Below are 71,173 nucleotides of genomic sequence, written 5' to 3' on the forward strand. Positions count from 1 at the left end.
TAAACCCTCAAATGAGGATGTAATGTATAAGACCTGTTACTTGACCCGAAGACCTCCAGATACTGAGCCAAGCTTAGGTATGCCCACCATACCTTTAAAATGCCTCAGAGACAGAACAGGAAAGACCATGACTATCCATTTCAAGCCATTCTCCGACATACCGCTCTTCCTCCTTTTTGATTTATTAACTTCCTCTCTCTTCATCCATTTCCTCCTCACTTTTGTCTTTTGCCTGTGATGATGCTAGCAGAAGGGTGATTGGAATGTGTGCACGTCTTTCACGCGAGTGTGGGGTGATGGGGGTGGGGGTGGATGTCGGGGCTCTGCTCCGCGGATGTCATAATTAGGAACTGGAATTCTGGGAATTCCTGGTAACGTTGGACGGTCCGAGAACTTTTCATTTCCTGCTGCAGCCCAGCCCCCTCCCAGCCGCTGCTGGCCTTACGGAAAAATACAACATGTTCCAACACATCATCACAGCAATCAATAACTTAACTGTAACCCTGACTAACCCTAACAGTAGAGCGCACATGTTAAACAACAAATTACCAAAAAACATCAAATTGTAACCTCATGGCACTGAGGTTCACAAGCATCTGTGACATGCTGGTTTGATCTTGAACCAACCACTAATTCATGGGCTGGCTAATTAACCTCAACTATTCTAAATATATCATGTGCTTTATTTAAACCCCTATCAAAAATGTATTTCCAAACAAGATTTTGTTTTTAATGCATTCCTGTAACTGTACAATAACAACCTTTATTCTTTTCAAACAGGTAGTCTTATTTGTGGTTGTTATATTTTCACCATAACAGTGCAATGGTGTTTTGTGCAGACACAGGCGCCAGTATGGAAACCACGCTCTCCAATTAAGACATGTCAAAAAACACTCTTCTAATGAGCTACCTAAAAGGTTTTATTGCTCACTAATGCATAGTCTTAGAGGGTCCAACATGTGTCTGAGGGGTACTGGATAATCACAGACACAAATACAAGTTTAGATATTTCTTCTTCAGAATCTGACTGCTTAGAGCAGCCACACAAAAAAAAAACTGAAGACTTGGTGAACTATGGTGTTTAATGTTGTTATTTTGAGATTTTGGTGCTAAACACCTCAGTAGGTTAGCCTTTTTTTTTGCCATTTTTAGCAGCTGGTTCACAATTTTAAAGTGCATGATGAAACCAAAAACAAGTGTTACGTTTGGCTGCGATCACCCACACATTTCAAACAGCCTCATTCACCATCCCACTACACACTTGTGGTATTTCATCACATTCAGTCTTTCTCATGTTTCAAGCTTCATCAAGTTGTTTACTTCTTGTTTTGAGGAACTAAAGAGTGCTTTCTGCTGACAGTGTAACCCACGAATCCTATACCTTCTTGTGTGAACACCTTTAAACAAACAGACCTGGATTCACATCGCAGAGAAGAGACCTCACACTGTCTTGCGCGACAGACATTTGAGAGTGCCGCTGAATTCAATTTAGTTTGGCAGCCTTAGTGATGTGGGGGCATGTCACCTATTAGTTGTTCACAGGTTGGCTTAGTAGTTGCTTTAATTGGTTGTGTTTATGGCAGTCTTGCTTTGTGGAGATGATCACATAATAAACACATTGAATAGCCAAAGCAGAAAGCAGATTTATAAAACCACAAAACCAGAGAGAGAGAGAGAGAGGGAGAGAGATAATTTATATTATGTGGGCAGATGTTTTATGTGTGTGTGTGTGTGTGTGTGTGTGTGTGTGTGTGTGTGTATGTCCGCGTGTGTGTTTAAGGGAGGCATTCAGTCACTTGTTTCTGTCATGGCTGGAGCGCTGCCAGGAGACGTTGTGTACTCACTTGGACAGGTGAAATGAGTGAAACTGTGGTCCAAAAATGCCTCAGGGGCTATATTGGGTCAAATGAGTTCACCTCAGAAGACATATACATTACACAGTCAGTTGATTCATGTTTTCCATATTACCAGCGAGTGAATACATGTATGTATAAATGAGGCTGCCATATGCCCTCTCAAACACATTTACACACCAGAGCCCACCATTTGGTCTTAGAGTGGAAAAGGGTATTGTTCCACTGCAAGAATACTGTGAGCCAGCTTGTCTTCTAACACAGTCTAATGAGGCAGGAACAAATGACTATCCACTCTAACACTCTTTCTCTACGTGCACTTCTCTGAATATTGTCAATTATCCCCCATGTCTTGGCTGACCTGACTGAATGTGGGTCACGGGCTATACAATCACCTGGTAATTACCACAGAGTAAACAAGCCAAGCCAGGGGAGAAGTTTTAATGATTGTCAGGCTGCCACAAAGGACCCTTCATCTCTAATGAGGGGTAAGTGTGTCATATTATGTTGCACAATTGCTGGACCTGATCATCATGATAAATATAGCATCTCTGGATCCAATATTATGGGATCACGGAGATTTTGAGGCATCAGTGTGATCAATTAGAAGTGTAACCCAGAAAGTATCCCTTTGCCTCAAGGATGCTGTCCAAAATGACCTTACATAATAAGCCCTTTGCCCAGTTCTTGAATCAGATGATTAATTGCTCACAGGTCTTTTCAGCGGCTATGACACTATGTGCCACCCACGGAGTCCGCTCTGGCCTCATGTCTCACTCTCATTAAATGGGGCCTTTGTGTCCCAGCTGCTCTCTTTTGTTCCAGCATGCCCACCTATCAGAGGGGTCGACCCCTGTGTCTCTAGCCATGATGACATCACCTCTGCCCTCATCGAGGCTAGAGCAGCCAAGGTGAGGGCTCTCATGGGCAGCTACGGGCCATCTCTTTCCCCTTATCACTCAATCACTCCTTTGTGCTTGCGAGGCCTGTGGGCTTATACGGACAGTAATGAGACGGAGCACTTTGTAATCTGCCAGTGCTCTAGCAATATAACTCATACAAAGCAAATTCTATAATAACACATTGTTTTGAGGCAAGTTAAGTGAGGGTCTGAGATGTGGCGCTTTCATCCCGGTTGGAATCAGAGCCCAGAGATTGCCTGCTGAGCTGGGCCAGTAAAACCTCTCTTTTCACGAGTCAGGTGAGTTAACGCACCAAAGAGTGCATTAATAGGAGGAGAGGGGGGGATTTTGCAGCTCTGTGTTACGAAATTGCGTGTTTTTCTGTTGTGCCACGCACACTCGCAGTGCACAACATCAAGTTTACATGCGCTTTAATGAGTAGAGACAGTTTTTCAGCTCCTTGGACTCATGAAATTCTGTTGGGGAGGACAAACAGGCACTGTCATCCTGCTAGAACACGCATGTTTTTCTGAAATGTGGCTCCCAAAATTTAAACACTTAGAAGACACAAGGCTTCACCTGACACCATAGACACACACACACACACACACACACACACACACACACACACACACACACACACACACATATACACACCCACACTAAGATAAAAAAAATAAGATATCATTTTCAGGATCCTTATAAACTTTGTTTATTTTTTATATTTTATGGCTTCTTCTTCTTCTTCTTCTTCTTCTTCTTCTTCTTCTTCTTCTTCTTCTTCTTCTTCTTCTTCTTCTTCTTCTTCTTCTTCTTCTTCTTCTTCTTCTTCTCACAGCTGAACACTGCTCCCTTCTCATGCTCTTTCTCCCCGAGAGATTTTACAAGTTATGTGAGTCCTTAATCAGCTTTGATTTACTACTCTGCTTTTTTTTTTTTGAGACTATTCTGTTTTTGTGGTCATGTCAGTCTGAACTTACTCTCTAATGCCAAATATTGATGTTGCTATTAAGAATAAACACGTTGCATTCTTGAGAGTCATTTTATTACATAAAATACAGTCAAGCTCAGTATAAGATTGGCACATATATTAAGGTTGCATACGTTCTAGTTTTAAAGGGATAAGTCCACATATTGGGGAAACATGTATTCACTTTCTGACTGCTACAGTTCTGCTCATCTAATGCATATTTCACAGAATACAAAACCGTCCTTCTTTACCTTGCATTGCTTAGTCATCACTTTGTACACCATGTTACACCACTTGGAGCTGTTTGTGTGTGTTTGTTTGTTTTGTTTTTCTTCTTGGCATGGAGGCAAAACGCCGAATTCCATTCCAAAAATAACGATCAGACACCTCCATTACAGCTGTACAATGTTTTGCCAGTGCAGAAACATGAATCATCAAACATCAAAGTCACAATTTTTAACATATAAGATGTATAGCCCATCAAGCATCACGCAGAGAAAACATATGGAGAAAATACAAGATAGCGAGCATTTTAGCCAGCAGTGCGATTATAGTCCTATTCACACTGATTTGATAACAAAAGACCAGATTGTCCATGTCATTGAAGAGGATGCTATACGTTGTTAAGTTGTTAAGTCTCTGTGGTGTCACTCAGGAGTTATTGTCCAGCCGTTTTCCACAACTCAGCCTGAACTTTTAGCCGAACTACACCCACATGCTTTCCTGCAAAGTACTATAAGGAGACTGTAAACTAGTAACATTAATTGCTGTTACAGAAGCCTCCCTCCAAGTGAAGTGACCCCCCATTTACACACACACACACACACACACACACACACACACACACGCACAAACCCCAGCCTGGCCTCTCTGTTGTGGTTTCATTGGTTGATCACTTGCCAGGGCCCCAGGGGTCCCAACTCAGAACACATGTCTGCTTTCTGTATGTTTACAGTACAGCAGTCAAAGAGAATGAACGTTACTCCTGTCAAAGCATACTTGTCTATTCTGGATAGTGTCACCAAAAGGAGACAATGCCTTCACGCAACATAAACATGAAGCACATTGTAATATCTCTGAAACAAGACAGATTAAATATAAAAAAAACACAAATAGAAACTTATCAATCTAGCTGTCACGCGACCATCTGGGGAAACCAGACTGTGACAGTCATCACACTTTATACAATGTGGTTGTCATTACAGGCAGTGACAGCTTTGCGTTTTTGGTCAAATATTCGGGTGACTGAAACAGATGCAGCCACGTGATGAATGACAAGTGCGAAGAAGGTCTTCATATCAACTGATTTACAATACATGTTGAGTTCAACTTTTAATCCAAAACAGAAGACATTTCTTCACTCCATATGCTACTACAATTAGATGCAATATGATTAAAAGCTTTAGAATAGCTATTAATTGGACGGTAAGTTGGGAATTTTTTTCAAATTTAAACATATTTCAAATATGTGTTTCTAGATATTATTCAACATATACAGTTGGCCACTCTTTGCAAGCTGATCTGGTGAATGTGATTGTTTTAAACCTTGTGAATGAAGTTTAAAATCATGACGCTCATTCATTTGATCAGTCCAACCTCTGAACGTTCTTGTTCCCAGTGCCAGTGTTTGGCATTGTGTGTTGCATTCAAGTAAATTGGCAAATAAGAATGCGAGAGGACAACTTTTCTTAACTCTCCGTCAATCCACCTGGTATTTAAACCTTCTAGACAGTTGTTACATACCATCCTTAGAGGTGCCCCGTGGAGGGCAAAGGTTATGTTAACACAGTGTTCCCTGACTAAAATGCATTGTGTGTATCGCTGAGCTCTAAAAAAAACATGTGTTAAATGTGTTTCCTTCCTAATAAAACATTTGCAAAGCCATATTTTCTCTTAAGTTTGGATCCAACATTACAGCCATGTTTACTAGAAAGGCAGTCATCTTAATTTGCCCCTTTTATTGGCACATTGCTGCATTTCTTGACGCGTGGTCCACGGGACAAACACATGGACGATTAAACGTATAGAACAAGTGTTTAATGGCATTACTGGTGGTGAAAAACACCACAGATTACCTTTAACTGAATTATAAATCTTGTAAACGGTGAAAAAAAGCGTTCTTTAACGTGTCTGGTCCTTCTTGAAACTTGACCAAAAAAACAAACAAAAAAACTTAAGGCCCACTTATCAGCTGTTCCTCAACGGATTGCTCCGTTGTCATGGAGATATGTTGAGAGATGCCCAAGATAACTCACAGAGCTTCCTCCATTCACTGAGGAAGACTACGAAATGTGTCTCTGAAAAAAAAGAAGAAAAAAAAAGAAAGAAAAAAAAGTTGACCTTCACCTTTTTTTTCATCCAGAATGCTAACTGAAGTTTAACAAAGAGAAAATGTGGAATTTCTGCATTGGCATTTGACCTGATGTTACTTTACTGATGTCTTCTACGTATCTCAACATGCGAGAAATTAATTAACTTCGAATATCTCCAAGTTGTTACTCTTGGTTTGAAGAGCTCACGCAGTTTTTCCCATGTGACTTGAATGCAGCACCAGTAGGCCACGGTGACGCACTCTTACGAGCCCGTGGTCCGCTGCGGCGCACTGATTGGTCCAAATCGAGGGTGTGTTCGCAGCGTGGGCAGCTTTTAACAGACGTGAATTGAGCAGGAGATTCCAGTTTGTGGTATAGGCACAGCTGGAAGCGATCCAAGCACATCTCCAGACGCGCGCACGGCGCGCCGCATGTACACCCTCCTGTGTACGCTTGCTCAAAATCCAGTGGACTTTGAAAATACTGCTGCATTGCAATTTCCGCTGTGTGCTCGTCAGGATTAATCCATTTTGTGGCCTACAGACGGGAACAACTTGTTTTTATTGAGGAGAACAAATTATATAATGTTACATAAGATTAGACCATAGTAATAGTACAAGTAATCTCTGTATTGGAGTACCATCATAAGGATAGAAGACAAAAGATAGTAAGACAAATGCATGGCAGACAAAGTTTCTCACATATAAGGAGAATTTGAAAATGTTGAGGTTTTCTATGCTTCACCATCTCCTGGCTGAAATACCTCCCATCTGTGGTGACTTCTCCAAAATTCATTCCACTGACTGAAACCTCAATTAAACCGATAGATACTGAAGTCTGATCATAATAATTATCTATATTTAGAGCTATAAGTGATCGTCATTTTGGTTAGTTTAGAGCGGGAGTCCAATTCCTGCTCTAGGCGAACTTCATTGATGGTCTAAATATAGCCTGGGTTTTAAAGTTTTTCCAGCAGACAGAACCAGAACCTCCTCTGAAAAAGGAGTTTATAAAATGAATGACATGATACACACATTTCAAATTCACTGATATCAGACATTTGTCCAGGCACAATCAGATGCCTGGTTGTCTGTCTCTTCATCTGTCTGTGCCTCACATCACGGCCAATCGTTTACCTGTGTCCGTGGGGTGCCTGAGCAGTGGTGTAACGTTTTTTGTCTGGTCCCCAAGTCCACCCAATCACACACAGACACTAAACCAAATCACCGTTCTTCGTTATTACTGCCACACTATGAGGGAAGTCGAAGTTTGTGTCGAACCTGAGCATTTCCACGGCATTTTAACAGAGATAAGACAGCCACCGGCTGTGGTTTGCATGTCATCTCTCTCCCTGGGCTTCCTCCAGGTGCTCCAATTTCCTCCCACAAACCGAAGGCATGCCAGTTAGGGGAAAAGACAAATCAGAATTTGTATGTGTTTGGCCTGGGATTTGCCTGGAATTCCCTTCTGGTGAAGTTCCTCTAGTGCAATTAAGAAAAAGGAAGGAACGATTTGTATCACTGATATAAATTGTTCTTTCCTTCTTCTTCCTTGTTCCTTCCCTGGCGGCTTGGAACCCAAGTGGAGTTGCTCATCCTGCACCCCGACGTCCTGCCGTCCTCACCACACAGCGACATGCACGCTGGCCTGCACCGTACCACTGTCTCTCATGGAGGCCTTGACCTGGAATTATTAACACCATTAGGTCACTGGAAACATTTGGAAGACAGAGACGTTATGTTCTTTCTGCTCGCTCCGTCTTCTTGCAGTTCTTCCACATGGCATCCTCAAGTGTTGCTCTTGAAAGAGATTCCTCTGAGGTCTCCAAATGCTCAACCATGCCAACGTTGGTCCTCTATTCTTAGTTCTGTCCCTGTAGTGCTAAGAAGACCTCATTGTCACAGACTAAGCTGGGGATTGTGTAACAGACCCCTATTCACTTCCCCATAAAAACAGTTATTAAAGACATTCTATTTTTAGGAGCTTTCACTTGTAAGTATCCATTAATTACAGCATGATCTCAAAATCAATATAGACTATTGCCATAGTTCTCACATTCTGTTGTCAGCGTAATCATTGTTATAAGAATATTGATGGCAAGGTTAGGATATAATTAATTTTCATTGAGTGTTTCTGCAGACTTTTCACCTTCTCTCTGTGCAGGCAACTCCCACAGACAGCTTTGAAGCTGTACTGCATGTAATTACTACCTTGCATTAATGACTTAGTAGGTTGCAAACCCACAAGTTAAGTCCATTTTATGTGGAGTGCTTGAACATCATATGCTTCCATTTTCTCGATTTTGTTGGCATGCTTGGTATTTCTTGATCCTCCCACCCGCTCTCATACTTAGCCTAAATAAGTGCTGCAGTTTTATGGCGAAAAAACAGACTTTCTGTTGACTTTTCACTGCAGTAACAACAAGCAGGAACTGTATAGATTATCTTGCAATGAATGCAAATCGGGAGGATTACATACTACATTGGACATTTTATAATTGACCTCCGCAGATATTGCTCTGTGAAACACTGCTGGATCACCCCAAAGCTGTCACGGTCAATTCACTCATGCAGATTGCATTATAGCGCCTGTTTTATTGCAAAAAGGGGACTTTCACTGGACACTCCCCTAAAACCTTGGACGTGGATATCTGCGTCTCTGATTGGTTGTGAAGCCCCAACCGACAACACCTGCTTAACTCCTTCATCCAAATTGACACCCGGGGCTCTGAGAAATATAGGCAGCATCCCTTCCAGCTCGTGCATTCAGTCCCACAGCTGCCCCACTAGACACCAAGCCGCAGCTGCGCTGATCACTGATCCAAGGTGAACCTTCACTCACTCACTCACTCACTCACTCACACACATACACACATACACACGTACACACACGCTGCCGGATCTTTGCTGGAAATCGGAGCACACTACCCGGGACGCAATGATGGTCAAACTGGCCGTGGCGCTGCTGGTTTTGTCAGTGCTGGAGCAAGTGGTGGGATCGGATAATATCGATATCCATGACAGCCTCCCGGAGAAGCCTGTGAGCCAAAAAGGACGCCTGTCCCTGCAGAACACAGGTAAGAACTAAGTGTCGGTAGAGTTAAGAATGTGGAGGTTCTTGGTTGATGCATCTCCGTGGGGTTTGTCCGTACACGTGTTTCTGTGGCTGCAGATTAAAACCATGCTGGGGGGGGGGGGGGGGGACTCGTCCGGGGCGATTTGAGCAGAATCTGCAGCTTCTAACTTAAATCCCGGCGCCACGGCTCTCACGTAGCCTTTTCGATCACTCAGAAAGACGATATCTTGTAAATACTCACAGACAGAAATCCAATATGTTAGTAAACTATTAATAGAATGGCACAAGGTAATAGGTAATGTATACGGCAGCGCATCTAGGTGTGCGTGCGCGCTGGCGTGCGCGCGTGTGTGAGCGCGTTATAGGTAACAGTTTCATTTATTTTATTTTATTATTTTTTGGGGGAATCCGGGTTTTATGCGCGTGTATTCCAGGCTGTTTCTTCAAGTGAATGCTGGGTGATGTGCCCAAGCGTAGCAGGACAGTGATGACTGTAGTGTGGATCAGCGCTGAAGGCGAGCAAGACTTTATTTCTCGAACCAGTTATCTGGGAAATACCGTAAAAGCACAAGCGCGTCCGTATACCCACACAGCTCTAACACCACCCTGGACTGCTATCACCGAAACTCGTCTTTTCCTCTACGTTGGCTGACCGCCACCCTTCGTACTCAGCATGCGAACCTGTGTTAACATATTACAGCGTACTTGTGTTCTTCCCTCCACAATGAAAACAAAAAATGTGGACAAACTCAAACGCAGGTTCCACAACAGAAACCCCGGTAGCGCCACTGTGTAATCCAACGCAAGCTCGTACGATCCAAGCACATTCCCGTGATGCCAACACAAGCACTGCTGAGAGCGGCTCACTTTTCCTGCGCACTAAAGTTAAACTCAGTGCCTACAAACCCCGCAGCAGATCTCTCCCTTACCCCCCCCCCCCCCCCCACTGCTGCCCCCCAAACAGAGGCTCTTTGTTGACAAGCGTGATTTCTAAAAAAAAAAAAAAAAAAAAGAGTCACATTCAATCATTATTTTCTGTCTCCTTTACGCAACGGTGTGCACTTCCGACTGAGGGGAAAATGCTCTTTCGCCCATGCATATCAGCTTCAAGGCAAATCACGCGTGTAATTATGTTTTACTTAAGTCAACAGTTGGGTTTATTTTTCGTACCCAAACTGTGTACGGCCTGTTGGCTGCCAAGCTAACCTGCAATTTGCCATATTAACTCAAGAGTAAAACACATATGGTGAGCAGCAGTTTCTGTGACAGGTTCCCTGCTGGTTGTCAGATGTCTCTTAATACAAGCTCTTGGACAGCAATTTAAGGGCTAAAAGAGAGACCTTCACTTTCACATGGTAATTTCTGTTCTCAAACATCTGTTTTATTTCTGTCTTTCACGGCCACAGAAAAGAGAAAATGGCACTTAAGAGCCAGCCAGTGGTGTACAGGAGCTGATATTATGTACGCACATGACATATACTTGCATGTTTCCTACGTGTTTTTTGCCTGCATTGCTGCTGTCGCTTAATGAGGGACCTTTTTTGATGTTGTGGTTTCATGATGCAATCTCAGGTTATCGTTGAATGCAATCATGCTGGACTTGTTGCACATTTAGTTAACGGGCAATAGAGTGACTGCATTTGTGTCTCCTCCACAAGTAGTCATGGCTGTATCTGCAATGCACCATCCCATCTCAATGCTATATAGGCAGTGCAGTTGGATTGTGGTGCAGAATGACACAGTAATATCTGTCCCACACACACAAACACACACACACACACACACACTCCCACCAACCCACCAAACCTGCATCCCTTTTCTCTCTCAGACTCTAGGTCATGAACACGCGAGCGGCCGCCTGTGTCCGTGGGAATAGTTATAGGCCACATCAGCTTTGTGATTCGTGCAGCAATGTGAAGTGCCGAAGTGGAGTTGTGCCTTGAAGCTCTGTGGACTTCATTGCCGACACGCCTGTAACAATCTGCCGCTGTCTCTGCTGTGAACAGTTGATAAGGTCCCTCCCCCTAACCTGTTCTCTCTTTCCAGCTGAGATCCAGCACTGCCTGGTGAGTGCAGGGGATGTCGGCTGTGGTGTGTTTGAGTGCTTTGAGAATAACTCCTGCGAGATACGAGGGCTACAGGAAATCTGCATGACGTTCCTGCACAACGCTGGCAAATTTGACTCTCAGGTACTAAACTGGTCCGTCTGTGTGTTTTGCAAAAAAAATTGGTATAACCAGAGGCAACATTCCTTTTCTTCTTTGCTGCTCCACGCTCTCATTTCTGGACAGATTTGTTTACTTTTGCTTTTTTCTTTTTTTTTTTCCAAAACGTACAACTTTTCCTCGAAGTGCGATCTTACATACACTGATCTCCTCGTCATCTGTTTTCCTCTCTTGGGAAGTGCACTTCCCTCTCACTGCACTGGTGTACAGTTAGGACTAAGGGTCATGAGCCAGTTGGCCAAACGCCTAGTTAGCTCCATTTTCATACATAGCGAAGGCTGAAGCCCTGCCAAGCCAGGTCTGACTGGGGTCTTCACATTTCTATAGGGTCAGATTCTAGGAATCTTTGGCCGACAAATCCAGAACATTTCAGCAGCAGAGTAACACAATTTCCTGCTATTCATGCGGAATGCCATCCCCCCCGTGCTGTATTAGAAGTGTAAAGCCACACATGCATACAACGTTGCTCTGGCTCATCCACATACTCAAACACTACTGAAATAGATGCATAAGAGTAAAAATAACCAGCCAGAGGTTTGCTTTAATGGATGTGTGAAGTCTAAGGTTTCAACAACTTCAAGGAACTGTGTCTTCTGTTAACTCAACAGTTGTGTCTCTTCATGTACATAGGGGAAGTCCTTCATCAAGGATGCTCTGAAATGTATGGCTCATGGACTACGGCACAAGTTCAGCTGTATCAGCAGGAAGTGTGTGTCCATTAAAGAGATGGTGTTCCAGCTCCAGAGAGAGTGTTACATCAAACACAACCTGTGCTCTGCTGCTAAGGACAATGTGGCCGTCATGGTGGAAATGATCCATTTCCAAGATCTCTTCCCGAAAGGGTGAGTGGCCGCTCTGGACAGCATGTCTGGGTACATTTTCACGAGCCTGTTTTCTTCTCTTTTATCTCTTGAGTGTTTACCTTGACTGGACTCTTCTGCCAGTTTAAGGCTGTTCTCTTCTTCCATGTATAGTAATAGTATGATGCCATTTACTCCTGTCGTTTTCCTAGACCTAGATGTAATGTGCTTCCAAACATGAATACACACGCTTCATGTGGGTTATCTGCCTCTCTCTGCCCAGCCCATATGTGGAGCTGGTGAATATTCTCCTGAGCTGTGGCGAGGAGGTGAAGGAGGCATTGACACGGAGTGTCCGGCTACAGTGCGAGCAGAACTGGGGGGCTCTGTGCGACAGCCTGAGCCTCTGCTCCTCCCTCACACCACCGTCTCCCGCCGGCTCTGCCATCGAACCCCACCGCCGCCCCTTGTTGCCGTCCCATCCCGAACCGGAGCACCCTCGCCCCCCGCGGCAAGGCGACAAGGAGAAACCCGCCAAGGCGGGCTTCAACGCTCACCCACGCAATCGCAGTCAGGGACCCCGCCGCCAAAATCCAGAGGCCGGAGTCGTGGCTGAGCCCGAGGCCACTGACATTCGGAGGTGAAAGCACAGGAGACTGTCCCGACCTTTGACCCCCTACAACATATAAAAACCACACTTGCAGACTTATGCACACCTTCACACAAAAGCACAACCTCACATGCACACACACACACACACACACACACACACACACACACACACACATACACACACACACACACACACACACAGACACACACACAGACAATCCCAGACAGACTGAGCAGAAGGAAACAAGCCCTGACCTTTCCTGTCCTTATTCCGCCCTCTCCAGTCATTCCAGCAATCCCACATAGTAAACTTGCAGGGTAATTGTGGTGTAGCTTGTACTGTTATGCCAGACCGTAGGCCTCGATTTTTAAAAAATTGAATAATAATTGTTATTACCATGATTATTTCAACTGTTAGGACTATTTTTGGCTCTAATATAGCATTTCTCAAATCATACTTACTGTAAGATTTGATTGTATTTGTATTATTTATTTTATTCTGTATGCAATGTTGAAGTATCAAAATGTACATAGAAATATACTTATCTATATTTATATAAACATGTATAAATATAGTTACAATATGCAATACTGATATACTATAGATGACATAGTATGGTGTGCGGCCTGTTGTTCTCTTCACAGTATTGCACCCATCACACATCGGTCTGTAGATATGTAACATACACCATTTGTTGTTTCAAAGTGGGAATGTGTATTATAATTATAGATACTTGATGATTAAATACAAATTGTACAGGTTTCAAGTCCAGTTCTGGCACATATGAATTGTAGTGCATGATGGCCACAAAGCCGACAAACTTGTGCATTCTTAAAGTGAAAATCCACTCTAAAGAGGATGCAAAAGTAATACTATGAATATGGACGGTTATTTCACACATGTATGTATTGATAAAGCTAAAAAAAAAAGAGAGCCAAGGCTGACCTCTGATGTCAACAAGCACTGCTGTCTGGGCAGAAATGACTGGGAGAAAAACATGGACTCTTTTGTTTCATAAGTATTTCTGCAACTCTGACATATCGCAAAACGTATCCCATTGCTCTCATTCATTGTTAATCGTACTTTAGAGCGACGTCTCAGTGACAACACAGACTAACGTCACGTTTATAGCTTGAGGAGACGTCATTGTTCTTGTTCATGAATGGTAAATGAACTGTCAGGTGTTATGCATTCTCTCTCTTTGAGTTGGTTTTCCATCTAACTGTCAGCTATCGGTTAACAGCAGCAAAGAGAGGATGTCCAATCAAGTCCTTTTCAAATTGTAAAGTCACACACATCGAGGTGCCTAAACTTGTTATTGTCCACAGTGACCGCTTCTCTGTGATTTTAAGTGAATGGATAATACGTGGGGAGATTTAATGTTGAGCTATTTTACGACGATGTTGAGCCACAGAAGTCTTCGATTTTGCACTTTGGATGATTGTCAGTTGCGTGTTGGACTGCTGCGGGTTAGGAGAGAAGGCCAGGTTACCAGAGCAGTCACCCTCTACACCGGACATTACTGTATCGGATATACTCGTTCGAGCAAGCCGGGTGTTTCTTATCAAAAAACGGCAGCAGGTTTTGTATCCACATGCGCTCCTTTGGGCCACATTGAGCTACTTCCTCAGAAGATCAATGTCACCCTTTTGTGGTGTCGCAGTGGGCAGGAGAGCGGCTCGACTGAAACCATCCAGATCTCTGGCCCCTTTAAATTAGCCCTTATTCCACTCTGGTCCCTTACCTAGGTCAGGGGAAACATGAAGGCCTGTTATTCTACTCGTTAGAGCCGCAGGCAACGCAGCGAGGAACCAGGAACTGGGTTAAGTCCACACACGGGGGCTCTGGCGCTGTTATTCTAAATGTTATATTTACTGAGGCCACCAGAGAATTCCTCTGGGCCACAGCCAAGCGCCAGCAACACAGAGGCAGAGGGGAGTGGAGCCAGAAGGAGAGAGACAACGTTTTTTTTTTTTTTAATGTGATGATTCACTCCTTCTTTTACTTCTCCTCGGACTCTTCCTCTCTCCCTCCTTGAGGTCAAAGGCAGGCGTTTACCATTTCAGACCGGTCACATGCTTGTAGCTGTGGAACTGCAGTTTGTGAACACATTACACCACATACAGTGATTGGTGCAAAAGAAAAATTAAAACATTGCTTAGTTTTTTGTTGCTCAGTTAAGGGGTTCTTTCATTTTTTTTTTTATTTTCCTGATGTACTTACAGTAAGGTAATGCTTTTCCTCCCCATCATTTAGAGACTATTATATGCGCAGAGGGTTTGAATCATCAGTGAGGCTTTCAGGCTTTTCTTTTCTTTGTTTTCTTTGTATTCTGTTGTGGAAGTTGGGATTCCTGTGACATCCCAGCACGAGACATAAGCTAATCCTATTGAGAATGTACTGTATGTGTGTGAAGTGACAATCTGTTCAGCTCTCTGTCATTAGGTTTGATATGGCTTTTTTTTGTAATAATGTAGTGGCTTGAATGGCTTTTCTTTATGTATTCAGAGGAAAATAAAACTAACCACGTGTCAGGTATTGTTAGTGCTCCATCACCATGTTGCGTCTTTTCCTCCATTAAGCACAAGGACTCTGCTTTCACCGTGGAAAATTCAGAACATGGTCTAGAAGTTTGTAACTCACCTGGAAGACATTGGGCATATGATCCTATCAATATCTTTGGACTCATGAAGTCAGATGTATCTTGTTACCATTAAAATATTTTTGTCTGTATTTTGTACATGTTGCGTGCATCAATATAGTTTTTATTGACATTGAAGAAGGATAAAATTGTGGCATGAACACCACGACATTGTGGCACAGCATCACATGAAGCGTTCATACGTGATCCTGAATCAACAATCTCTGAAAAGGTTTAGCAGAGAAGCCCTCGTCATCTCAGGTGTATACACCAGTTAAAAGATTAAAAGACACCCTGTTTGCCTTGTTCCACTTGCCCCCTCTGACGAGCTTTATGAAGTGTGGCCTTTGTTTAAAGTTTCAATGGCTGGAAAAATATCCTCCCTATTGAAAGGCTTAAACATTTACGTCAGCGCCTCCGGATTGTTTGCAATGCTTGGGGTGGATTCAGGGTCTTTTATGAAATGTCCCAACAGTGCACATTAAACATTTAGACAGTCCTCTGATTTGAAAGGTAGACTTCCAACTGCTAATTTGTAGCTTTAAGTCGTTCAAGGGTCAAGTTAAGTGTACCGAGGTGGCCATACACGGAAATTTCACACACACACAATTTGCTTGAATTTGCATTTAATTTAAATCTTCTCAGAGTGACAGGGCTACGTGGCAGGAAACATTTCGTACAGCTTCTGTAATATTGTAATATCAGCATCTCTGCCTGCACATTCTGTCACAGCACCCCACCTCTGAGCAAGTCATCCCTAAAGGTGTAGTGATACAAAATGACCACTGGGTGGTGACATCTCTCTGTTAATTGACCTGAAGGCAGATGGTGAGAGCAGGTGCAAGTGATTGATATTTAAGAGGTGAGTGAGTTACTTGATTGAAGCTACCCATGCTTTTAAAACTGAAAGGAATAGTTGATTTACATATTTCATGTCTCGGTGTCTTAACTTGCGGTCATCCTCCCTCCTCTTGGATTAAAGTAAGAACTCAGGAAAAGTACTTCTTCAAACAATCTGTTGTAGAAAAACAGACGCAATTCTGTTATGTTTTATATTAAAGGAGGTCTCTGTCGGTGGAGTTGAGTTGAGTCATCACAAAGAGTACAACCGTGCCTTTATCAGTCTTCTGTGGCTCTAGTGGACCGTTCCAACTTTAAAAAAATGTGTCTCATTTCATATTTCAGTTTGGGGAAAAACGCTTTCAAATTGCATTCTTAAACATCAAGCTTTATTGCAGATTGACTCAGATTAGGATCTAAAAATCAGGACGTTATCTGCAGCTTCTGGTTTGACCCTTCTTCTAAACATCTATCTTATTTGAGTACCCCCTTCTTTATGGTTTACCTCTTCAGTCAAGAGATAAAGTGATATATATATATATATATTATTCCCCTGATCCGTACACTGTTGGAGTCACGCATAGTCAGGGAGCTGATAAGAAAGGCTGCATGGATTACAGTGTGTGGGGAAAATTATGCTGTGTCACACTCAGCCTGTTGTAACAATGCATTGAGTGAGATGGATGACCTCCAGGCCAAACAATGGGCTGGACCAGAAATCTCCCAGTTTGCATGGTTGGTATAGCAACGTAGCTTTATCAGTATGGAGGCCGGATACTTCACAAATGAGAGGAGGCTGAGCAGCAGAGAGAGACAGCGGCTCTGAGAAGAGAAACCTGAGATAGCCGGCCTCGGGTGCTTTGTGAACATCTGCCCCGTGCTCCGGTCTAAACTAATGAATTAATGACTGGGTGCCTACGTTCCATGGATGAATCATTAAAGGACCTTGCAGGGTGAATGGGTGCACCTCACTTTTGTCTCCTGCTGGGTATCAGAATGATCAATGTTCTATATTTACCTAAAGTTGGAACAACAAACTGCATAAAATAAGTGGAACCTAATCAGCATTGCTCAGTTTCACTGGGGAATACAGAGCGAGTTGCTCTCAGGGAAGAAAACGCTGACGCAACTCACTGTGCTCAAATTACTGTCAGCCTCGAAAGACCCACAGCAAGCAGCAGCACACGTAAGATGGTGGAGCTCGACACACGTTCAGAATATCAACCGTAGGCTTGCACAAAGTGCACTAACTCGTGTTGCCAAAGCTACACATTTTCTGAGTTGGTAGATATTGGTCTGACAATATCAAACCAGTAACACGTGAACCAGCAGTCTGTTATTTAAAAAATAAATAAAAAAGAAGCTTGGTACACTCTGTTGTGTGTGTTGTTAAACCACCCTGACAGGCCCTGCTGCACATAGGCATGGGGTGTGGTGTGTTACTCCAAGATACAAATGAAGGGTGGGTCTGCCTTGGGGGACAGGAGCACTACGTTAACAAGACTGTCTCAACAAGCACGCAGTAAATAATACTCTGACTGCATGGGGTGGAAGGGAACAGGAATTAAGTATCTCTTTCAGATACGTTTTGCTACGTTGTAAAACCAGTATGTCGGGCTATATTTGTGCTCATTTTGATAAAGAATTGCAGTCAAATCACTTTCAGAGATAAACAGTCACCTGACAGCCTCCAGCAGTGGTGCAAACCATGAAGGTATTCTATTTGATCTTGCTTTCAAACTCTGTGTCTGAATAAGGCAACCTTTTGCTAATGCTTTCACAGACAAAATGGTCGACAGTCAAAACAACATTACTGACCTGCGCAGGAATTTGTTGAATTTGTTGTGACCCAGCCATGTTTACTAGGGCTGTTTTTAATTTGTATTTCTGCTTGAGTAGCTTTAATACAAGCAATTGTACTCCCACCTGACTAATGCATACTGTAGGTCTAGCAATAGTACTTCTATTCTTTCCTCTCCTGGTGAAGGATAAGCTTTTAATCAATTGACTTCAGTAAAGGGGAGCACACTATGTCAGATTCTGGCTTGCTGGTAGACATCAGATGAGGAAGATCGGATTGTATGTCCTCAAGATGTCATGTGTATTACACCTTGGGGTGGTATGATATGATGGTATGATGAGGGCCCAGCACAGATCTGACCAAAGTAAAATTAATCTAGCTCTTAAACTCGATTAGGTACTGAAAATAGCAACAGCTTATTTTAATGAGATTGATGTTCAGTACTTTGCGGGTTATAACAGTTCATCTAAATCAAACACGAGGATCTATCAATCTTTCCTGCATCGATATCAATCTAATCAATTTCTATTTCAAGGCTTGTCTAATCCACAACACTGCACTACTAGAGTGCTGTAGGCAGAGGTGGAGGGAAGAAAAACAATTGCTTAGTCAAATTAACTTATCTGCATTTGGCAAAAATGCAAATAGCACTAGTATACCTTGGGTTTAAATCCTTTGCATTGCATTGGCCTACTTGTATTAAAATGGCTTGTATAAAGTATTGGTTGAGGGTTTAGATAGAAATTTCCTTGGATCTTGTATGTGTTTTCCTTACGTTACATCAACTCCTCCCATTGATTTCAAGGCCTCCTTATTTGGGAGGAGATCGTCTTGGGTGCATGTGCCATTCATTGAGAAAGGAGCTCTATGGGCGTGGCTTCGTGGCTGTTAACCAATCAAATGTCAGACTTTAGTAAAGTTGGCGGGGCTTCTGAGGGAAATCCTGACACACAGTGGCTGGTGGCTGATGACGAGGGCGGGGCTTATAGACGGAAGTGTCTCCCGACTGGTCCAGCTGTCATCTAGAAGAGAGAAGAGACCATTTACACCGGCTGCTTAGGAAATGCAGAAAAAGGGAAAACGCTAAAATATGGTAACATCTAAGCGATAAGGTCATGACGCCGAACTGAAGGTAGCTATGCCCGACATATTACTGATTACGCATGTTTGTCGATACGTTAGAATAGCCGTCGAGGTTGCGCTACGTTATTTCGAGACGCAAAAAAATGATGACAAGGTTTGGTCAGGCTGTGTGACATTGAACATACAGGACACGAAACCGACGAGGTCGTCTAAAGAGCCTCAACGCTACACCGTTTCTAACCACACAAGTCCCGTGAATTTCCACCGTCGTTTCGCAGATAGCGCTGTCGTGTACTTTACTGAAACCGTCGCTGACGTCGTAGCCGTTGAATTCATTTATTGCCTCCCCAGCTGGTTGGCAAATATGCTACAACGTCTCTGCTGCGGCTATTATCCGACCGTAGCGGCTCGGTGACGGGAACTACCCGAGAACCAGCACAGACCGGAGACGTCATCAACGATCTTTTTAAATGGTTGCGTACGAGGAGGTCATTGCTGGAAAAAGGGGAATATTACTCGGTAAGTGTCCGTGCTGTGAGCCAACAAGGCGAGGTGTGCTCTCGCGGATGCACCGTACTGCATGAACATACATTAAAATGAGCTGCTCGGGGCTCTGCATGATCTAATAGGACACATGGAAGGTGGCGGAGCAGCTGTTAGCTCGCTGCTAGCTGCGTAACGACCTTTAAGAGACGTCAGCTTCGCCGTAGCCCCGGCTGCTAGCTGCCTGCGCCGGGTCGGCTCGGGTGTTTTCCGTGGTTGGCTGCCTTGCTGTTCGAGTGTAATATTTCGTCCAGGCCTCCCGTGGCCCAGCGAGTCAATGATTTAATCTCATTGATTGCATCACAAGACCAGACAGGGTGCAGCCTAAGCACATTCACAGGGTATGGCGAGGCTGTTTTTTTTTTTTTTTAGGCCAGATCAACTTGAGCTGTAACAGCATTATGCTTTTTGTCACCCATTCCTCCCATTCCCTGCCCCTCCCCAACCCATATATTAGGATAAAGAAGACGGTGGAAGCCAAAAGTGAATTGAAGACTTACTGGGTGTCCTAAATGGGGGACTACGGGTTTGGAGTTCTGGTGAAGAACAGCAGTGGTAACAAATCTGCTTTCCCTGTAAGGATCCCTCCTCACCTCCAACCCCAGCACCCTCACCACCCCTCCAACCCCCCCAGCCCTCCTTCCTTCGTAAACAACACCTGCTCCACCAATGGGGGCAGTGCTTGGCTGTTCCCTGCCGTAGCCCAACACGGTAACATGCAAGATGAGATTCTTGAGTCAGACAAGTCCAAGGCCTTAGACCTCCAGGACATGCAGGAGAAGTCTCAGATCCAGACCCTGCCCCAGGCCCTGTCCCCAGGCCAGCAGGATGCTGTGGGAGGCCTCGGAGAGCTTGACGGAGGTCTTCCTGAAGATGGCCAATTGGAGAAGGGTTCTTTGGAGAGCAGTGGCGGAAAGGAGAAGCTGAGGATGGATTCCCCTGTGCTGAGCGGGTTTGACTACCAGGACAGCCTGGGAATGGGCACAAGCTGTGCACAATCCACCTCCTCCTCATCTTCGCTGACCAGTTTTAACAACTGGTCCCCTGCTGTCCCGTCCACCCAGTCTCCAGTGGTCGGAGAAGACGCCGGAGGGTTCTTCGGCCCAACTGGCTCCAACGCTAACGGACCTCCCCTGCTGTTCCAGAACTTCGCCCACCATGCTGCGCCTGGCTTTGGAGCGGGGGGGAGTTTCTCCCCGCAGATTGGCCCAGTCTCACAGCACCACGCGCCCACACCTCACCCACAGCACTACCACCCCCACGGTCAGGGAGTCCCGCAGCAGCACCGACGCTCCCCAGCTAGCCCTCACCCAACCCAGCCCTCTTTCCCTCCGCATCCCCATCGCACTGGGCCATTCACCCAGCTGCCCCACCTCTCTTCCGCTCAGAGCAAACCCCCTTCACCTTGGGGAAGCTACCAGAGTCCCTCTACTCCCACGTCCACCTCCTGGAGCCCCGGTGGATATGGTGGCTGGGGAGGCACCCAGGGTGTCCGGGAGTACAGGCGTGGGGTAGGTGGTGGGATGTCGGGTCTAAACTCCATCTCCCCGCTGAAGAAGTCGTTCCCCAACAATCAGGTACACATGATTTAATAACTGACACGATTGCACACAATGCATTTGGTCAGTAGACTTGTATGAAACTCATCCGTTTGTCCTACAGGTTCCATCACAGAAGTTCCCTAGAAATAGCTCTGGTTTTAATCACAAGGGTTGGGTGGAGGACAGCATGAGCCGCAGCGACAGCGTCTACCCTTTCCAGGTGAGCATATCGTAGGTAATACTCAGGCTGGTGTTTAGGGAATTACTAGTTCTGAGGCCTCATAGAACTAAGTGCTGTTTAGTTTCAGTGCGTCCTCCTGAGGGTGGATGATGATTTAAACGCCCTCGGCTGTGTCAAAAGCCCCCAAAAAAAACCACTGAGCAAAACCGTTCAGTGCGTGACAGCGAAGCCAACCAAACGGATGAATTGAAACGTATTGTGTGTGCTTATGTCGGAGTTCTTATCTAGATCATTGCGTTGAAGGAGAGCAGTGTTATCGTCCGCTCTGATCACATGGCCTTCCTCTTGTCCTGATTTGAGAAGTCTTGTGCTCTTCCTTTGCTTTGCACGCTCTCAATCCATTTAGATACCCAGTGAAGCACCCTCAATTGTGTTATGAATTACTCCTTATAGATTTCCTCTGTTTATTTTTTTGAATGCAAATATTGTAGTTAAATTTGTATTGATCTTAAATCTGTGAATGTGGAAAGATGCCTTTTTCTTTTTTTAGCCCATGAGTAGCATATTTTCTTGATAATAATACTCGGAGACAGTAGAAATTGTGATTTTGATTACAGAGCTTTGCAGGTGATGTTTTGGAACCATACTCTGGACTCCATTTTCTGTGTGCAGGGCTTTCTGCTTTCTCTTCGGGGATATTCTCTGCAGTGTTTTTATTAGCATCATGGCAAACTGTCAGGGCTCTTGCAGCTTGTGCTGCTTTAGATGGTGATGTGGGAAACGGGGAGGCTAATTGTTGTCTTCCTCTCTTTCAGCAGGATAGAACACGGTCCTTTGATGGGTTTAGTATGCACTCTCTGGAGAACTCCCTGATTGACATTATGAGGGCTGAGCAGGATTCCTTGAAAGGTTAGTTCCCAAGCTAGCAATAGTGAGGAAAGGATACTATTCCTCACAGCTGGCTGACGATAAATACAGCCGTTTGTTGCATCTATTTCCCAGCAAAAAGATTTGGGGTATTTTAGTCACAATGCTAACAACTGATTGTCTTGACAGCAGGTTTTCAGTTCGAACGATGTATGCTGCTAACAGGGTTCCAAAATCTGTGCGTTTACTGAGTGATTACACTTCTACTTAATGCAGTTGCATATGATATATGATTTTGGGACATCACATAACTATGGTACTAATAGCACCACCAAAGAACTAATATTAATGAGCTTCATCAAATTTACATTTTGTGCAGTGTTATTGTGGTTTACGGCTGGCTTTGTATCATTAAAACTATTTCAGAATGGGTGCCAATATCATACCATAGCTTTAATAATGACAAAATAATGCTGCGAGTGCATTGTGGTTCCCACTCAATGATTCCCTGCACCAGGTATCCAATGTTACTTTTAATATTTGACTATCTTGTCAACCCCTTATAGAATACTCTGTCTCTCAGGGCTATGGAGTATCAGCTAAAATATATAATATAAAATATATATTTTAATATTTGACGCTACCAGTTGATCTCCCTGTTTATTATTTTTCCTCTTAACTTTAATATTATGTGATTTAAATGCAGTGTAAGCACACACGGATTTCAAACATCAATGCTTCTTAAGTGCTGACCAAAATGTGTCCACAGCAGTTTAATGAGTACCAAAAGCTGACATTGCATGTCTGTGTAGATTCTTTGGATCATATAGTTCCTAATTTCAATCAGAATTAATCCCATTTTAGATAATGCAGGCAAATAGGTGATTTCATGGCTGCTTAAGTTTAAACTTTGAACATTGAATAAATATGGCCTCTTTGTAGAAAAAGATGGTTATAACCTCTCAAAAAGTAGTGTTTTCGTATTGGTACACATATGTTGTACTAAAATCAGATGAACACATATTATTTTTATTACTCACTCGGATGAGTTACAGTTCAGTCTTGCGTGACAGTACATTCATTTTCTCTGTAACTCATGATAACAATCGCCTGCAGCATTTCTGCTGTGGAGACTCTTTAATTTCATCGAACTCTCTGTAATAAAACATGTCAGCCACTCATAAAAATAACTCTTTTTTTTTTCATCGCGACCATCCTTTTTTACAGCTGTAAATTTACATGTTTGTCAATAATAGAATCCCCTCCTAATTTGCAAGTCAAACACGCATTCTCATATGTATTCCAGTATTTTTTTAGCTTATGATATTGCACTAATAGGCACATATAAGAATACGCTGAACTACATTTGAAGCTCCATTTGATTTGTCTGCCAAGTTCATTATTTAAGCAAAATGTGTCTGCTATCATGCATATCCTTTTCTTATGGACACAGAACAAATGATCCATATCCAGAAAAAAACTTCAATGGTTGGGGAGGAATCTAAACATAAGGGAAAGAAGGTAAATGACATGACATGGTGTTCTGAGGTCTCTTCTGTGTTTGTCATGTAGGACGCTACAGCTTCTCTCACCAGGGTGGAGACGGGCCGCTACCTATGAACGGTATGTAAATGACTTTCAGAATAATATGCAGTGCTGTAACAAAAGTCGGGACTTGACATTAATGCCTGTCAAATGAAGGTGCAAACGTACAGTACCCTGGTCCTTCATTTCCAATCAAACCTAATTAATAGGAATTTGATGCGCTCACGTGCCTCTGGATATCACAAAACCACACTGAGATAAAACAAGTGGTGAAAAACACAAACTCACTTAAAAGCTAAATTTGTCATTTGTATACGCAACATTCAAAGTTGGCATTTCCTCCTCGCTTTATGAGAAGAGCACACCGCCTGACCGTTGTGAGGGTGCATGCCACTCCAGATTCACTCTTGTTTTTGAACAAGCCTTCTCCTCTTGGCATATTCGCTTTTTTTTTTTTTGCTATGGCGACGGCCACCATTTTTGTAGTTTCCTCTTGTAAGCGTGCTTACAAAATGGCACCTGGTCACTAAATTTTTTTTTTTCATGTTTTTTTTTTTTCATTTTCTTGAAGTCACTACCCAAGAACAATAAGAAAATGCGGGGCATTTGTGATGATAAAAAGGGATTTATTTTTAGTCGAGACATTGTTCTTTAGGAAAATTCTAGACAACCATGTTTCTTGTTTTGTATCTAAACTGTGTCTAAACTGCTGTGGTATTCACTGTGACGCACTTTTTAACTAAAATAGAACCAGACCGGCTTCTTCACTTAAGAAATGAACATCGTTGTCAGGGAGGTTCAGAGAACTAAATGATGACGCAAATATCTTCAAGGGCAGATGATCAACGCAAGTTGTATATTTTCTTTATATTTAAAATCCATACATTTTAACATGCATGATTATTCATGCAGGATTCCCACTGTTTCTTCATGCACATGTGAAGTAATCAAAAGTGTTGCACAATACATCTTAAAGCATTCAATAACTGCGGGGTATAATTATGTGCCATGATGTTTATGTCTCCAATTTATACAATGTATACATCTACTTGTTTTTTAAAGGATACTGATGGAAATAGTTTAAACGAATACATGTGATAACGCAGCGCGTTTTGCAGGTGGAAATTCATAATGGTTATTACTTTAAACTACAGGAGCCTTTTGGTAGCCGATCTCAAAGATTTAATGTCAAGCCCTGACGGTGTTTTACTTACTGCTCTTATTTTGTGCCTTTTTTCAAAAAGCCATTTCAAAGTATTTTGTGTTGTTTTACATGCAGCAAGAAGTTATGGCAGAAGACGAGGTAAAGCCTGTGAATATGTCTTGATTCCTTCAATGTGATTTTTAGAAAGCAGTGATGACCCCTGACATGTTTGTGGTTCTGCTTCTGTGTTTGTCTGCTTGTTGTTCAGTGTCACTGATTACCCTGCCTTGAATAATGTCGGGGGTTTTAAGCCCCTCCTTCTGTAGCTTTCCAGTGTTGGCTGTCGAGGCCGAGTAGTGTTAATACTCTGCTTTCCCAGATCAGCTGTAGTAATCAGGGCTGCTTTTGGGTGTATTTCTTGACATTAATTTAGTCGCGTCTAATCAAATTCCCCGCTCATTAATCCTGCAATGTTGTGGTTTCACCTCACTGGTCGGGAACCAAAATGTATAATCCAGATTGTTTCCTCCACTAGGCCATTCGTCTCTGTTCCCCATGGAGGATGAGCGCTCCTTTGGGGAGGACGAGTCCGGTGACCAGGGTCTCACTGGCCTCGGTTCAGCCCACTGTTTCCCCCACCTCAATGGGGAACGCGTGGAGCGATATTCACGCAAAGTGTTTGTTGGGGGGCTGCCCCCAGACATAGATGAAGGTAAAGACATGTTATGGCTACAGAGGATGCTTTTAATGTACGTTGTTGTTGATCAAAATCTAATATGTATGGCAAAAATATGTTTTACTGATGGATTTGGGTTCATTATTGCAGATGAAATTACTGCCAGTTTCCGCCGATTTGGTCACTTGTTTGTTGACTGGCCTCACAAGGCAGAGAGCAAGTCCTATTTTCCACCGAAAGGTGAGTCAAACCAGTTGGACATTATGTGTCTCCCAGCGTGTTGACTCTGCAGCCCTGTGATGAGTATTTGTGCATGCTCATTGTTCTGTTGTCCAACCTTTCCAGGATATGCATTCCTGTTGTTTCAAGACGAGAGCTCTGTTCAGGCCTTGATCGATGCCTGCATTCAGGAGGATGGCAAGCTCTACCTGTGTGTCTCCAGTCCCACCATCAAAGACAAGCCTGTGAGTGTGTCATGCTGTTTATCTGCTACCTGCTTGCTCTCCATCTTGCCCAGCGAGTACAAATCTTGACAGAAATGTTAAACTCGTAGACTCGAACAGGCCTTCTTTGTTTAAGTCTTTGGCATTTGTTGCTTAAAAAACTGGAAAGTTAAGTTCAGCTCCATTTGTTTTGTTTGCCCAAATGACGGCTTTGCTGTCGTAATTGATCAGATGTAGTCTGTAGGTTTAGTGCACTGCTCATTTGCAGTTGAAAATTGTATGGAAAAACACACTGGTAACAATGTAAAGTACAAATTTTGAGGAACTAAAGGCCTTTTTTTCTGCTTATTTTTCTTATGTCATCGCAGTAAACTTCTTTACCTGAACATTTCTAGTATTTCACCATCATTCCAGAGGATTTATTTGTAAATCTCCCTCCAACAACATCCTACAATAGCAGTGAAATTGAACCAAAAAAATATGTCAATCGATATTATATGAGCAGCAAGATGCTTTTATGTTCACAATCCAATGTATGAGTAAGGCCTAACTTGTCTTTCCTTTTCATCTCTGTTTTTGTAGGTCCAGATCCGGCCCTGGAACCTGAACGACAGTGACTTTGTGATGGATGGCTCTCAGCCATTGGACCCCAGGAAAACTATCTTTGTAGGAGGTGTCCCTCGTCCCTTACGTGCAGGTAAGCGTGTGTGTTGACCCCTAAATGTGTTTCATTCTCCGGTGTTGATTTGATTCCATTAATAGCACTATGCATTGCTCTTCCAGTGGAGCTCGCCATGATCATGGACCGTCTGTATGGAGGCGTGTGTTACGCTGGGATCGACACAGACCCTGAACTCAAGTATCCAAAAGGGGCGGGGCGAGTAGCCTTCTCTAATCAGCAAAGCTACATTGCAGCCATTAGTGCCCGATTTGTTCAACTGCAACACGGGGAGATTGATAAACGGGTGAGTTTGCAGCGTTCTATACTATCTTTGGAAATGAAGAGTGGATGTTCATAAAATATTCATTTAAACCTATCAAACATGCTACCACGCATGCATTCAAAACATTTTCTCGACCTCCATTTTAACAGTGTTGCTGTCGTCCATTTCGTCTCTCTTTCCTAGGTGGAAGTGAAGCCATATGTCTTGGACGACCAGCTGTGTGATGAGTGCCAGGGCACACGCTGTGGGGGGAAGTTTGCTCCTTTCTTCTGCGCCAACGTGACCTGTCTGCAGTACTACTGCGAGTACTGTTGGGCCGCCATCCACTCCCGGGCCGGACGCGAGTTCCACAAGCCGCTGGTGAAGGAGGGAGGAGATCGACCACGACACATCTCCTTCCGCTGGAACTGAGGCGAGAGGGCAAGGGAGGAGGGAGACAAAGCAGGATGGGGGAGGGATTGAAAGAAAGGGGGGTAGTAAGGGAAGGGGTACGGGCTATGATATGAAAAATAAATGCACTTTTCTTTTAAGTAAAAAAACAAAACAAACATGAAACAGCTTAATTTATTTTTAATTTTTATTTTAATTGGGCCTTCTAAAAGAAGTAAATGCTACGAAGAGAGTGAAATCCCATTTATGTTTTGACTTTAAGTGTGCATGAGCATATGGATGCATTAGATTTGGATTTAGATGTTTTCTGACTTGACTGTACTTTCTTTTCGTGTTAGCTGGCAAAGCTGCTTACATTTGTTGTCAAGAGTAACATAAAATTTAAGTGAGGTTCATCATACCTAAATCAGTATACTAACTATGGAATTTGAGTTTAAGAAGGGTGCATTTTCTTACTTTTTGCTTGCAGGATTAGAGAACAACTGTACCATTTACCAAAGGTTGAGTGCAAATGGTTGAGTTGAACAGAGGAGGGACACCGTTTCAGACGGTCGGACGACTGAGCTTCTCAAGAAGCTCGGTACATAGCATCTGGCCACGTCACAAAACAAAATCTCCCCTCAGTCTGGCACACGCGTTTCGATTGCTGGCTCGAGTTTTTAGGTTTTGGTTTAAAAAGTCGACACTTTGTAACCAGAAAGGGCAAACCAAAGATTGGCCGAAAAACACATCATCAAAAGCAGATGTTGATCTGAGGGTTTTCAGGATAATGTTGTGTCCTCGTGTCACGCGGCGGGGGAAAGGCTGGAGTAGTCTGGAGTTTCGGTTTGTGGGTGTCGGCTAATAAAGACACAGCCCCTCAGGGCTCAGGTATTGGCAGTAGTATTTGCTCACTTTATATTGTCAGGGATATTAGCACTGGAAGCTAACATGCTAATGTAGTACAAACTAATGGGAATGCACAGTCCAGTCTCCCTGAGCTGTCCTCATGGTGTACCACTGCACGCTCTACCATGACTGGAGCTTCTATCACAAGTGTTGTGGTTGGATATGGTAGTAGCTAGAATTTGCTGTCACAGAGATAAAGATATTATTTTATACATGGCCTGCTGATTTTTGTACAGTGTTTTATAGCTGATTATTTTGTCATGAACATATATACATTTATTATGCACTACTTTTCTAAATATTTTTTTCAATAGTCATTTTAGGCACATTTTTCACAGATGGGAGAACTCCTTTTGCAATACCTCATTTTTTTCACTTGGTGAAAAATAATTTTGTACCTTTGTTACTAAGAGATCTGCATTTATGGTAAACTTAATTTAAAAAAGAAAATGAATGATATTAATATAATTTTCAATTAGCTTTTATATATTTAAGTGCTGGTAAATCTGAAAATTGTCTGGTGCATTGGTGTGATTCTGTAGATAAAAAATAAATAAAAAATGAGGCTATCATTAGCCAGTCATATATTGATTCTCCTCTGTCCTAATACACTTAATTACAGGATCCTAAGGCATGACAAGACCTTTCTAAACTGATTTTCATAGTCTTGAAAGTATATTCTGATATTTCGCTCCTGTAGTCAATAAGATTATCAATAGGGTAAATGTTTTGGCTTTGGTCAATGTGAAATCTTCCCTTCTATCACCGGAGTGGGTATCAACTGTTTGAATATTTAGATCCTCTTTCTGGGACTGCCTGTAAGTTCTACTTATTCTTGGCATGCATAATGTAATACAGAAATAACATGGCTAGTGTTAATGCAGGACCTAATGTAATGCACTAGATCTCCTTTTTAACTTTCTTTTCCTTATCTCTTTGAGATCACCTCTCTTGTAGCCTCTCTTTACATGATGGAGTCTGCCTTCCTTACACAGACATGATGTTTATGCAATCTACACAGTGACAACACTTTGGATGCGTTTTGTAATGTAGAGGACACTCAGTAGGACATAGGTGAGGAGACTTGATCACTTGACCCCCTTTGTGATGTGGCATGCTTTGGGACATAACCTGAATGTGATTTAATGTTGCAAGTTAACTTTGAGCCATTATGTGCAATACTTATTCTTTCCAGAAACAAGTCTCTGCAGTGTAAGTCATTTAATTCATATAAACCATGCAGTCATTTACACATTATTTGTTTCCTATTGTTCATGCTGATGTCTGCAAGAAAAAAAAATAATTTATACCTGAATTTATTTTTAAACATTAGTTTTGTGCTTATTTACTTATTTTGCTACTACCATGCTACTGTGATTGAAAACATTGTATATACTAGGTCGATAATGTATTTAGCATTTGCTATATTTTCAATTGAAATGTATAACTATCATTTTGATCAGATTTTTGTTATATTTTTTGGGTGATGTGTTAAACTCGTTGATGTGTCTAGTTTTTCTAATTGCTGTATTGTGCTCCACATTTTCAGATGAAAAAGAATATTGATTATGTCTGTTAGTATTACCTGATTGCAAAAGTTCAATAGTTTTTAATTGTATGCTGGGAAGGTTATATTTATTAACTTTTTTTTTTTTACCTGATATCATTTTTGATTTTTATTAAGTCATTTCACATTTATACGTGAGTTCCAACTTTTATATTTTCTTCCTGATTAATTTACGCTACAATACAGACGTCAGTTTTTATAGTTGGTTTGTAGTATTGAAGTAAAACAAAGATCTAATGTCATATATTCATTTGCGGCCAACTGTTTGTAACTGTATGCATACATTTGAAGTATTTGTAATGTGAGTTGTTGAACGAATAAAACAGCTGTGAGGAAGAATTATATGCCTAATGTTGATTCACAAGAGTGACTGGTTTCCCCTTTTCATTTTCGGAGTGGCACTTAATAATTGAAGGTTTGCATAGTAATTGGGAATTTCACTCCAGATGGTTTTGTTGTGTGGCCGCATGTTTTTGGTACATCTGGTGGGTTATGTTGAATCAGGTCAGAGGTATTTATAGGCAGCCTTAGGCTTATTTCAGGCCTTGGTGAGTGCTATTTAGCTCCCTGAATCTCATGCCTTGGGTCCCAACAAACCTGTTGTCTCAAAAGCCAGTATTTTTTTCTCAATAAAAAATATGCAACAAAATGTCATGAGATTGTATAACTACAATAAATGTAAAACATAATTCCACTTAACAATGGCTGAACAGTGCTAACATGAGATCAGGGAGCTCTTGATAAATCCATGGTTAAATCCTCCATTCAAACCTCTGCTTAGAGAAAAGAAATTGTACTATTGAGAATATTAAAAAAAAAGAAGAAAAGAATCTAAATTAAATAAAAAATACTAAACTCCGAGGGAACGTTTTTATTTCTAATCCACTATTTAGAGTTGCAATTTAAAAAAATAAATAAATAAAAACTGCTGTCCTTCAGGAGTGAGGACGTAATGTACGTGGGCACTGCCCCCTGCTGGCCGACAGCGGAAAGAACACGAGTTTCTCTCCTGGCCCGAAGGAGAGAAACTCCCAGCCGGTCCGAGGTGTGGTCGACAAGATGTTGCCGATTAAGAAGGTGTATGTTCCCTGTTTTAGTTCCAAGCTGGGCTCCAGTCAAAGAGATGAATCACAACCAGACCAACCTTCAGACCAGACCACCCAGACTAAGTCCACCTCTCGGTACCAGCGTGACGGTGACCCTCGCGGAAACAGGCGGGCTAACGTCGACGTCAGAGGTGGGAAAAAACGGCTCCTTTTGAAAGTCAAATTACCAAAACGCAACTGCACTTTGTCCAAGAAGATAGACAAAACACCGAGAAGATGGACAGGTGAGCCCGAAAATAAAACCAAAACAACTTTGAGCCGACAAGGTGACTTTAACATTCAGGCCAATGTTGATATTATCATTAGTTAAATAAGTTCAGCTCTAGTTAGCTTCTTGAGCTATGCTAGTGCTCTGTAAATCTGTCAAGCTAGCTATCTGCAATTTAGTAAACTTATGAAACTAAGCATGTGCTCGTCTTGGGTGGACGTATAAGAGGAGACACGACTGTTGCCAACCACCTCATCAATCTGTGGGTTTAGTTAGTCTTTTGGCTTACACTCACATTAAATATGCCACAATTGTATTAAAATTACTGATTTTTTTTAATCTATTTGGTTTTCCAAAAAAAAAAGTGACATAGAGCCTTTAAAAATGAGCCAAATAAAACAAACTCAGACAAAACATCCCACTTTAGTAAATTGACCGTTCAGTAAATGGTTACTCAAAGGTGACCTGTGATTTTGGGGTCAAGTAGAGATTTCTTTATCGTGTCAGGTCACAAGATTAAAAGAGAAGGGCAATACTGCTAACTAGTAGAGTATCCGTGTAACAAACATATGATTTATAATTACGATTTTTGATTTGATTTTGAGAGAAGAAGATGCTTCTTTTTTTTTTTTTTTTGTAAATATTTAGTATTAAACTGTTATTGTGTCCACCCACAGACAATACCCCACGATCAGTTTCACCTCCAGTTAACTTCACAATGTCCGTTTTATTTCCACAAAAAAAAACCCATTTCAGATCACTTTCCAAAGGTCTAAATATTTAAACCATTTTTGTTTTGTCTTTGTTAGGAGCCGCAACTGAATCTGGCTCTGTTGGTGGAGATGTTTTCTGCTTCTCCCAAAGACCCACCAGCACAGCAATAAACGAGAAAGATAAGGTAGGACTTAGGCAAACTTTAATACGTGCATAATGAGATCAGACAAAATTAACGATACATAAGTCCCAATTTGTCACTTTCTTTAAAAAAAAAGAGAACAGTTTCCCATTGAGCTTGTACCTCGGCACTGGAGATCATTAGTTTATAGATCACAATGAGCGAAAAGGTGGGCTGTGTGACCTGCTCATAAAGATAAACATTAGCATTGTTTCACGGGCGCTCACTGTTTATCTACAGCCCTACTGTACACTGCAGCATCCTCGCAAGTAAACATTAATCACTTTAAGTTAAATCACCATCGATGAAAACTATCTTTCATTGGCTTTGACACGTACTTTATCTGATATTTTTTATTCAGCATGTTTGTTTAGATAACACACTATGTAAATATAATTACATTTGGACTTTAATACTAGCCAATACAAGCCAAAGTGAGTCTGTGTTCTGTGAAATCTATAGTCCTTTATCACAGAGGACATATGACATGTCACAGCAGGAAAAGCACAGACGTAAACAAAAAAATGAATGATGGCTGCCTTCAATTTTACTACACTGCAATGGCTTAGTGGGACACTTAGATAGAAGGGAGTGATTGGTTAATGTTATCAATAAATCCCTGCACTTTTCATACTACACATTTCATTGCTCCCTCTTTCTTTTCCCGGGAATATACTCCCTGTCCCGGTAGGCTAAGCTTTCAGTTCTTAGGACCATCTCCAAGATGATGGAGGAGAACAGGCTCATCAGACAGAGACTGGCCACCCTCAGCCAGGCCCACTGAGGCTGCATTGACTGACTGAAATGAGCCACAACCATTGCAAGTTGCTAACCTTAACTTCTTTAACATATATCATCCATGTTTTACCGCAAAGTTCTTACTAGTAGATTAATTTAGTTCCGTAAGCATGGTATGTTACATCAAGGCACCATACAGTGGTCCATCTACATTTATGTGTGTATATAAAAAGCATTTTCACAATGTTCAATTAAAGTTGTTTTATTAAAAGAGTCCATCTTCAAATTGGTGTGCTACCATTTGTATTCAAATTAGTCTGGTTTCATGATTTAGGCAAATTAAGGTTTTCAGATTTTAAACAAGTTAAAATTCACATGAATGGAAATACAGTTTAGTGACTCTGCAGCACATGCTGTCCTTGTAAAGGTTTTACTGCTTTGTAAGCTGGGGTTGTTTCAGAGCAGTACAGTATAATGTATTGTATTGTGGAGATACTCTGATAGTTTGTTCCACCCTAAAAACAATGGATGGAGAAAATATTATGAACACATTAACATTCCTACAAACGAAGAAAAAAAACAATTGAAAGTTGTGTTTATGAGATTGAATAGCTTCTTATGATATTGAGTTTACCAGCCTATGATACGGGGCAGAAATTACCATTTTACTATTTTAGATACAAGTCCACCAGATGGCGCCACCTCCTCTAATATAAATACCTGAGTTGTAGTTTTCAGCTATTGGTCACACAACCCTGCATATACTCGTACTGTAAACACTCCTTTTTAAGCCTTGCTCCCAAAAATGTCACCAGCTAATTTTAAAATCACATCAGGAAACTAATACATCTCGGTACCTGTTGATGGTACAACAACTTCTTCACTGTGTTAATGCTGTGTGGTAATATGATGGTCACAATAAAAATGTAACATTTCAAATAGTTGGCTGCGTTGTGCTCCATGAGCTAAAGAATATTTGTAAATATTTTGAGTGTAGATTGTCCGAACCAGTGATGAATGTGTCACCAGAAGTTTGCTCCTTTTTTACCCGAATGTATATTATTGAATCCACTTGAGAGCAGCATATGGCTGTGATTATTTCAACAGTAATATAATTGCTGTTAGACCATGGGCAATTTACCTCCAAATTGTTCTGCAGTTGCTTAATGTTTTGATTGATTAGCCTCATTGCCTCTGTGTTTACAGGCAAGTTATTTTACCCTTTTCTGCTCTAAACACAACATGACAGATTCAACACAGAGTTCTCACTCAAATTCACAGAAGCATTGTGACTGCAAGTACACTATTTGCATAAATATCGACCACAAGTCTTCAGGGAAGGACCCATAACATCTGTGAGAATTTTAAACACATTTGTTGTCTGTTGTAACCATTCAATGTTTATCGGCTCATTACATTTGTAACCGACACCTTTACTCAGTGCTTTCTTGTCCTGACCTGTTGTCACCAACATGATTATTGTGCTCATTACATAAGAGCCTCAGCATGGAATCCCTAAAAATACAATATGTTTTTACCTGCATCTGCTGCACATCATTTCAAATAATCAACTGATGATGCACACTTGATCAGTTCCCTATTATGACACAACTACAAGCAGCTTAACTTTACTGAGAAATGTATTCATACTGTGCGAGGTTCAGAAAATTAAAGATGCTTTAATTCTGGTGGTTTTCAGACAGGCTTGTCTTTTGTTAACTACATATGTACAATTGATCCCTTGCTAAGCCCTCTCACCTCGTTACTGTTTCTAGGCCTGTCACGCTTAAGCAACTAGCTGGTCAATAGCGTTCTGAAATATCAGAGAAGTGTACAGAAAAGAGCGACAATATGCATTTGAAAGCCTTGTTCACAATAGTTTGTGAATAAAGAGGCCATTGAAATTGAGGGGAAAGCCCACCGGCCCCAATTTAAGGGTCAGACATCTCAAAAACTCATGTGCAGGACAAACATACAGGAATAATAAAGGGTAGCTCAATATATTGATGTGTTTTAAGCCAATTGGTACGACCCTTCCCTGCCACAAGGGGCTTCTTGTGCTGTTTGCTGGGTCTTCTTTGTCTTTCAGGATGTTGATCGTCAGCCGATGAGCCACAGCTGAGCCTGGCTCAGGCTGTAAAGTCCCTAAACATGAACGCTCTTTCTCTTTCCCTCACATAGCTGCTGTTTAATTCAGTCTGCGGCAAACAGCCACACATGCTGACATTACTGAATACTTACTCTCTGTGTTTGGTTCATTTAGTTAATGTTACTCTGTAAATAAATTGTGGTGATTGATTACTTTTCACTCGTCTGGTCGCGCAGCCTATACAGCCCTGTTTGAAGCGTACCATTGTGGCGTCATGATAAGAGATATCATTGATTAAGAATGATTAACATTCACCCGTCTTTCTTTGCGAACGCGTTAGGCTTATCTTACATCGGAGCAAACAAATTTCTGTGTGATGGATTCAGCTTTGAACGCGGTCGCCTTTCCTGTTTAATCCATATCGGACAACTCTCCTCTTCATTTTGAGGTTATCTGCTGGCGACTTGCAGCACCGTGGAAGATTCGCACCAAAACACCTCGTCCTCCTCAAAGTATCCAACCTCAGCGAGCATTTAGACTGCGGCCAGAGACACAATGTTCTGTCAGAATATTACCAGACGACGTGCCACCGGGCGGAGACGGGCTCCGATGGGTGCATACTGCCACGGCAGTTGTTCTTCACACACCGAATCGGGTCATTTTGATTAGATTAACTGTTGTAAGCCGAGTGTTGCATGAAAGGGTCTATTTGCGTTCTCACTGGGAACAAACCACTCCAGAGTTCCAGCGGAGGTGAGCCGAGACCACTTGTTTCACAACGCATCCAGCTTTTTGAGACGACTCGTCCAAACGGGCCGGGTGTTAAAACAGCCGGTTTCATCAGCGTGTCTTGAAGACCACAGGGCGGTGGACTCTAAAGCAAATAGAGCGGGTGGTATTGAATCAGTGAAGCGGCGCTTTACTGAGTGTTGTCATAGCATTGAGGATAAATGGCTGTTGGGGTGGTGATTGCACTTCAGTCTTCATGGCAGACTGTGGCAGCTGTAGCTCCAGACCACACTGAGAAGCCTGGTGAGCGGCCGCCTTGTTGTGGACTGAAGCCTCCACGATGTGCAGTTTGAAATGAGCTGGTTTTGTTGAACAGGACCAATTCAGAAAATAATATATAGTCTGCAAAAATAGTGGTGAGAGGAGACGCTGTAGAAGACACTTACCTGTACAATGTAATGTAAAGTGATACAGTATGTTGTGTTTTAAGTATTGTTTGGGCCCAGCTATGAATTCATTTAAACATATATATTATGTCGCCCTCTGTTATTGCAGCTTTAAAATTCAAAGCCTCTTTTTGTATCCTAAGCAGCTTTGTGAGGTTACGTGTGTTGTTTATTAAAATACTGGCATCCCGAACACTTTTCCTACCAAAATTAGAACGGATAAGCAGACATGAGTTAGACGTCTTTCCTTTTGAGAATATGCCGTGTCGTTGCGATGGCTTTTTTTTAGTTTTGTTTTTCCTTGTGTGTCACCATCAATGTCTCTCTTTAACTAATGACGCTTTTGTTAAGTTTAATTCTGTTTCGATTAAGCTTCAATGAACAAGTTTTCACGACGAGCGAGGTGAAATCACCGTTGTCTGACTGGAGTCTTGTGGCTTTGAGGAGAGTGTATTCACAGTATGTTTTGTATGATAAGAAATCTTAATAATTGTCCTAATCCCTGTTAAAACTCTTAGAGATATATTCAATTAATCTGCAACTATTTTGATGATTGATTTATCGGTTTGAGTAATTTTTTAAGAAAAACATGGAATCATATTTTAGTTTTTTATAAATAGCTGGCGGGACAAAAGAGACTTTGGCGGCAACAGTCCAGGTCATTATTGGGAAAGAAAACACTGAAACAACTAATTAATTAATCGAGAAAATAATTAACTGATTAGTCGCCAATGAAATGAATCATTGGTTATTATTCGTCCCGAGAATTAATGCCGATTGTAGCATTTCCCATTAAAGGCAAAAACCACATGTTCATGTTTTGTTTTTTGTCCAGTTGAAAAGGGGCTCTAGATATCACTGGTGATGCTTCTGGGAATGAAAGATGATTCATTCTGTTTAAATCCACCTACTGCATGTATTGTTACACTACAGATTCTGCCATACACATCTTTTTTTTTTTACTCAGCCACATCCTCATATGCTTTCAGTGTGCAGTTTCACATCATACTAACACGTCTCTTGGAACTTGCAGGAAAACAAGTGTTGTCAAAGAGTTTCATCAGTCTTTATTGAGCCAACAGGCAGCTTCTCTTTCCAAGCCGTGAGCAAACTATTTAGTTCTGCTGGCATCTGCACAGAAACAGCAGACACATTAACCAACCAGGCCGTCCTCGGAGCTTTTATTTGAAACCACGTTTAACTAACGGCAGCACAAAGGTGGACGAGAAAATCAAAAATAATTGGCTCAAGAGTCCTTTAAACAGATTGTAAACACAGGTTAATTTACAGACTACTCTCCTTTGAATGAACATCATCTGCATAAAATTATATTTGTGTCAATTATTTTTACTGTGTAGAACAGGGACAAATTTAAAATTGAATACTCTATTGGCATCAGGTTGTAAACCATGACAAGAGTTTTATTAGCAGACAATAGATTATAGATTACACTTTACTTATCAATGTACCAATAGTAATAGCAATTCTTAATAATAGTCATTGTTGGATCAATATTTTATTCAATATTTACTGTGAACACGTTCTGTCATTTGAAAAAAATCAAACTAATTCTCGTGGGCCTTGATGAATAACATCAGGATTGTTTTGAAGAGGTGATATTTCACATGTGATCACCTGGTTGAAGCGACGCTTCAGTGTTTCCCTCTGCAGGTTGTGTTTGTGGTTAGAGGCACCTTATGAAGGGTCTTTTAAGGGTGAAGCACGTTAAGGATGTGGTTTTACTTTATGCTTTTCCTGTGTTGTATGTAGCACACTTATTCCCTGCATCGCTAACAATATCCATTCATCTCCAGTTGGATTGCATTTAAGCAATAAAGCCCATTAAACTGGCTCATGCAGCACTAACGGCTCCATATTTGCATAAGGAAGAGAAAGAGTTTGGTGACATGAAGTTGCTGTTACTTCCTCTTTGCTTCTAATATGCAGTGCTTAATAACCACAAAGGGGCACACTAACTCATTGTGGTTGCACGTGTAGTTTGTGTGCATGTGTCACTTGTGATCTAATCTGAATATTTTCCAACTGTCAATGTGATCTGAAGATGCGCTTTTAGGAAGCCACAGCTCCTCTTGTGAGATCATATCACTGAATCTCTTTTTGTGGGTATCTTTTTACAGTTAATGTAGATTGTTAAATTAAGAAGACCGACATGCTACCAGATTCAGGATAACGTATCGCATGTAGATTTTCACATCTGTAATTTGATGTGGTGAGACGGAGATTTGTCACTCGGAGGATTAGTTTAATTAGTTTAAGCTTTTACAACCTAATGAACTGACTTGCTATAAACAACAACTGTGCGGAAACACAATGAAGCGCTGAAAGATCCATCAACTAACCATGACGTATTGATTGTGCTGACTGAGAGGCCTGAAGAAGCAGTAATGAGAAAACGCATCTGACCACTTTCAGCCTCTCAGGAGATAATTACCCTCTCAGATTGAAGCTGGTTTGTCCTTGCAAGTTGCATTAAGATAAATTAAAGGCCTAACGTCTTCTTCATTGAATATATTTGCATTTGTTAGCTGTGTTGAAAAACAATATATATATAAATATATACTGTGAGCATATTTACTTTTGTTACCTCGCTGTAATTGCAGTAGTGCTACTGTAAAGCCCCATTGCTCCATTTTCCTTTCTAAAACAATGGCTGGAAAAGCCAGTTCCCAGCATGGATCATGTCAGACTTCAAATGTTCATTCATTGAATAGTCATTAATATCTAGAACAAGACTGCATTTTCTTTTAAAGTACACTCTAACCACCATGCTTCAGTAAATCAACCGTTCTAGAAGTAGTGGGTGTCGGCGTTATAACACAGGACTCATCCGAAGGCACGAAGTCTAAAATGTACCCCGAGATAAACATCTTAAGCGCTCATGTTGCTTTTATCTTCAGTCCTTCCTCCCCTATACTTATGAACACAATAAACATCAGTTTTCTTGATAGTGTCCCCAGTTGTGCCTTTATGGGCTGTTTATTTGGACTACACATGAAATATTGATCGAGTCCTGATTGGCCTGTGACGGCAGCAGGGAAAAGGTCTTTCTAAAAATGATTGTCTGCATCCTGTAAAAAATGATAGAGAATAGATAAAAGCTTCCTAAATAAGCTTGTCCCCTCCGATTTAGCCTCTCAGGCGTGTGTGGATCCTCGTAAAAAAAAAAAAAAAAAAAGCACTTGTGCTGATGTGAAACAATGATTTTACAGTTGCAAGAGTTGCGTGTGTGTGTACATTTTTGTGCGATGGTGTGTTCATACGTATATGCCTCACCGTTCCAGAACTAATGCAGGTGACTTTGCAGCCCTTGCTTGCATGGTCAGGTTGCACCGGCTGCTTCAGTCAGGTCCCCTGTATGTCTCCAACAGAGGCAGCGGGAAGTCTCCCAGCACCGAGGCCAGTGGACAGCAGCGAGCTGTTGAGTGAGTGGAGGAAAGACGACAAAGACATGGATGATGCTTCCCTTCCTCCCTGCTGCCAATTCAAAGTACTATCACTACTGCTTTGTCTGCTTACCTCGCTTCTTCTGCGGCTACATACATTTAATCTGTAACTGCTTTTACTTGATGGGACTGTGTGTGAATTTCACTCAAGCATTCAAGTAAAGCAATACATCATCTTTTCTCATATTGTTTCCCCCTCTCCAGTCTGAGGATTACGAGGAGAAATGTAATGATGCAATACTGATTGACTGAATGACTTTTTTCTTATAGGAGTGAATGACGCGTCGGCCCCTTAATGGATTTACATGTGTTTACAGGAGAGCGAGCTGGTGCTGTGTGAGCACTTTGCCTCACATGGAGACTAATGATGTTGAGGCGCTAGGGAGTCGAGCCCCGTGATGCCACTGTAATCCTGCTGATTACAGAGAGCACACAGCAGCTCTGAGAGCTGATCACAGAGCTCTGGACAGCTCCACTCCACTCCAGTCACCTCACAGGTGGCCTTTGAATGTGTGGGCATCTGTATATAAGAAAGACTCATATGGTAGACAAGGAGACAGACATGAGAGTAAAGATAGACACTGGGGGGTCAGACTATAGGACACAGCATGCCATAGGCACATACATTTTGCATCTGCTGCTGCACACGTAACCTTGGCTGAACAAACACTTAAAGGAACAGTGTGTAAGATTTAGGGGCTTCTGTGCTGTAGAAGCCCCTAAATCTTACACACTGGTCTGTGCTGATTGCAACCAACTAAACACCCTTGATATGTTGAAGATTTACGGTGGGCCACAGGTAGATGGTTATCTTTAGGATTTGATTATTACAAGGAGCTACTCTTATCAATACTCTGCTCTTCTTCATGATTAAATCATTCGTTTAAAAATCACAAAGGTTAGGGGCCGGTTAGGTTTAGGTTAGATCAGGGTAAAGTTAGGTTTAGATTAGGGTAGGTTAGGTTTATATTAGAGTATGGTTAGGTTTAGGTTACATTTGGGGTTAAGAGGTCGCACTCCGATCGCGTGGTTGTACATTTTAATACATCTCAAGAGTCCCTTGTTAATACATGGATGGTTAAAATCACGATATATATAAATCATAAAGCAACAGTTTTAAAAGAGGCTTGATAAAATGAGGTGTGTTAAAATGAGAGTTTATTACTTGAATAACACAAATTAAAGAACACCGTGAGATGTTTTGTTCCACACTGGGTGCATTTAGTCTCACTCACGAAGATATTAAGCCGTCTCCTATTCATGACAATTTTAACATCCGTGCCCTTTTGGACTGTTTTTTAAAAACGCTGCCGCGTCTCATCCCATCACTGCGTGGTTCGAGGCGATAGAGCTGCTGCTGTTCTTCTCCTGATGTTTCCTAATACTCTGGAGCCCTACAGGTATGCGCTTCAAACATGTATGAGACGCTCCTGTCTCCTCCAACAGAGCAGAGACTGGTACTAATCGCAGCGGGCGCCACACACCTCAGGAAGGCAGCAATTTTCCATCATTACTGTTAAATCCCGCTTTAAAGAACCGGATTCCACAGACCTAATTACAAGGTGTTAATAATAACAATGTAATGACAGTCATTTTAAAGCCTGCCCAAAACCATAATCCATTTCCCAACTGACTCTCACATTTAAGTGTATGGTTCCTCTACGGTGCTATTTGAAATTTTAAAAGCGCCCTGATTCTTATTGATTGCCATTGTGATTACTCCCACAATTGGTGTGTCGGGTCCTGCAAGTTAGGGCTTGACTTCGGAGCTCTGTCAGCTTTTGTTAAGTAGAAATACAGCTCTTCAGATGTCACACTGATGCATTTCATCCTGGTGCCGAGAGACAACCGGGACAATCAACCAGCCTAATTGCAGGATGGAGTACACAGGGGGTTGATTTACTTGTATTAGTAGTTGTTGTTTTTTCTCTCCAAGAAAATACCAGACATCAGCCTCATCCCATATTCACATGGATTAATTCAGGAAATATAAGCACTGTACTTTCAAAAGCCGCGAGAGTGAATACAATACGGTCTATCCTGTCAGTTATTGAGATTCATCCCATGTGTCCTCAAGAAACGATCCTCTCCCTGCCTAATTACTGTGAGATGAGGCTGACGTGAGACTGACCTTTTCGCAGGGGCGTGGCACTGACTGGAGGGGCGTGGCCCCGCGGGAACCCCCGTCCAAAGCGCACCGTCCAATCACAAGTCGGGACGCATCATTGACTGAAATTCCCCTCGAACCTCCCGAAAGTTTTATTTTTTCCGTCGCAACTTTGTCAACTTTGTAACAACTCTGCGCGCGGTGTGTTTGCACTCCGTGGGAGAAAAGTTATGCGTGGTCTGGACTGGATTTAGATCTCGACCCCTTCGGCCCAAAGGAAGCATGTCTTCCCCCGGAGACTGGAGAGAAGAGCTTTCCACTGACGAGGATGTACAACCCCCGCGGGCGGAGAGCCGCGCGGCGCAGGTGTCCCGCCTGCCCTTCAGCGTGGAGGCGCTCATGTCGGACACAAAGCCACTAAATGTGACGGACAGACAAGACGGAAGTCACTCTTTGAGCGACGAGCCGGGTGACTTGTCCCAGCAATTAGTATCTATTAAATCCGAGCCGTCGGAACGAGGGGGCTGTGCGTCCTGGAGATCCAGCCCCATCAAGATGTCAGCACCACCCAGTAAGTGATCCCGGGTAGTGTCTGGATTTGAAGATTTATTCATCCAGATTTATTGTTAATAACGGGTTATAGTCGTTAAACGTATCATAGTGCCTTAAATCACCCAGAGAAGGACCTCATCTAACATCTTTAGAGAAGTTAATGAAGTTCATAACTGCCAGGCTCCATTTAAGGAGAGATGGGCATGAGTCTAATACATTTAATACAGTTAAAGAAAAGTCATGAAGGTAAAACAAAGTATTTAATTTTAGGTTCAGATATTTATAAATAAAATAAATGTTCTCACTGTTTCCTATTTTCTGTTTACAGCTTTTATTACTTTTGCAATACTTTTATTCAAAACAAAAAAAAAAATCGTATTTTATTGATTAGTCAATTAGTCAGCAAAAACTAAATCTGAAAACGATGGCAAATAGTCATCACAATTTCCCAGAGGGGATGATACACTATCCAAATGGATGATATTGCTAATCTCATTACGTGGGTGTAAAATGAGAGTAGCCTCAAACAAACGTTTTTAGGAGAAGTAAACAGCAATTGTTTCTGCCCTAATTCCGTTATTTAGATATCAGACCAATGAAGTAATATATCTGTCCCAACGTTTCATCCTCACATCTTGCCCGTCTCCTCTAGGGCAGCTCAGTCCAGCGGTCTGCTCCTTGAGGAGGCACAAAACCAACCGCAAGCCTCGCACGCCCTTCAGCACCACGCAGCTCCTGGCCCTGGAGAGAAAGTTCCATCACAAGCAGTACCTCTCCATCGCCGAGCGGGCCGAGTTCTCCTCCTCTCTGTCGCTGTCCGAGACCCAGGTCAAGATCTGGTTCCAAAACCGGCGGGCTAAAGCCAAGAGGCTTCAGGAGGCCGAGGTGGAGAAACTCAAAATAGTGGCTGGCATTGGGCCCAAAGCTGTCTTCCACCCGGGCTTCCCGTCGTTGGGTTTCCCCCTCAGTGTGAACCTGCACGCCGGGTCAGCAGCACTATACGGACTGGGCTGCTCGTACGGCCGCGGCCCCGTCCTCCCCGCTGTGCATCTGGCCATGTGTGCCTCGCAGGTCGGCCACAGCCTGTTCCACCTCTCCTGAGAGGAACCAGCACAGGGTTGTCAAAAAGAAATAAGAACATGGCCATGGGTGTATCATGAAGTCATGCACCTTATGAGAGACTTCACGGAGAAGATGAAGCTTTATGATCTTCACTGGTCTGTCTTTATTCATTTCCTTTCATAAAGATACAGAATCTTGAAGGTCTGTGTTTGCTGTTTGCTTACATGCTGATTCAGATTGGGTCACTGTAAATGAACAGAATATACCAGGCTACGCATATTCAGGACTGTTTTCCCGAATAGCCGATTGCATTTTTCATATCCTTTCTTAAATTTTTAGCTTGTCCTACTCTTTTTGTATTTGCAAATGTATAAAAGTGCACTTGTTAGCCTTGAATATGCAGGGATATTTGACATCATACTCATTTTAGAACAATTACAGAAGGGCCTCTTGGCCTTGGGAAATGCCAAAGCATTCCCAATGACATATTTATTCACCGTATAGTCCTTTAATTCAGTCATATCTACATTAATATGTTATCTGTTTGACAATACATTAAAGCTTTTAGTCAACCCTCTGTTTTGTTCTCTTGTTAATCCCCACGCCAGCCTACAGCTCAAATGCAGTTGTCCAGTGATACACAACCTTTAATGTGTGTCTCAGCTCTCCAGTTGCGTCTGCTGGTCCTTCTAGTTGTGACTTCCAGCTGCCTCCTCGTGTGTACTCCACATCCGGCACAGTGATCAGGTTCTTGCGAGCTGCGTTTTTTTGGCATTGAGCATTATGGATCATCGTTGGAAGTGCAGTTACTCCCAACAGTCATTTCCCATCTTTGAATCTTACGGTTTTTACAGAAGACATTTTGACAAAGAACAGGTGAAACTAACGACACAAATGGTGCCGACCTCCCATTCAAATGTCCCAGTGAGACGTGATGGTGTGACATTCATTTTATTATTTACTCATTTCTTTTTGCCACTGTTATATGTCAAGATGTATTCTGTGAAAAAGACACCGCCTATTTGTAGCTTAATTATAAATGGTGTACTTCCATCCTGGACAGAAGTAACTGCTCGGCTCATTGCCGTGCAAAATTCTCCTCTTTTCTGTTGAGTCGTACTAATGCATTTAACCATTTGTCTTGCGCACTATGGAAGCTGATTACACAATGATTAGTCCATACGATAACAGTAATTAATGTTGACTTAACAAGAGTGTAGTATAGCAGTCTTAAAGGAGACATCCGTGCAAGAGGGTATGTCATCAGAAGCTCCAGCGCTTGTGTCTCTGCCGCCGCGGCTCTGCAAGCAGGAGGACTCCGCTTGCTCGGTCAATAAAGCACACGTTGAGGATTGTATTTCTTAAATTGACTGCATCTACCATGAACACTTACAGGAAATCCAAATAAAAGCCGATTGTTGGAGAAAAACTGATTTCCTCTCTATATGTTGTTTCATGGCCTGGGACGTATGGGTGAACTCGCCCCTACTTAATGAAACTGAAATATCTGGATGTTCCAGGCCGAACAAACATAAACATCCTAAACAGCAGAGACAAAACTATCTAGGGGACGGCTGGGGGAAAGTTCACGACAAGTGCACGACGTCGTGGGGGCTTCTGTTGATTGGGTGTTACATGTATTTAAGCGGGACCTCTCCGAGTGATCGGAGAGCAGTCTAGGATGTGCGATTTGTTAAGCGCCACGTCGCATTTCTGACTCTGTTCCTTCTTTGCAAAAAATACATGTCCTGATTAATGAGTTTAAAATCGGTGTCGAGTAACAATCTTTCCAACGGTGATAAACACTTAACACTGTGTGATAAAAGACTGCTGCCATGCAGATATTACAACAGTTGTTTGGAGAAAAAAAAACAACCTAAACTCTTTAGCTTAAACAAGCTGAGTGTTGAAGTCTTTTTGAAACTTCATGTGGAATTTCAGTCCATTTTAATCAAGGAACCTGAAGGAAGGGAGTTGTGCATGCGGACAAAAACACATTAGTCAAACGTCTGAACTGTTCAGTTTACTAATCTGCTTCAGAGCGCTACAGTATTAAAAGCGTGGTGTTACTCTGCATGGTCGTCTGCACCTCCTACGTATAAATAAGTTAGGATCCACTCTATGCATCGTGTGGGCGAACGTTCAACTGGGTGGCCCGAGTGGGGAGGTGTTGCACTCTTAAATGAATATTTATCCAGCCAAATGTCCTCTAAAGATGTGAAATTATGTCTGCCAAACTGAATGTTTTCTGCAAATAGCACACCTCGCATTGTCCTAATTGCAAACACGTGTTTTTACAGCGCTTTTGGACACCACGGAGGTTGAGATTTATTTGTTTCACGTGAACTGTATTTTTTAAACTGTATACTTTGAATGAACTTCGTCTCTCTCTGTGAAGTGTGTTACAATGTTATACCAGGCTGTCCCTGCAGTCCCTGGTTTAATTGTCCTTGTCCCTGACTCCAACGCTCTGTGAAATTATATGTGGAGACTTAGTGATAACAGCACAGGGCATTATATGGTCGCTCTCTCGCTTTCTCTCTGCCTCTGTAAACTTGGGAAAAGCTTGTTACCATTAGCACATATTTCACAGTCCATTTGCTTCCCTCCATTTTGAAATTAGGGCCGGCATTAAGCTGATAGCGAGGTCTTTAATGGCTGTGATTGCCCAATAACCTCCGCCTCAAGTTTCAGATGTTTCCAATGTGAAACCTCCACAGAGGAAATGATCACAGCCCAAAGTGGAGCAGCTGGTCTCTAAAAGATATAAAGAGGGGTTGAGTTTTATCGTGGGTAAAAACATGAATATGTGGAGGGAATCAATATCAACACAAAATACTATTTAACGTGAGCTAATCTGAGTGTAAACCCACGGGAAGAATAGTGGGAGTTTATGTCATGCAAGATTCATATCCTCAGCTGTGAGAGGAAAGGGTTCAGAAGGGCTGATGCAGGCTGGGTTCATATTTCTTAAGACTATCTTTGCACAATACTCGCATTCATGTCAAATTAAAGTGATGCTGGTCATAATTCTTCCTCTCCACAGTGTCCAAACAAAATCCACAATCCTCGTTCTGTGCAAAACATCCTTTTTTTTAAGTTTTGCTGATAATAATAAGAGGCATTGAATTACACAAATGAAGTGTGTATTGTCCGTATGTACAGTCCTTTTAAATATATATTTTTCTCTTTGTGTTTTCCTGTACAGTGTTGTATTGCTGCATTACCTTAAATAGGTACTAAAATGACAAATGAACCATAGAATACATTTTCTTTATAGAAAGAGGACTGTAGATTTTGTTCTTCATTTCTCAAACCCTAATCTTCTCAGAACTGGTATGGATGGACGGGAAGAACACTGGCAGCAACTAAGAGAAGAAATATCAACGTACTCTTAGAAGGCCAGTTCTTTGCATTACTTTTGAACCACAACTGAATTGTTACTGGTTCATCTATATAATAAATATTACATTACATCTTGCAGTTCCCTCTTAATTCCACTAGGTGTAGCAGCTTCCCATCTGTTGCTGCACACTGTTTCCAAAAAGGCCACACAGTCCATATTACCAGAGTTATTCTTGCAATTTAAACGATATTTCAGAACATGAGGCAACAACATGTCCTCTTTGCTAGAAATTTACATCTTATCTAACCTGCAATTTAACAGGCTCCTAGATAATGTCTGTTTAATTCCTCATGAGTGCCCTGGTGAATAAAAGATGAAATTCTTATGCGTTGTTCATTGTGACGGTGGTAAATGGCACGAGTATGGGGATTGGGGATTTCTAGAGTTCAGTTGTGCGGGGACCGAAGCATTTGGGTCCTTACACATGCATGATTGCAAAGCAGTGCTGCCTCAACTCTGCTCAGATTGAGAATAGGATTCAATCTGACTGAGATTGCTCTGTTCCACCTCTGTTTATCGTAACGAACGCTGATATTCACAGTAACATGCAGCCGTTTGATTACTTCCATCACACTGCCACTTCATTAAACATGACTGCACACTATTTATGACTTTGTTTAGTCGGTTGAAAGTGTGTTTAAGGCAAAAACACAGCAGTCAGAGACATTGTGTTAAAGGAAAAATAAGAGCAAATTTGGGGTTTCTCACTGGCCCTCTCCTCTCCTGTCCCAGCCTGTTAGGCAAAACTGAGATTCGGAAGAACATTTCACAATCGAGCTGCACGCAGGAGCAAAACTGAGATACAGTCCGCGCTTCATCGCACAGCAGATACACACACACACACACATTTGAGGATCGGTCCCACAAGGGTGGCAGTAATGTGAGATATGACAAATAAAAGAGGGGTGAGGAAGAGCAAGATGTTTTTCTTCTTTCTTTCTTTTTTTTTTTTTTTTTACTCCACACACCTCACAGCCCAGAGGAGTAAAGAATTGACAGTTGTGTTGTTTCGAAGTGCTGTAATTAGAGGACACGCTTTCATCTCGTCTTCAAAGCTGCGGCGCAGGTGTGCTTCCCTGAACAATCCTCGCTCTATCAGCCATCTTTTTTTTCTTCTTTTTTCCGTTTCTGCATCTCTGAACACATTTTTCATTCCGTCTCCCTATACTTCATGTGGCATAACAGGTAGGAAGGCCCATTAACAAACAATAATGTAGTTGCACTCAGTCAACCCACATGACTTTGCTGTGGCAGATTCCTCACTGAACTTGATCTCAACTGAAACACACGCATGCTCAAACAAACACAGAGGCCGACCTCGTCCTCAGAGTGATCCCACCTCTAGCAGTTTTTTGCCTTTTGTTTAGTTCTTTCAACTGGTTTTCAAGAGAAGTTTCCCTCAATCAGGTCGGCCAAACGACATGACCTATTTAAACATAAAGACACACCTTAAAAGCTTTGGCTTTGAGGTTATTAGACAGAAAGCTTTCTCTGGGGTTATGTATTTCATTTTTTTAAATTTTATTTGAAGATCTGGGTCACCGATGGCAATGAGGGGAAGAAGTCATCACAGAAATGAGAACAATACACTCCAGGATATTATTCTTTTTTTTTTTTCATTATTTGAAATACTCCCCTACTTCACCCTCTCTCACCCTCTGTGTTTTTCCATCTCTTTCTCTAACTCTCAACCCCTGTGGATTGTTTCATATCCCAGGGTGTTATTGCAGGGAAACAGTTCTCACCCCCTACAAAGCCAAAGCAGCAGCCTATAGTACTGACGTAATTGTGTTCGCGTCCGTTCCCGTTGAGCCCACGATGCTCGTTGGAAGGCCTGAGCTAAACACAGCTGTCCTCTACATTGCCCTCTGCGATTAAAGAACATCATGAAGCTACATGCCGTTTACAGTATTGTGCATGCGGTACATACTGTCCTCTTTTTTTTCAGATTTGTTTCCTCCTAAGCTTAGTTAAGGAAGCTATCTTTTTCATGTTCTGAGGTGACTCTTTCAGATAGGACACACCAATGTCATTAGCGTCTCGCAGTAACATCCATACATTGCCCCGTGGGGGGTTTGCATCCCGTGTTTAAGCCTCTTTTTTATATTTCCCAGCGCTGTGCCATCTGTAGCCTTCACCATTGTCCGGGTCTCCTCACAGATCTGTGCGTCGGCTCAGTCTCCTGAGATCCTATGAGTCATCAATCTCCCCCATGGCCTCTATTGTACTGAAGGAGATCCAGCCCGCCAACACTCTCTGGTAACTTAATAACACACTTGCCGACAGGAGATATTCATCCAGATACACTGAAAGACGGATTCAGACCGACACATACGATGGGGATTAAATTCCACAAATGTTCAAAACACTGAAATCTGAGCCACGGTAAATATGTGAAGGTGAAAATGTGTTGTAATTCTCAGCAGAGGCTCCGGGTTTTTTTTGTCAACTTTGAGAAAATATCTGATGGCGTTTCTGATTTGCATCCCATATCTTAAGTCGCATATTTCACCATCCATGTCATTTCAGTTAATCATTGAAGATGTTTATCGCTTCTGTGGCGGATAAAAGAAGGAAACATAAGCCTGCTGGCTTTATCGAGGATGTTATCGTTTTCTTCCACGTTAACAGACTTAAGAATTGAACTTGAAGGAGGAAGTAGGAGATGTGGGCAATAATTTGACCACAGTAAAACATCAGGACTGTGAGAGGTTTGTGCTGAGCTCTTTTCTTTCATCTACATGTACACATTTACATGATATAATACATGTAATTATGCCCTAGTAGCTATACTCTTGTAATTCACCATAACAGGCTTGACCCCCTATGTTGTATTATTAATAAACAGAAGGTGGGCTAAGCAGGGGAGCATACTTCCAGATGGGACAATTAAAGAAGATTAACAGAGTCCTCAAAAAAACATCCATCTCCACTTCCTGTCCAGCACTACCCAATGTTGATAAACGCTTTGAATACAAATATTTAATTTAAATGGTTCCTTCGTGCTTTTACCGCTCTTGATAGCGGCTGTTTAAACTCTGCTGCTAATAGTCGGTCGGTCAACCATTTTGGTAAGGACGAGACAGACATTACAGGGACTACATGTGCCCTGCGATGGACTTGCACCTGTCCAGGGTGAACCCTGCCTTCGCCCATTGTCAGCGGTGATTAGCTCCAGCCTCCCTGCGACCCTGAATAGGATAAGCGGCTTTGGATAATGGAAGGGAATAGACTCTGGCACTCAAACATTATGTACTTGCGCTTTTTGTTCAGCAAAATAATGGTCACAAATAAACACCGCTTTTATGATTTGTGAAGCGTTTATACATGCAGAAGTAAAAAGACAACGTTAGGAAAGTCCTAGTCATACACTAGAGCTGTCACGGCGCAATATGACATCAGGGTGGTGTAAAGACAGAGACCTGGGTTCAAGCCCCCGAGCATCCGCCTCACTGTGGCGTCCTTGACACCCATGCCGAATTCCTGCACCCTGGGGGAGGCTGCTCTGTAAATGACCGTGACCTTTGACCTCTGTGTGGATGAGCAGCTGGGACATGTTTTTTTCCCCTATTGGATTCATATTACGTTGTTAGATGCACAGTAAGCCCTAAAGTGGCTCACAGCAGGTTGCAAAGATTACAGCAGCATGTGGTCAGCTGGAGAATTGTGAGGACAGCTGGATGTGTAAGTGGTGGGGCTCATCTCCTGGTCTGTTGTTGGCAATTCAACCGCTTTCAATTAAAATCCAATAAATTAACAGTCTGTCCGGTAGAGGCAAAAAAAAAAGCTGTCAGACTGTCCTTTCTTGTCTAAGTTTATCTGTCAGCGCTATCTCTGAAGGTGAGAGAAAATGTCACATGTGTTTCATATGATTGGAGTAGGATGCTCAATTAAACAATTATGTCGCAGAAACAGAGGTGGTGAAATGTTTTTAGGTTCTCTGGCTGCAGCCAAATAAAGGCACCAAAATGCTTCTTCCCACGGTTTCCCAGCTGTGTCCCCTGTGTGTGTGTGTGTGTGTGTGTGTGTGTGTGTGTCTGAGCATGTTTGTGTCCGCTTGTGCTTGCGCGGTCCCATCTGAACTTTCCAGAGGGTAATAGAGGCTCCTGCTGTGCTCCTGTTTGACAAGCCCATTCCTAAAATAGGTCAGATTGTGTCTGCTGTCCGCTTCTCTTCTATGGAATTGAAGAGAAAAAGAAAAACAGGACAAATGCACAGTCACAGTGTCATCCCACTGCAATAATGAATGTTTGAGGTGTTTCTATTCCTGGATCATTTGAGTCAAGCTGTGTTGTCTTGACGCCTCTCTTTGGCCATGTCTTCTTCTCGATAATTAATATTACTGGTTTAAATTAGGATTAATTCAGTGCATCAGCCTTCATCGCCTTCATCGATTTGGTAAAAGAGACAAATGAGTCACTTCAGCTTCAGGAACGAGTCTATTTTAAAAGGTTTTGACTCATATTACTTGACTTTTAAAATATTAAAGAGCCTCACCCTGGCGTACATAATTTTTGTGAATTGCAGCTCTGTTCTCACATCATCTCCAAGCACTTTGAGTTCGTTCTCCTCTGAAGGGAAGCTTATACTTTGCTCTTTATTATGACCTAGTTGGTCAGTGCACAGAAATGTACAAATGTTTCATTTCAAAATTTGCCACATTGCAGACAAGGAAAGCAACCTGGGGATTTGTGTTGCTTCGGTGAACCTATGAAGTCCTATGAAGCATGGCAGCATTTTTGCTACACAGCAGTTTCTAACTCTGTAAAACTGCTGTGTAGAGTTTGTAAAACTGCCAGAAATACTCTGTCAATCTACCCAGCCGGTTTTTAAGGCAGCACTCTTTGTTATCCCCTCTTAAAAGAAAGAACATTCCAATTATGTGTCAATTGAGTTCATGTATATTTTTGTCAAATGTAATTAACACAATAGTTATTTACAAATTTCAACCAAATGGTAAAAAAAAATATTCTGTAATCAAATTTTTAAAAAAAAAACGAGTCATGTAGTTGAGCCACTTCCGAGCTAAAGGAAGAGTAGAATTTTAACATTTTATTTCCCCGCTAGAGATTTGATCTCTTGTGCTTCTCTCATAGTTAAAGGGCATCACAGTGTTCAGGAGAAATATAGCACGGTTGTCATCTTCCAACATGGCCTCTGAGCACCTATTAATGGTATGAACAGTGTTAAGCTCTAATGATCAGCCCTCATTCTGAGTCGTAGCACCTTTCGGGCGAGGGCGACTGTAACTTGAAAGCTGTTTTCTTATCGTGTTTTCTTGCCACAGTCTGCTCCCAGTTTCTTCCTAAACTCTCAAGCGAGCGGTCTTTCTACCCCGCTGTCCTTATCTCCCTCCCCTCTCCTCTCCTCTCCTGCTCTTTCTGTCTCTCTGTTGAGGATGTTTGTGCAGCTTGTCACTGCGCCATCACTCGAGTGGGATGTCTGTCGCTGAGTGGTCTTCTGTACTACACCCTCGCGCTCTGTTAATCCCCTTTTCAGATGCACAGAGCAGAACCTAAAACAATTTCCTGGCTTTTATGTTCTCTTGGGACTCACTATGATTTTAGATGTCTGTCCTGTCTGTTTTTCTATTTCGGCAAGACATTTTACAAACATTGATTTACTTTCTCATTGCTAAATATTATTTTTACAACAATAATATACACGGAATCCGCCAATTGAGCCAAAACAACTGTTAAACAAAGCCTCAGCAAAATATCAACCACATTGCATTTTTTTTTCCAGCCAAAAAACTGAAATATGGCTTACATATGGATTAAATGATACCTGCTCGGTATGTATCGGTACATCTGCTTGATCAGAGCCCCGCTGTTGTGGAACCAGAGGCCTCCAAGGCCCAGGAAGAAAGTAAGGGCAATTTTGCATTCAGCTGACCTAAACCTACGGTTCACGAAATCTGCACTTTTAATTAATTAATTAATTACTAAAAATATTTAACTTCACTTAATCAAAGTCAAACTTTGCAGAGATGCTGTTAACACATGCTATTTTATAGTTGTTGTTTTTCTGCTTTCCTGTGTTCTATCATCAACTAATAAACTAGTAACATGTATACTGCTATATGAACCTCTTAACTGGTATCACAAGTATGTTCTGTATATTATACCTTTTTAAATTATTCAAAAAGCCCCTGTGGTTGAGGAGATATTCTGTATTTAGTATCATTCGGAATTTTTGAGGAAAATGGCTGGGGCTCAAGTGAGGCTATACGAGTTTAAAAAAGCTAAAACAACATGTGTATACATACACGTACATTCATTATACTTTCAGTAGCTCGCGTAGCATGGATATGCTAATGCTAGTTAATAGTAACTTATCCTACTCTCCTAACATCAGCGCCACAAGTTTTTAGATAGAAACACAACATTTTAGAAACGTATATCTCCTCCAAAACTCTCCGGGTAACGAGAATCGCTAGTATCACCCTGCTCAGAGCTGGCTGACGTGATACGCTATCGGCATTCTGCGTTTATTGTGTGAACTCTGGTCTGAAGAAATTTAGAAATTGGTTTCAAAGAAGCGGAGATACAATGGTCTGTCTTCAAACAAATAAAACGTTGTACGGGAGATCTTGTAAGTATCTAAACAGAAAGCTTACCAAGAGTTGGTTCCTAGATGTTTGCAAACTTCGCCTGAGATGGAGATGTGGCCATCTAACATTACAGCCACAGTAAACCAGATGTTGACACATTTTTATGAAATTGCATGAATCACCCATTGCACTTCTGTCCATTCTGGGAGAGAGATCCCTCCTCTACTGCTCTCCCTCGGGTCTCGTCCTTTTTTTTTTCCCCTCCCTGTTAAAAGTTGTTAGGGGGCGGGGAGTTTTTGCATGTGCACATATTGTAAAGCCCTCTCAGGCACATTTGTGATTTTGGGCTTTACAAAAGAAATTGAATTGAAATTAATTAAATATGGCCGTTCCAGTGAAAACTGAAACTGTGCAAAAGTAACACATAACCATCTACGGTGCGAGTTATGTTTCTAATGATGCATTGTGTTTCCGAAGCAGCCCTTGGCAAAGAAGCACCATTTGTCGTTTGCTGAGTTGGCAGTTTTTATTGAATAATGGTGTCTTTTTAAAAAAATAAATGAATTTAAAAAAACGTGCTGAAACCAAGCAATAGTTTGAAATTTAAAATCTAACAATTCTGAGTTTTAATGCTGCATTAACATCTGCACACGTGGTATGGCATCGGCTCTAATCCTCTCATGGTCAGCACTGTTGACTAACATGCTCAGACCAGACAGACCATCGCCTTTTGTATCTTTAGTCCAGGTGGAAGGGACAACTTTCTCTCGGTTTCCCTGCATATTGTCAGTAATCCCTCTGTTCTGTCTCTTCCTGCTGCTGATGTTGTGCTCTTAAAGAGATAAGACACATCTGCTCTTCCCCACAAGCTAGCTGATTAGCATTTGCATGGTCACAACTCACCCATAGGGCATCCTACCAGCGTGAGCATTAACATTGGCATCATTAATAGCATGATCTCCTCTCAGAGCCGTCTCGGCCAGACAGCACCTCTCTCCAGCTAAGCTGTGGAGTGTTTTCTGGAGTGGACATTACTCCCGTTGAAAAACACTATTTATCAGTCAGCCACATTTGCACCCGACTTATTATTTCAATGTATAATTGGATTTGCTTTCACTGACTTGGTTTAGTACTGATTTAGTGCTTTAGAGATGTTGTTTAATCTGCAGCACTGACAATCTGTTATAGGCCAGAGATGAGGGCGATAGTAGCAATTATTTGGCAATACATCAGATCTGTCTTATTTTTTCTGGAGGATTTTATTGTGGACAAATTTAGCAAAGACCCAGGTCAACTCATCTCCATTTTCGGCCCGTCTCCAGTAGAGGTCACTCCATGACACATTATGGAAACTATATCAGTTCAGGAAGGATTGTACGCTCAAATATTTAGTTCAGTTGAGCAATACAGGCACTCTGAAGGTTTGTGAGGTAACAAATACATACAAAAAAAACACAAATTAAACCAAACAAGGTAGTTGGATGAGTGAGTTCATGAGGATGGTTTTGGAACACATGACCTTTCCTTGTCATAAGGAAGCGTGTTGCATTACTCTCCTGCCACTTACAGATTATTGACACATTAAAGGAAACCCTTGATTAAATAGGTGAAGCAACATAATGGATGCAGATGCTTTCATACAGAACAAGAATGGTCACTGAATTATTTGATGCGACAAAAATGACATGTGTCGTGTGATCTGTTTACAGGCACTATAACTTAACTCGGTAACACAGATGGGAGATTTGACATGTTCTCCCCAACCGTCATGAAAACACCCAATTTAATTTGGAGAAGTTTGAGACATTTGAAGGGCATGTTAGGTCTTCTTAAATCTTTACAGCATCTGTATATTCAAATGTACATTTAGAAAAGTGCTGAAAAGTCAGAAAGTCCTTGTTTCTTTCTCTCTCCCTCTCTCCCTCTCTCTCTCTCTCTCTCTCTCTCTCTCTCTCTCTCTCTCTCTCTCTCTCTCTCCTCTGCAATAATGTGTGCTCTCTGCTCTCTCTGAAGAGCCCTGTGTGATTCTCCCTCTCCCCTCGTTCCCTTGCTCCTTTCCCAGTGGTAGGGTCAGAGGGCCTGTCCTCTCCACTGGAGCCAGTTGGAGTGACGAATGGCAACACGGCACTGCCAGCGGCCGGCAGTGCAAACAGTAAACAGAGTTAGGGTGAAGGAGAAAGAGGGGATGGGGGGAGAGAGCGGGGATGATAAGAAAGAGAAATGAAGAGCAGGAGTAAACCAAGAAAACGTTCCTTTTTTATTTTTATTTGGATGAGCAATGAAGGAACACGTTGAAGAAATTTCCCCTCGATGAGAGAGGGAATGCATGTTGATGCAAACTTGTTGATCCCCCTGTCCCCTTCTCCATCAGTTAAAAATGAATATGGGGACATCTGTTTACTTCAACAGGGAGATTATGGTCACGGACCAAACTAGAGCGACAATATTTGTCAACATGCAAAGTGTACGTTCACATCTGCCTGCGTGTAACTGTGTTGACACACTTTGGATACTGTCGCCCACACGCTCCCTTCTCAATTATGCTTATCTTGGTGTCGTGCGAGGTATTAAAAATGCATTAGGCTCGAGCGCAATTATGATAGCTCCGCCAGTTGTGAATAATACCTATTTAATGGAGAGTAATACAAATTATTGCAAATTGTTTATTTGCATTTTAATTCTGAAGAGAGAGGGTGACAGGGAAATCATTAACAACATTAAAAAAAATCCACTTTCACGTGGTCAGGTGGGCCTTTAAGCAAAAAAGCACGTGAGCACGGATGCTTCATTATGGATGCGACAGCGGTCTGACTTTGGAGATACTTGCGGGTTATGTGATATTTACCGAGCATCCTTTGAGTCTCCTTTTTTTCAGTGGCCATTGCTTGATACTTACATAAGACTCTGTCTGTCTCTTTGCCCCTTTCTTTCTCTCTCCCTGTCTCAGTAAATCATTCCCCCAGGGCCAGTCATTAGCATCATCTGAAGTTGCCACGTCTAACATCGCTTCTCCGATGTGCCAATCTCAAAAGGCAGTATCGCTTTGAGAGTCTCGCGAAGCTCCAGTGCAGCGAAATGATAGTGAGAGCAAACAAACTGTGTGTTTTACAGAGTGCGGTTGACATTGCAGGGACTCTGGGCTGGGCAGTGGAGCAGGTGATGGCAGTGCTGCGCCACACACACACAAACACACACGCACACACATGCACACACGCACGCACACACACCCTGTCGCCACCTCAGCCATCACTCTGAATGATGTCAGTCAAATTAATTGCTGCTTCCTTCCCGTGGCATGCTTGAGGAGGTTTCACAGAGGCAAGGGCAGTCCAGGGCCCAGAGAAAGTGGGCTTTAAAGGACAACTCTGTGTTTATTTGTGCGAGACAAAGAAAGAGTTATCATCACAGTATTTTGCACTTTATTAGATTTCTAATGAGCAAAAACTCAATTTGATTAAACAAATCTGTCCTCTAAATCTTTTGAGACTTTCTGTTTAATGGGAGTGCTTTACGACTCTGTAATCACTTTAAAGTGTTTATGTGACGAGCCATGGCGACTGTTTCACTCGGAAATTAATCGGATTCAGAGTTTTATGATTATTGAAGACAGGGCACAGCTACAGAGACATTCATCAGGTCTGGTAAACAAAAGCTTATTTCTAAATCAACTTAGATTTTGATTTAATTTATCATTTAAGAAATGTCTCGCGGAGGGAACTGGGTCTTCGCAAAAAAATCACGTCTTTGTTGCCGCTCGGCTCTCCCTTCACACTTCAACTCCCTCCGACTCCCTCCACTCCCATTCAATCTGAATAAATTAGGGCATCAAAGTTTCCTCTCCTTGGTTTCAGCTGTGACCCAAAATGTGTCTTTAAGGCACTGATTGTTGCATGAGTTCAGTCGATTGTTTGATTGTGAAAAACAACTTTAGTCCAATGAATTCATTAAACAAAGCCGAAAGGTGAGGAAAAAGAGGTGCCAAAGATCGGGCCCTTCACTAATGATGGCCGTACATCACCAGACAGAACAGACACAGGGACACCAGAGTTATGCCAGAGTGAAATTTTGGATGTGAGACACAGCTGATCCCGTTACGTTTTACCCTTTAGACTCATGGTGTGAAATGTGCTTCGGGAGGTTTGATCTGTGGAGGTCAAAGCTGTACAGCCAACACACACACTCAACACGGTCTACTTCACAAAACTGGTCACATAGACTTTTATTAAGCTGTGCTTTGAGATGTTTCCACATGGCTGACGCAGAAATTCACAACTGGTTTTTTAATGGTTTATTCTGCGATGAATGCAACAAAACAACACGTATTTGTTCGACAATTCTAAAAATATCGTTTTAGCCAGGTACAAACATCTACATCTTTTGTTTGTGTCATGAAGGCTCACTGAAGCTAATGGATGAAGCAAGTTAGCACATAGAAAAATAAATACAGTACACCGAATTAGAGGTAACTGTTGATGATGATGACAATGCTTCCAGTTCCACCACGCAACGCTTCACTTCACAGGATCATTCTTGGGTCTTATGGACACATCTATCTGATATGATACACATTGTACTCACTGAGTTAAAGGACCGGTTTGCCATTTTGCGAGACTTGCTTCTTTGCTAATTCTAGAAGAGCGATGCCACGTTGATGTGTGTGAAGCTACTGCCAGGAGATGGTTAGCCTAGCTTAGCACAAAGACTTGAATGACGGTGAAACAGCGAGCCTGGCACTGGCAAAATGTAAAACCTAAAAAGTCCACCAGCATCTCTAAAGCTAACTTATTCACTTGTTATATCGTATTTGGTTGATTCAAAGTGTCACCAAGTTGTGTTTGTGTGCAGGGTTACACGGGCGATTGTTGCCAAATGACTTCCTCGAGTCTCAACGTCCCTGCAAGGTTGTCAGGCGCTTCAAAAAGTCAGGCAAGAAAGTTGCCCCCAATAAATGCCCTCAATTATTTAGTAAAAGGGAAAGTGTTCCACCTTTTATGTTGCTGTCCAATGAATGTCGATGGTAAATTGTCGCAATAAATTGCTCTCTGCATGCTAAATTAACCGAGAATGCTGAGTTCTCCTGCAGTGCCGTGGCAGAGGCTACTTGTACCAGGAAGCAATGTGGGGGCGAGCTTCTTATTTCAGGGGTTCCTTTGTGTCCTATTGCACGGCTCACGCAGCCGCCGTTCTTATTTCTTGTCGTATAGCTACTCTGGCTCGAATAAATACATAATGGAGTCAGCCGAAACCCTGACAAAATGGTATCCTCGTCCACTTGGCTAGTATATTGTATTTATGTATTATATTGCTGTAGACAAAAACATATTTAAGCTATGAAGGATAATATTTCCGTTTCAGTGTTCAGGTTATATTTAGAATATGTTTATCTTGGTCAGACAGCTCTTTCCGACGGGGCTCTGAACTAAAAGTGAAACTTCTCTCTGCTCTCTTCAAAGCTGCAATAGTCCGTGGAGCTAAACGGTGTACATACGTTTCACATTTAGTTCAGTTCCATGTCGGGAAACAAATCAAAAGATTGTGATTTCTTGAGGTGGGTCTTTCTTTTAGGCATCTGATTTACGTACATCACAACTCCTGTCTGCTTCTCCAAACCGGGGACGTCTACTGTAAGTAGTACATTGCCAAAACACTTTGGAATAAATTCAAACTGATTATATGTACTTATTCTTTCAAACTTCAATTTTTAACAAGTCTTTGTGCCGATGACACAACACAGTTTTCTCGTGTCATCATGGATTATAAGTGCCATTTTACATATGCTGATTTGAAATGACTTGAAAACTCGGTTTTGTTAGTGTCTTCAACAATAAATTATGGTCAGATTAATAACTCGTCAGCTTGTATGGCTGCTCCTGTTTTATGATGATATCAGTGTTGTTTCCAATTACCCTAGGGAGTACAATGTTATCACAGCCGATGGGAACGACCGCCAAACCCACAAAAATATGACCCATTTTGTTAAAAACAGAGATTATCCTTTAATACTTCACTTCAACAAGCTAACTAAAACCGATCTGCCATAACTCAGTCAATTACAATTCTTTATCAGCTCTTAAAATAAGCACAATAGTCAAAGACACCACAAGTCAAGCAAAACCTTTGCTCCGTGCTTCGCCTTCTCCTTTAAAGAGGTCATCAGCTGTTATAAAATACAGGACACACACAGTAATATGAGAGACTCGTTAATTAACAAATAACGTATGAGGTTTCTGTTGCGTCCATTTGGTTTAAAGTTATAAGGATTCGACATTTGGATGAGATATAAATTGTGAACCGGCTGCAGTTCAACAAGCTGCATCTTTCATGTCTGTGTACATTCACTCCCAAAAATATTCAGACCGCGTCGTCACGAGTGTCCACAATACAGAACGTTCCTTCAAAATCACAACATTAATGGATCGATCCAGATGTGAAATTATATCTGCTTTCATTCCGTAATATGAAATCCCATGTGGATGTACTTCACCTACATGCTCGTCCATAAAACACGGTTTGATTTGATGCTTTACCGCCGGACTCCTCGTAGCGCTCGAGATGTAAATGTAATGAGTAACATTATTTCTGTGTGCCGTCATGTAGGTTGCCGCCGAGTGCATGCTGGGCGCTGCATTTACACTGAATTTGGAGGAGCGTGTTTTGACAGTGTTTGTGTTTGTCTACGTGTGTGTGATGGTATTGAAGAGAGCGGTGTCTGACAGCATTAGGGTGTGTGCTGCCCAGTCATGGGATTATCCATCCCAGGGGCGTGTCAGCACCGCTGCGCTCCCAGCTCCCTGGCACAACAGCGGACAGTCTTAATCTCAATCCCTAAATCCCCTCTCCTCTCTCAGGAGAGTCTTCTGCTTGAAGGCGGTGCAGCGACCACGGTGTGCACGGCGAGCTTACTCTGATAGTCTGCACGAGGACGCCCTCCCCCGCCCTCCTCGCCGAATGCAAACAGGGGTACATGTAGGGTCACCGTATCCTTCAGTCACACCGAGAGTCTGAACAGAGTCGATCAGACCGGCCTCTGCAGGAACGCTGGGACTCAGCATTGAGGATGAGTCAGTGCTGTGAGAGAGTCATTAGTCATTTCTTGTTTAGACTGACCGTCTCTATGTTGTGGCCTCCTGGATACAGTTTGTGGCAGCCCAGCAGGATGGAGAAGGCCTTGCGGAAATCTGCATTGAAGGCATAGATGATGGGGTTGAGGGAGGAATTAGCCCAGCCGAACCACACGAACACGTCAAACGTGGTGGGGCTGATGCAGGGGAAGGCCTCCCCTCCGCTCGACTGCTCGCAGAAGGGCACCATGCAGTTGAGGATGAAGAATGGGAGCCAGCAGCACACAAACACCCCCATGATCACGGACAGCGTCTTCAGCACCTTGGTCTCCCTCTTGAACGTCATTTTGAAAGAGCTCTCGGACTCGCCGATGCTGGAGCCCCCGCCGCCCATGCTGTCGTGTCGGTTCTTGGCACTTTCGGCCGCTCGCTCCAGGGCAGAGATCCGCCTGATTTGTCTGTGTGCAATGCGGTATATCTGGGTGTAGGTGGCCACCATGATGGCCACAGGGATGTAAAAGCTGATGAGAGAGGTGGAGATGGCGTAGGTCCTGTTCAGGCTCGAGTCACAGTTCTCTGGGCTGCGATAAGATGTAGCATTGAAACCTGAAGAGCCAGATGACCCAGTGAGAGGCGTGTAAGATTTAGTTTGGGCCTTGTGCCAGTTGAGCTGCACCGGGATGAAGGAAATTAGCACAGACAGCGTCCAGGCCACACTGATCATCACATAGGCCACTCTGGGTGTCATCTTCCTCTCATAGCGGAAGGGGCTGGAGATGGCCCAGTAGCGGTCCAAGCTTATCACGCAAAGGTTCAAAATGGACGCCGTGGAGCACATAATGTCAAACGCCACCCAGGTGTCACAGAAGGAGCCGAACGGCCAGAACCCGGCGATCTCCGTCACCGCCTTCCAGGGCATCACCAAGATGGCAACCAAGAGGTCCGACACGGCCAGCGAGATCACAAAAAAGTTGGTCACCTTGGAGCGCAGGTGCCGAAACTTGGTGACGGCGGCGCAGACCAGCGTGTTTCCCAGCAAGGTGGTGAGGATGAGCAGCGAGAGGAAACAGCCAGTCAGGACGCGGCTCGACGGCGCCTCGTCCAAAAACCCAGAGTCGATGACAGTTGTAAGGTTCACGAGATCCATCCCTGAACATGCGAGAGTTGGGGAGAGTTCATTTAAGTCATGCTGAAAAGTCGTGCTACATTATATCCGCAGGATTAGATTCTTAGAGGCTCCTGTGCTTCAGCCTTGCAAACAATTTCCATCATTGTATCTTCTGATGAATGCTGAGGGATGAGGTGTTTGAGGCAAACCCTCTCTGGGCAGGACATTTTCGCTCCGACTTCGTAAATTAGAGTCGACATCATTTGAGCTGCGGAAGAGCGGTAACTCAATTCCTCAGTGTAATGACTTGAGCTCTTCTGTTTGCCTAGTTTGTTCCCAAACGGTGTAATGTTAGGAATCCTCCGTCTGCCTGCTCACGTCATCAGCGGTCCTGTGGATTAAACACATGAATTATACAACATTGGATCCATCTGTATTCATTTAGATAATGATTCATGTCTTGTAAAATTTAACACTGGTTAAAAACACTTTATTTTAGTTTATTGTTCATGTAAACTCTGATTGCATCTATACATGGGCGATAAAGCCGATTATATTGTGCATTGGCATGCTAATGTTCCTCCAAAAATGAGGATTTCCCCCATGTGTGCAATATAATTAAAAAGTCGCACACCTGACGTGCATGCATGAGAACATCTATTTTAATCTCCATCATCATCACACACTCACCTCGTCCTCGCACAGACGCGCGCGGCCAGCTGTCGCTTGATTTTATATTTCAAAATAAACGTCCCATCGCTTCCATGAGAACTTCGCAGCGCAAAGTCAATCCAAAGGGCACCCAGTCTCCATGTCCGACGAAACACAGCAGAGAACAGCCCCAGTATATCCTCGAGTGGTTCCACATCGCTGACTGTTAATGAATTAATCACACAGAGACGGCAGCGGTTCACGTGTCACTCTGCCAGCGCCGCGCTCGCTGCGTCCTCCTGCAGCCTCTCCTCGCGTCTGCGCCAAATCCCGGAGACTGTGCGCTCCCGCGGCTCCGACTCACACCCGGCGCTCTGACGTTGTCCCATTCAAGAGAAAGTGGAGTGGGGATGGGACTATGTGATTGTGGCCCCTTGCGGCGACCGAATCCAGTGTGCACACAATGTACAGCACGATACAGCAGTCAACACATGTCTTGTCATTTAGTGGCCTCTCGTGCAGAGTTTAGAGGTTTGAAATATCACAGTGCCGATTTAAACCACCTGTCATCATCAGGGCTTTCTCTGAACTTGAATTAGTTAAGTCTGGTGTTGTTTAATTACATTAAAATGCTGGTTATAAAACTGAGTTGGGACAGGGGCCACGCATGTGCATGGGCAGTGGGTCGCTGAGGCCCCCTACTGGAGAAGGTGAACACTGCGCCTGGACTCCAGCTGCAGGGACATAACTTCACTCTGGAGGGATTTTATTTCTCTGCAGGTTTCTAATGATGAAAGGACATTTTTATGAAAGACAGGTTCATGCTCAGATGTAAGATTAGATCCGAAATGTACATTCTTCATCGACCTGTGGCAGAGTTTTCATGTGCAGACCAATGTCACCTTCAGCTGGAGTCATCATCATTTCCCTCTGCTCTGACCGATAAATCGTGCCCTGGTTGTAAAAAAAAAAAAAAAAAAAGAAAACCTGGCAATGTCTGTCAGCATGCCCATAGTGGTTTCATTCCGTTCAGGCTGGGATCTTGCATGCAGAGCATCATGGGATGCGGAAACAATCATGACATGCCAGCTGTCACCTTACAGTGATGTGAGTAGTTCTGACAGGAGGAAAAGAAACAGCTTTTACCCTTTTCCTTCTGAAGCATCCACACTATAAGGCGTTTAATAGACGGGTTAAAGCCATGGGACTCGAGGAATGATAACATAAGAGAACTGTATATTATCTAAATATAATTGAACTATTTCCCATATCACATCTCACTACAGTATGTTCTTTAATGCTTCATCCAAATGATACAAAAGCAATTCTGACAGTGGATTTTAATATGATAATAGGGATGTCCCAGATTACATTCAGACAAAGACGTAATATTGAGGATTCAAATGTAGCTTTTGTTTAATCCCAAAGAAATAGAGTACACAAGTAGTCAAATGTCAAATAATAGAACATTTATCATAACCTTTTTTGATAATCCACTGAGAGTCCAGCAATATCTTTTCTAGCAAAAATGCTGAATATTTTCCGCATTCAGCTGGTAAAATTAATATATTTATACTTGGATTGACTTGGAAAATAATACTGTACATTTTGTTTTTGTCTTTCTATAGACAACACATTCAATGGATGTATCTAGAAAAGTCAATGACAATACAATGAATTGTTTTGAGCAGAAACCTCAACTGCCACAACAATAAGAAGGAAGACGGGGATAGATGTCTGCTGAGGTGATTACGAGCACGTCGCCTTTATAAGAACAGCTCAACGTGTTGGTATATATAACTCTTTGCCAAGAGTCAGATGATGCAAATTAATGCTTATTGTCATGTTTGTCAATTAAAAATGAGGCTTCAGCTATGTTATATGTTCAATCAGTACAAACAAAAACTATGTATGAGAACAACAATTTCACAGAGAGAGATTTCAACACAGTTCCTGTTTTAGAGTATTTTATTTTTAGGCCAGTATAACGGTCTCTTTTTTTGTAATCACTGGATTAGTGAGCTTTAGAGGTGCTGGTGTGTTTTGTCACATTTTGTCAGAGCTACGATAACAGGCGGCTGCTGTCGCCTTGTATCGAACAGACAGAAAATGAGAGTGGTATGTTCTCATCTTACTCTGGCCAAGAAAGCGAATGACCACATGTCCTTTCCTTCCTTTAACTTTAAACGTACTTACTCATTCGTCACTTAATCAAATGTTCAATATGTTAATTGAAATTCATCAATATCTGTTCTCTGTCTAAGACCTCCCTTTCGAAGATCATCTGAAATTGGCCAGAAAGCCTGTGAACAACTCAAACGTGTGTTACGATCGTGTGTTCATTGCTGTCGTTCTTTCATAAAAAAAGATGGTATGTTCGTCCTTTTTTCCCCCCAGATCTTTTTCTGGGATTCAGTTTGCTCCACAGGCATCACGGACACGGCAGCCGAACAGCGTCGAGAGTTCAAAGGTCAGAGGTGAGATCAGGGCTAGACAGGCAAGCTGAGGTGCATTGTGGGCCGAAATCAGAGCGTCTTTCTCCACCTGCCTTCTGCTCTGCTCGACTTCTCTGTGTTAGAAGGTGCAGCTGCTTCTCCTCGAACTCCACCATGCAGAAGAAGACTCACCGATATAAACTGGCCTTTGTGTCACCATTGTTTGTCATGTTGTGTGTTCTTAACTGTTTTATGGTTGTATACTTTTTTTTTGGTTTTATAATGATGATTATTCAAAGGCTTTTTTTTTTCAAACAATGTAATAACTGTTTGCAGAGTCATTTGCTCTCTTCTGACACTGGGATTCGGACTCAGGTGAAGCAAACTCCAACCGCGGATGCTTTTCACGAAGTCTGTCAATCACCACACGCTTCATCATGGAGGCTTCTGATACTGCGATACAGCTTTAAGATATCCTGTGCAGCTGTTGCCGTCATCACACAACTCCTGAATGCTTTTTGTCTGATATGGGATGACAGGTAACCAGCCACCCTCAAGACACACAAGAGCTATGAGTAAGACAGCTGAGAGCAAAACAAGCTGTTTTAGGAAGCACAATGTTAAAAAAACCTCTGCCCTCCCTCCATCGCTGCTGCGTGTTCATGCGTTCATGTGTGAGCACATAGCGCCGCATATTTATCAGTCATACATATTTCTGCGGGTTCATTTGAGTCCTCGTGTGTTTTTTCTGCTGGCATGCAAACCTGTCGCATTTTACTGCTCTCCAGATGTGTAGAATAGATACAAGAGACAGAGATTCCTTTTCGCTTTCTCTGTCGTGTAAGGTTGATGTAATCGCTTTTTTTCTTCTTCTTTTGGCATCCACTTAAAAGTGTTTAAAAAAAAACAAACATAGCAGTGAAGCTGTGACAAATACTTGGTGTGAACAAATTATTAAAGTAGTTCATTTATTTGACAACAGCAGCACAATATGTCTGAACTGAAATAAGGTTTCTCACATAGTGAATATTACTTTGTCACATCCAATTGGCTCATGACATCATAGGAATATCCGAGGGAATCAGTAGTTTTATGTAAATAAATAAATACATACATTTAGAAATAAATATACTTAAATAATACTGATAAATATATAAATGCAATTTTTTTTTAAATTCTGAATTGAAAACTGCATTGAATTTAATATCTAATACATTCATTGAAAATAGCTCATCAGAAACAATTGAAGCAGCCTTGCATAAAACATAAAATCATAGTCTTCATCTTTTCCTTGAGGAGTTTAGTTTCTTGAGGAAACGAAGGTACGGGTTAAAAGGCAGCAGATTGTTGCGGACTTTCGTCATTTTGCATTTGTGGTCAATCTGGAAGAGAAATGGAGATGGTTCAGTATTATATTGCGTCTGGATACCACTACTGGTGCAGCAGTCACAAAGTAGACAGTAAGAACTCAGGGTCTGCCCAGACGTCAGGCTTCAGTGGTGTTTTTGTTGGCTGACCTGTGCATGTGGGTCCAGAGCCCGCAGGTTTGCCTTAAGTTCTTGCAGAATGTGCTCGCTGGCATTGTGTACCGTCACATTGTCAAGAACATCCTTCAGCTCCCTGACAAAGACGCTCACACAGGACTTCTGCAATGGAAAATAGTACAGTTAGGTTAACATGTCAAACAAAAGGCACACGTGTCATCGGGAACTGATCTCAACTAAACATCAATATAAGAGTGCAGTCTCAAAAAGTTGCAATACTTACGGCATGTTTGTACATGTACTGTGACACTGTGTGCCTTGTGGCTGGCTGTAAAGACAGAGAATCCATTGAATTAATTCATTAACTCAATATTAAGCAGTGGATATTTCATGTGTCAGATTATGATGTTATCAGTCATTGAGAGACGTGAGAGCGAAGCCACTGAGCTGCATGTGTGATAGTATCAATGTGTTATACTTACTAATGTGACACTGCCGTTTTGGGTTGCGCTCCTGAGTGTCTCCAGTCTTCTTATAATCTCCCCGTTCAAGGTCATGTTTAACTTGTATCCGTTGCAGAGCTGCAGCAGGACAACAAGGGCAAACACAAACTTCTTCATACTGCAGCGTTGTGTGTGTCTCTCTCTCTCTTTCTCTCTCTCTCTCTCTCTGTCTCTCTCTTTCTCTCTCTCTCTCTCGCTCTCTTTCTCTGTCTCTCTCTCTCTCTCTCTCTTCCTTAACAGCTTTTCTTCGTAGTTTTAAGTGTGAGTACTGAAGTGATCATTATCTGCCCAGTCTCGTTATATAGAGGTCAGAGAGGAAATGGCAAATGGAAATTCGCAGTACACCTACATGAAATGCAATTTTTTTTATTTTTTTTTATTAAGTGGTGGTAACGTTAAATTTACATATTTGACAAGTGAGCAACAATTAAGCCTATTCAAAAAAACCTCAACTCTTATGGCAAAAGATTAAAAAAAAAAACGACTGCTGACTATCTCCAACCAGATCAAAAGACAACATTTCATCTCCTCTCTTATGACTGTCAAACGTCTGGTTTTTCTGCATTGTGTAAGATTAAGTAGATGAAAGGCCTCTAAATGTACCGTTGTTACTGCACAAATTTACTTGCTTGCCTAGACTTTATTTATACTATTTAGGAGCTTGTGTGTACAAAGCTGTGTGTACAAAAGCAAGTAGAAGAAGCCTCGAATATTCTGTTATACCATATAAAATATGGTTGTACTCTGTTTTTGTCAAGTGGATTCCTCTAGTTAAGAGCTTGGTTTGCTGTAATGATTAAATAAAAAAATGATCAAGGTAAGAGAGTGGGCGGCCTCACTGCTGGCGTCACATCAGGATACGGTCAGTGGCCTAAGTCGTAACCATCTGATCTGTTTCGCTCCGTCAAGAGACTGCTACAATCCTAACATCCTCTCTGATTCATTAGTGCTGGAGGTGATCCAATATGGGAAATACTGTTGGTTAAATATTACATGTGTACTTCAGCTTATAGATAATATCCACACAGTAAGTTGGTCGCAAATGATTGATTCGCACTGCTACAACTATTGAAAATGTACTCAGTGAACTGGTGTTTCTTTTAGAAGAAGCACGAGAACAACATATAGCAAGTTCGATAAGTAAAACGGAAGAAAGCTCTTGAGAAGTAAAAGACACCGAGATGACCAACGCTTCTGCTTTTTTTTTCTCACACAACTGTCCTAAAATGTCTTCTGACGTCAGTTTCTGTGTTAAAAAAACCTGTGATGATTAGGTTTCACACTATGAAATCAGCTAGTAATATTTACTCTTGGTGATTTCATAGTTTCTGTCTGACTTCACCCATGTCCAGTACATAAACAATGCTGATGACAAGGTTACTGTGAGGCTTTCTTTGTCATCTTATCGATAATGAGGAGGCGGAGGAGGAGGAGGAAGGGGAAGAGGGGGGGTTTGGTGGGACATCCCCGACACAAACTGCGAGCAGTGATCGCATGTGCCATCATGGTAATGTTGCTACGTTTTCACTGGGAAATACCTACAAAGCTCAATTAATATTCAGTGTTATTTATTTCTGTTCTGGTGTTGTATACGGTATATATTTGCACATCTCGGGCCTCATCACTGATCAACATCAGATGTATGGGTAGCTCGGGAAATAATAGAACTGTGATACTTAACATACAGTACTTTCACAGCACAAGTACTGATGTTTTGTTATGTCTATTGAACTAAATCAACACCAACCAGTCGCCCCAACACAGTGGGAGGCTAACTCCAAAAGGCCGACATCCTCTTCCTCTCCCAACTGTGCGCTCATAGAAAAACATCACATTACATTCGTTGCCGCTTTTATCCGAGGAGACTTGCAATACGTGCATTCAACCATGTTGGCGCAAGTACATCAACTTCATCAAAAATGCTGAGCTACTTCAAGTGCCACATCGATACACTACGCTATAGTGAAAGTTTTCCGAATTATCTTTTGTGATCATTTTTGTGAATCGGATTCGAGCAGCCACCAGGAGCCGGGGTCGGAGGAGGAGGTCGAAATGAACGCTGGAGAGAGGGCTTCAAATCATTCCTACTTTGTAGTTATTTATATATGTAGTAAAGAAACTTGAAGGATTTTACATTGGATAGCTTAGTGCCATTATTGTCTCGCAATAAAGTCAAAGGTCAAGGTGACTCAATCTAGTCAGACTCGTCACATGTCACATGACACTATGGTCTGTAAAAATCCCCAAATTGTAATTGCTATAAATAAATTGCGAATATAATTCCCCATTGTTATCTAATTGCAGTGTTCATGCTCTTTGGCAATGTATTCACAATCCGTTGTGGGGAAAGTGGCAGAAATATGATTTCATAACAGTTATATATTATGTTCATTACAGGCGTATTTTATTATTCATAAATGAACAGGTAGGTATACATTGAAAACACATAATATATTCAAAATGACACCTTCAGTGTCTTTGTGAAGCTCTAGTTTCATGACTCATCCTGTGTCTAATGCAGGAACGCTGTCATTGTGTTTTGCAGATGTCACCATGGAAGTCAGTGCTGCTCTTGTCTAACACCATCAGTGTAATCAGATGAGTCTGCAAGTGTCACTTTGAGAGCGACTGAGGGGAAGATCAGTGTTCTTCCACTCACAAGAGGGGAACCTTTGCACAGAGGGAAAGAAGTGACAGATAAAATGTCGGAACAGATCTCTAACCATCTTCGGTCCCGATTACACAACTTCTTCTAAATACGGTCTGCTGTGGTTTTAATTTAGTTAACACGTGTAGACATTGGTTCTCAAATGGGAGGATGTGTACCCCGAGGGGGATGTGAAGGCACTCCAGGGGGTACAGGAGATTTATTTTAAAATTAGCATGCGTTTCAAAATCCTTTAAAAATACTTATTCAATTCATATTGAATCAAATATAAGTGTAAGTTCAAAAACTGAATTGTATTTCACAGGAGGTACATCACTGAAAGGAGGTTAAGAACTACTGAACTAGAGGGTATTAGTCCCGCTTTAAAGCATCAGGGTTACAGATTTAATTTCAACTGCTTTACTCTGTATGACATTCCCAGTCCTCTGTCCTCAACCTCACATCGAAACAGGAAAACTCCCTCCCCCGCCCCCCAAAAAAACCTTCAACAGCGAGAAAAGGGGAAGAAACCTTCTGGAGAGCAACAGAGGAGGATCCGTGTCCCCGGGTGGACAGAAGAACAATAGATGTCATGTGTACAGAATGAACAAGCTCACAGGGTTACAACACTTACAATGCACCTATGACAGAAATAATTCAATGAGAGTCGGAGGCATGATAAAGAAGTTACAACTACCAAAAATAACAGATACAGTTAAATAATAATGACAATAAAAACAGTAATGGTATTGGCAATACTAATTGCAATGCAATTCATAATCATAATGGGATTGGATATAGGCCCCTTGGCGCTGATGCCTCAAAGGGCCCCTCTTAGGCCTGGTATTCCCCCATGTCGATGGCTGTCACAGTGCTGGTTAACACCGTTCAGTGACCTCGCCTTCACAAACTGGTGATCTATGCCATGTGGTCGGACTTGCTGATGGGAAACATTTCCACCTGTGTGCGCGAAGGAAAAGTTAGTTCCCTTTGCAGTGATGTGTGTCGTGTTCGCTTATGGAAAGATGAGTGTGTACCAGCATGTCTTTGATCTGTCAGAGTTTGACCTATGTTGCAAAGTAAGCGCAGTGTGAACCTGAGACTGCTGCCTACGAGCGGGAAAAACTTTGGCCAAGATCGTGTGTTGATAAAAACGTGAATCGCGTAGGATAGGAAATGTGTGACATGTCAATTTGATTCCCATAACGTCTGCTTCACACCTTACCTGTCTACTGTGTCTCCACGTGTAAGTAAGTCCACTTACTCGCTGACGAATGACAAATGATGATTTGAACGTCTGCAACGTCAGAGAAACAAATTAGCTTTAAAGCCGGACACTTTCCCGATAATGTCACTACAAGTTCATTTGACGAATAAGAATGTCAAACATCACTTTAATAATGAAGGGCAGGCACGTATCAGTTCATATTTCATAAGTGCTAATACACAGCGAGGTGTCCTTTTATGGGCAAAGGGAGGTCAGAAGCCACATGGCCTTTTCTCCGCGAAGCCAACTGTGTAACCCTCATTTAACGCGTGCGTGTTGATCTGTTCAATTGCATGTCAGGGCATGAAAGATACTTATTGAGGACTTTGAATTGAACTAGTCTGTACACTGAGAAAAAAATAAATAAACTGGAAAAAAGAGAAAAACTAAACAACATTTTTTGTATCATGAAGCTTCGGTGAAAACGCAGAGGTGACAAATGAAACCTGAATAAATGAATAGAGAAACATCTGTCAACAGATCTCAGGAGCATTGAAGCTGATCTGGCAGCGCATGGTGGACCAACACCTTAGTAAGACACTTTACGTTGGTTTTCTTTTTAATGTGTTACTCATTTGTGTTTCCACCTAGTAGAACTGAGTTCGGGAGAGAGGGAGGAGCATCAGGGACCTGGTTTGACCCCAGAGCCGAATCTACAAAATAGACATGGATCCGAATTAGAAACAGTTCATGTAACAAACCTGTTTTACTGTACGTGTGCTTTTTGATTATAGTCAAGTTTGTGTTTGTTTTGCAGTTTCTAAATATGTTTCTCAATCATTTATAACTTTAATTTCAGTCATGTTGCAGATGTTATC

General features: G+C 42.2%; 5 protein-coding genes across 7 annotated transcripts; 4 read left to right on the forward strand and 1 right to left on the reverse strand.

The window, feature by feature from the left end:
• Positions 1 to 8,792: 8,792 nt before the first annotated feature.
• stc2a (stanniocalcin 2a) lies at positions 8,793 to 15,490 on the forward strand. The gene is made up of 4 exons (XM_068584279.1): positions 8,793 to 9,113; positions 11,159 to 11,301; positions 11,968 to 12,179; positions 12,421 to 15,490. The coding sequence occupies exons 1-4, from the start codon at positions 8,975 to 8,977 to the stop codon at positions 12,779 to 12,781; spliced, it is 855 nt and encodes a 284-aa protein (XP_068440380.1). The 5' UTR covers positions 8,793 to 8,974; the 3' UTR covers positions 12,782 to 15,490.
• A 3,542-nt stretch (positions 15,491 to 19,032) lies between these two features.
• LOC137790231 (cytoplasmic polyadenylation element-binding protein 4-like) lies at positions 19,033 to 30,255 on the forward strand. Of its 3 annotated transcripts, none has more exons than XM_068584247.1 (12): positions 19,033 to 19,164; positions 20,116 to 21,235; positions 21,321 to 21,419; positions 22,196 to 22,289; positions 23,820 to 23,870; positions 25,072 to 25,095; positions 25,472 to 25,648; positions 25,763 to 25,852; positions 25,958 to 26,076; positions 26,638 to 26,752; positions 26,839 to 27,020; positions 27,183 to 30,255. In XM_068584247.1, exons 2-12 carry the CDS (start codon positions 20,171 to 20,173, stop codon positions 27,408 to 27,410), a joined length of 2,244 nt encoding a protein of 747 aa, XP_068440348.1. In that variant the 5' UTR covers positions 19,033 to 19,164; positions 20,116 to 20,170; the 3' UTR covers positions 27,411 to 30,255. The 3 variants fall into 3 exon arrangements, with proteins under 3 accessions (XP_068440348.1, XP_068440366.1, XP_068440357.1); XM_068584265.1 differs by having other exon boundaries at positions 22,199 to 22,289; XM_068584256.1 differs by lacking the exon at positions 19,033 to 19,164 and adding an exon at positions 19,315 to 19,634.
• Positions 30,256 to 30,828: 573 nt separating this feature from the next.
• si:ch211-277c7.7 (uncharacterized protein LOC100538111 homolog) lies at positions 30,829 to 33,077 on the forward strand. The gene is made up of 3 exons (XM_068593053.1): positions 30,829 to 31,174; positions 31,968 to 32,056; positions 32,745 to 33,077. Exons 1-3 carry the CDS (start codon positions 30,904 to 30,906, stop codon positions 32,835 to 32,837), a joined length of 453 nt encoding a protein of 150 aa, XP_068449154.1. The 5' UTR covers positions 30,829 to 30,903; the 3' UTR covers positions 32,838 to 33,077.
• Positions 33,078 to 41,908: 8,831 nt separating this feature from the next.
• Positions 41,909 to 43,788, forward strand: LOC137795984 (homeobox protein MSX-2-like). The gene is made up of 2 exons (XM_068593603.1): positions 41,909 to 42,197; positions 42,831 to 43,788. Exons 1-2 carry the CDS (start codon positions 41,909 to 41,911, stop codon positions 43,277 to 43,279), a joined length of 738 nt encoding a protein of 245 aa, XP_068449704.1. The 3' UTR covers positions 43,280 to 43,788.
• Positions 43,789 to 60,285: 16,497 nt separating this feature from the next.
• On the reverse strand, positions 60,286 to 61,497 carry drd1a (dopamine receptor D1a). Its single transcript, XM_068587478.1, has one exon. It carries the CDS (start codon positions 61,405 to 61,407, stop codon positions 60,286 to 60,288), a length of 1,122 nt encoding a protein of 373 aa, XP_068443579.1. The 5' UTR covers positions 61,408 to 61,497.
• Between the last annotated feature and the right edge of the window lie 9,676 nt (positions 61,498 to 71,173).

Source organism: Clinocottus analis, unplaced genomic scaffold, assembly GCF_023055335.1.
Source record: "Clinocottus analis isolate CAN_PGR_092001 unplaced genomic scaffold, fCliAna1.0.p SCAF_10, whole genome shotgun sequence".
Classification (NCBI taxonomy): Eukaryota; Metazoa; Chordata; class Actinopteri; order Perciformes; family Cottidae; genus Clinocottus; species Clinocottus analis.

Coding starts and splice junctions, on each gene's coding strand:
- stc2a (XM_068584279.1), top strand. CDS start 8,975: ATGATGGTCAAACTGGCCGTGGCGCTGCTGGTTTTGTCAGTGCTGGAG. Junction 11,302..11,967: donor CTGGCAAATTTGACTCTCAG/GTACTAAACTGG, acceptor TCATGTACATAG/GGGAAGTCCTTCATCAAGGA. Junction 12,180..12,420: donor CAAGATCTCTTCCCGAAAGG/GTGAGTGGCCGC, acceptor CTCTCTGCCCAG/CCCATATGTGGAGCTGGTGA.
- LOC137790231 (XM_068584247.1), top strand. CDS start 20,171: ATGGGGGACTACGGGTTTGGAGTTCTGGTGAAGAACAGCAGTGGTAAC. Junction 21,236..21,320: donor AGTCGTTCCCCAACAATCAG/GTACACATGATT, acceptor TTTGTCCTACAG/GTTCCATCACAGAAGTTCCC. Junction 22,290..23,819: donor TGAGCAGGATTCCTTGAAAG/GTTAGTTCCCAA, acceptor TTTGTCATGTAG/GACGCTACAGCTTCTCTCAC.
- si:ch211-277c7.7 (XM_068593053.1), top strand. CDS start 30,904: ATGTTGCCGATTAAGAAGGTGTATGTTCCCTGTTTTAGTTCCAAGCTG. Junction 31,175..31,967: donor AACACCGAGAAGATGGACAG/GTGAGCCCGAAA, acceptor TGTCTTTGTTAG/GAGCCGCAACTGAATCTGGC. Junction 32,057..32,744: donor CAATAAACGAGAAAGATAAG/GTAGGACTTAGG, acceptor CTGTCCCGGTAG/GCTAAGCTTTCAGTTCTTAG.
- LOC137795984 (XM_068593603.1), top strand. CDS start 41,909: ATGTCTTCCCCCGGAGACTGGAGAGAAGAGCTTTCCACTGACGAGGAT. Junction 42,198..42,830: donor CAAGATGTCAGCACCACCCA/GTAAGTGATCCC, acceptor CGTCTCCTCTAG/GGCAGCTCAGTCCAGCGGTC.
- drd1a (XM_068587478.1), bottom strand. CDS start 61,407: ATGGATCTCGTGAACCTTACAACTGTCATCGACTCTGGGTTTTTGGAC.